Raw genomic sequence first — 72,089 nt, 5'->3', positions numbered from 1 at the left:
TCGCTATAAATAAAAAGTGAGCACCTTGCTATAGTGAGAGAGTGACCATCATTGATTCTGCATTGATCGTGTGGAAGACATTTGATGCATTACTAAAGAGAACAATGGTGGGCCCCTTGTCGCTATGTCATTGTTCGTAACCTTCGTGCAACTCACCATAGCGAGATAGTGACAGCTGGAGATTTGAGATCAATCTAATGATCAAAATCATTGACGTTCTATGCATGGGGGTGTAGGTCCAAGGCACTAATGACGCAAACAAATATGCACTGCTGGCAACAAACCAAAACCTTACTTTCATCCTAGTCACCTTTTGAGGTCCCACCATGTGTTTATTTCTCGGCTGGGTGCTATGTTGCTAATGGCGAGAAGAACAAGTTTCTCGATAGCGATATAGCAACCTCCAGTGCCATCACTTTTCTCGGTGTATATGTGTATCCCACTAGATGCCATCGTGTGCCAAAACTTTATAACTAATATCTGATGGAGCATTGTCTGGGACCCACTTTCTCTAAAATATTGCCGCAGTATTACTTTCCGTCAAGGCACTATGTCGCTAACGGTGAGAAACACAAATTTTTTGATAGCGACAAAGCGACTTCCAAGGACTTATCAAAATTCGGGGCCGGAAAGATAAAGGCAAGTGAAGTCATAACCACCCTCATTAATGCTTCTGACAAAACAATAAAACCACACATCCATTTGACGGAACCGCCTTTCAACTTAGCGAAAGTCGCTATGTCGCTAAGGGTAAAACACTTGCATCTTTTCATAGCGAGATAGCGACCGTCGTAGATCTTTCAAGGATCGGGTGGTGAGAAACAAAAAGGAAAAGGGGAGACTCAGGGTGTGGAAAGTTTGAAAAGGATGGAGAATATTCGCATATTTTTTAAAAGGTTTTTGTGCCATTAGTAGATCCAGTCTGATTTTTTACCCAGGCAAGGGAAAAATATCATGTGAAAAATCAGACCAACAAGGCTTATTATAGGAAGTCAAGGATGATTTTTTATTAAATAACATGTATAGTTGTCCCATGTAGTATTGATACTTTGATCAATGTCCACAAATTAATAGACTCATTATTGTTGGAAATATCAATGGGAAAAGTAAACTTTGAGAAAGGGGGGGAGGGGGTGGGGGAAGGGCGAGGTGAATCAGTACTTCAAAACTCTAACCATTAAAATATTCACCACACATCCATCTCACAATGTGCATGTAAACTGAAATAGCAAAACTAAACATATTCATCCATAGCATGAAAGAAAATAAACATATGACACAAGATATTTGGTTACCTAGGAACCCTCCAATGAGAAGGCAAAACTAGGATGGGGATGACACCCACAAATCTTCACTACTGTAATTGTAAAGTGTATCTAATGAAGGTTACAATTGTTTGATCATAAAATATGATCTACCTTGTGAAAGGTCTACCCTGTTAAAGGCTTAGAAAGACTGTTAGTTCTTACCCTATTAAAGGATTTTAACACCCTGTTAGAAGTGTGCTTGGTTAAAGGACTTCAACTTACAAAGAACTAAGCACCCTATTAAAAGATTTACAAAAGCCTACTGGGACTACTTGGTTAAGATATTTTCACTAATTCAACTGTTAGAATGTTTCAACCTTGATCCTTCGGTTAGCACCTCTCTGCTAGATATTAGATCACCTACTTAATCCTCTTTGATCATATGTATCACTTATGTCCTCTCTCTATTTTCCTCTATTCTCTCTAGTGGATTATGTAATTCAATCCTTTGTCACAACTCCTTAGTCACCATGAATGTTCTGTCTGTGCATGCATACTTCTCTCTTCGCTCATAAAATCTTTCAGGGTTTTCCTTCCTTAAGAAGATTTTAGTGACCTAAGGTTAGGTAGGAATCAACAATTATGACTCACCTATTTTTCCACTTAATTCATCCCTTTATTTGATTGGTTGCATGTACTACATAGGGATTCTCAATATAGATTCATTCTTATCATCTAGAATCACAAAACAATCCTTAAGTCGGCCCAAAAATGGTTTACATAAGAGTTTGTGCCATTATAAACAACTATGTCCAAAACTATTTACTTGGCACTTGAAGCCTTGGATGCTCGGTATCCACTATATCTTCAATGTTGTAACATGAACTCTGAATGACTCAACATCCACTATTCACTCGGCATCTAAATCACTCAACATGTATTAACTTGCTCGTCACTAGAGTGACTTAGCACTAACTGTCTGCTTGGCATGCATTATCTCACAACTAATGCTCAGCACACACTAGTTGCTCAACACACACTAAGTATTGTTAAGTAATGACTTTAAGTGTATTATCACTCATATGTTAAAACCAAAATGAGATCAACAATTATGTATCTTTGATCAACATCTATAGATGAATAGTTATGGTACCTTTGATCAACATCCTTAGACAACCAAGTATTGATTTACCTGTAATAAGTATCCTCAGATGAATAGATAGTCATAAAAATTCTTGTTAATGTGTTTTTCCCAATTTATTTGTTTAGTTTTCCCATAACCACAAGATATCATAGAAACTCCTTTGTAGCCCAACCCACTCTAGAGAGTACCTCCACTCCACTATCCAAGCAATAAAGAAAACAAGGACTCCAAGTCATGTAGCCAAAATGATATAAAGAAAACTCGATTGGCATTAACCAAGAGCATTGGTTCCTCAAGACATCGATAAGGCACACTCAATTGTTCTTATGATGTGGTATCAACACCAATCATCAATATATCAAGATGTTGTCTCAAATCAACTATCAAACAAGAACCAAAAGAGAAAAATGAAAAATTACTCATGCACAAAGCACACTCAATCAGTCTCGTTGCCATGAGAGAATGGATTCCAAAGCAGATATGATATCCAAACACATGAAATAAATAGTGAGCAAAAATATGGGACTAACTCACTATCACAAATTATAAGAAAATGCAAAATATGTACATTGATTAAATTGAGTCCCAAAAGTTGTCTCAATTGGTAGTCCTTAAAAATTAGCTAACTTTGAATTAGAAAAAAAAGAAGAAAAAAGCATGTTAGTTTACTAGAACCCAACAACACATTAATCCAATAGAATTCTTGTTCCAAGCCCACCTGGGAAAATAGGTAGCATAACACCATATAATACTCTAATTTTGAAAGCTTAAATGGGAATGGAAACAACCCATAAAATTGGGGGAAAGCATAGAATACATGTCATAGATCATTTGCATAAATTACATAAAAACTCAATTGAGAAATATATGAATTTTGAGGAAAAATAACCTCACACAATGGAGAAAATCAAAAAATGAGGAATACATTATGAATCTACAGAAACTTAAATGAGATTGTTGGCAAAGTGAAACAATGTTGGCAGAAACTCAACAATACAATGCCACAAAACTATGTTGAGAAGATCAAACCCAACAAGAAAAATATCAATTTCCTCCATAGAATTTGGATCCCTTTTGAATTTTCTCCTATGATTAAGTGTGGGGAAGAATTCCTTTTTTATAATAAAAGGTCATTTTTTTGACAAAAAGGCAAAAGAGCAAAAAAAAAAATTATCGATAAAAAGAACTGAAATTAAATCAATTAAATAAAAAACTATATACATCCCAAAAAAACTCACTTGATTACATAATCAATTCCAATTAAATTGGAATTCAACTATGATTGATTTTCTAATAAATAAAAAAATAGCCAACATAATATTAAAATTAACATTTAACAAATAACTTAGTTGTGTTTGTTGAAGTTGCTGAAAGCTCAACCCCACAGCTCCCAAGAATCGCCTGCATGCAAACACCTATCATAGAAAGAGAGAAACGAAAAGCTATGGAGGCTAAAATTGCTAGATCCATAGATGAGACATTCTTGATGAGAAAAAAGATAAATTTTTATTATCAACAATGAATTGTCTATAATTATAAAGAGAGATCATCCTTATAAAGGAGATTGAAACCTGAAAAACGTCCAATCTAGGTTGCATAATAATAATTAATAAAATAATTAATTATTAGATGCCTAATGTTTAGCTTAAGTAGACTAGAGTTAATTAGAAAATATATAATTACTTTAACATCCCTCCTTAAGATAAACTTAGGGAGTAGCTAAAAACCTAGAAACTACTACTAAAAGTAGAAATGGGTCCCAACAACAAGGCCTGATGAGGTACCCAAGCACAACCAAATCTCTAAAAATAGGAGTAATAGAGAAAACCACACGGGAAAAACCCTACTCCAAAAAGAGATGGAAAACATGTTGAAAAGAACTAGTGAAGGACTGAAGAAGCCTTCAAACTTAGGAATGCCCCAAAAGATAGGAACAAAAGAAGATCATGAAGAACACCATTGAAGCATGTAGAAGCTACAAAGCTCTATCAAAAGTAACTATTGATTTGAAGAACTTCCACTGAAATAGAACTTGACCAGGTAGAGAAGACTGTAATCTGCATTGAATCAGGAGGCACAAAAAGGCAAACAACTAAACTCAAAGATATAGATGGCATGAAACAGCAAAGCCTAAAGAACTAATCAATCAAACCAAGAAAGCATGAGAAATAATAGAAGAACCACCCTAATGCATACAAGGGTGAGGTGACAGGCAACTAGAAAAAAGGGCCAAAAGAACTGCATGTCAAGGAACCACGATCAAGATGGACAAAAGAGTACATATGTGTGTACTAAGGTGATCAATCTCAGACACGTCATGAGGCTAATGTCACGGAAGGGACACTCACTGGACTAAGGATGATGTGAAACAAAGGCAAACATCAACTGCCCATGGCACTTTAATCATGAGTAGTGCATGTACAATAAGGTACACGATATGGTGAATCCCAAGAATACAATAATCTGCACGTGTGTCCTTATATGACACTGCTTGAATCAGAAGGCAAAATAAGGCAAAACAACTAAAATGAAAATACATATGCAATACGACACTTTATCTTAGCGTGTTTGGAAAAATGCATACAAATGATGTCTAAATAGACCATAGGAGACATAAGACTAATACAATAGATATTACAAGTCATGACAAATCATCTAAAGCAATGAAATCAATCCTCGGACTTGAAACAACTAACTTATCCACCAAATACCAAAATGCAAAAGGATGAATAAAATGTGTCTAGATCATAATCTAGAAAAGCAACTAGCATCACTAGAAAGAGTTGGGAAGGACTTTTCCAACAATATAAAGAACTCCCAAATTGGAGATCAGATGCTCAAGATGTCTTCTGAAGTGAAAAACTGCATCTCTGACTTTGATAGTAGAAAAACCATAAAAAAACATCAAAATTTAAACTAACTATACCACTATGTTGGGCAGCTTTTTAGCGATATCTCATTTAGAAAAAATGAAATTCGTATGCACGAGATATGAGCAAAAGCATGAAGGTAGGTCCAAATAGAGCCTAAAGAGGTGACAGGAACATTGATGCAATGTTGATGTGGTGCTGATGTCAAAAAGTGATGAGCCTAAATTTGATAGTCAAATGGTTGTCGACATTAAAAAAAAGCCTGAAAATTTACCCCTATTGGAAAAATAGTGATCGCTGAAAACAAGATAGAAATGTGAAAAAACTATCACCGGTAAAAGAGTTGGTGTTGGAGTAAAATTCCAATGGCCAAAACAAAGTATATGCCACAAAAATATTTGTTTGGTGGAAAAAATCAACACTTCTCAACCTCATCATGTCTCCATACAATATGTAGTCTCCAATATTGGCACTTTAAATGAAGCGCTTATTGACTACAGTGTGCATGAAGTCCATAATGGATGCATGCGGGGCCTTAAATAAAAAATTCTACCTCCAAACTGTTGTGACTTGCTATGTAGGTATGAGCAGGAAGTACAAGGCCCAGAAAGAAAGCGAATTGCTTGATTATGCACCCAATCAAATACAAATCCACCAATAATGGCACATGCATCAAAAAAATCATGCCTAGCCATTGAAAAAGACCAAGGCAAAGAAAGAGCCCCAATTGATGTAGTGAAAGATAGGAGTATCCCCAAAGGAGATGTCCTAGCCCCCAGCTATATAACCATACAATGGAAACACAACAACAAGAAGCAACAATGCAAGATCTAATACCAAATTACAATGATTTGTTCATAAAATATAACTGATTACATGCAATGTGCCCAGCTATAAGGCCTTCTAAGTTAGGGCCAAATAAAAATAGCAATTAAAAAATCAGTTCTGCAAGATCCCTCAAGATCCAACCCAAACATTATCCTAGCTAGCCCAGATCTGTAACATAATAGCAATTTGGAAGAAACCACCAAGGAAATTTCAACTTGTGCTTGCAAGCCCACCAAGCAATCTCCTTGTTTTCCAGCCACAACCCTAGCTCTGCTCAAACTTATCCAAGATCCCAGTGTAAACTTCCTCACATTCGGTGCTCTATCCACAACTCGCACTTCATCACAATCTTGTTGTAAACTGCCTCACATTCGACGCTCTGTCCACAAACTCAAGAAAATTTTCCCTTTAGTTGCTCCCACATTCCCTCCTCCTCCTCTAAATGAATAAAATACTCCACAAGACCTCCTACTTATACCCAACTAAGCCACATGTCAACCTAGAACACAAATAAAATGTCCATACAGAAATTAAATGCCATAAGTCAGCCTCCAACAAAAATTAAATGCCCAAAATCAATATCTAAGTAAAATCATGATATCTCCTAGTTCTGATTGAATTAGAACTTGCACTTTAAAACCATAGGTATTACTTTAGGTCCTCTACAACCCCTTAAGTGCATAAAGGCTAATTCCCCAAGGAAAAGTGTGCATTAATCCTGAAAGTGACGCATAGAAACCTGTCGTGCAGTCTGTCAAAAATTGATACTTTGGGAGAATTTCCATATCTCCTAACATATAAGGAATTAGAATGTGTTCCTTGAACCCTATATATAACTCTAGGCCCTATTCAACCCTTGAAAAGTACAGCCTCTAACTCATTGTGGAAAATTAGTTACATGCCTTGTAACAGGCACCAAGAAACCAGAAAACATAGTTCCAACAGCAAGGTACAAATAACTCAAACTTCAACTCAATCCATCCAATCTCTATGAAATCATGAGGAAAGGTTCCCCAATGTGCCTCTAACACATCCCTAACCATGAAAATTATAACTCCACCAAAATCCAATCTTGATTCTCTTGAATCACCAATACATGTAGACGAAAGCCAACATGGAAGCACACATTTCAAGGTGGTGGAGACCAAAACAAAGACGCATGAAGCTGAGTGAAAACATAGATGTGCTTGGGAATCTAACCAAGTGCACAAAGGGTACTAACCTAGCCACCATGTGGGGGTTGAATAAAACACTCCACCAAAAAATGAATTTTCCTTCTCCAAATCTCTCAACTCCTAAGACTTGAGGCAATTCTAAGGTTCACTCATAGGAATTAAAGTGTGCTCAAACCAAGGAGTGTATTTCTCCACAGAAGGGCAGTCAAATCCTCCAATAAGCACACCATTGAACACACTACAATACCAGAAAAAAAAGGTTGACATACATGCCAAAAAAATGGCATTCACCAAAAAAGAACCTGTGAATCAAGGTGGGGGCATGAACTATTAATGCATGGGCAGTAGCCTGGATGTCCATTAAACCCTTTGGGTCCAATGATGACAGGTGCACATAAAATTAAGGATGCCCTCCAAACATATGTGATCATATGCTAAAACACATGAAGAGTGGTGGCCTAGGTTGTAAAGGTTATGTAACATCGATGCACAATGATAGTTTAGAGCTTTCTATTTGTTGAGGATGTCAAGAAGATATAAGTAGAGATCTTGAAGAACGCACGTGACAAAAAAGTTCCAAATTGATAGAGACATTAATTCACACTAGTGTGATCAAAACTAAATTAGGAGGTGTTTTTTCCAAGCCAAAGGAACAATAAAAATTGAGTGATTGCCATGAAAATAGAAGGTAGTGTTGCCTATTGGAATATCTTCATAACTCCTAACTCCTAACCTCTACAAGCAAGACTCTTTTCATAGTTTTAACCAAGAAAATTCTCATGCACAAGCATGTCCAGGGCATTATAACATAGTATGAATAACTCTAGAAAACATGCACCAAATCACATTAGCAAGGACAAATCAAAGGGTTGCTGGCATAGGAGTACGAAGGGAATGAAACGTATGCCCTAGGGAGACAGCAAGTGCGACCTCCAAAATTGAGAACATGGGTAGGGTACGAACCCATAGCAAGTATGTTAGACCAAAAAAAAATGTAGTCCTCTCACCCATAAAAAATTCATCCACCCCTTCACTTCAATAGAATTGCATTCCTTTTGATTTAAAAAATAAATAAAATCAATCCTCAAAAATGCCTTGGAAAAAGATTTTTCTATAATTTTTTTGGATATTGGTCCAATATAACTATGTAAATAGGTTTGGAATTATCCACAAGGTACCAAAACTATAGTTTATTAATAAGGGATATGTCATCCATATAGGGATGGTATTGACTAGATCAAGAGTGACCAATGAAACTATCTCTTGTGTCATTGTCAGGGATAAGATGGGCTCAAGCATGCATCTCAATTGGAGCCAATATATGCTACCTATTCATTACAACATGCGAACATGAAGTACAATTTCTCACAATATATAACTAAAGCATAAATATGAATAATCAAAGTACACCTTATGGAGGCTCTAGTGATGCAAACATTCATATGTATCAGAAACCCATGACATTAGACATTCCATATTTGATTCATAATGTGCAACATAATAAACATTTCATTTAAATTAAAACATTGAATAGATGTTTACGGCAATATGAGCATATAGAAGTGAAAATAAAAATGAACTAACCACTAGCATAAAAAGCACAATATAATAGGAAACTTGTAATAATCATCATGATAATCATAATCCAATGTTCTCAAATACAAAATACACCAAATATCAACATAAAAAATTATGCCACATCACAATAGAACGGCCATGCAGATATGATCAAAAGTGTAAAGTATAACCGAACATCTACATAAACAATCATACTAGTAAGACCAATACAATATTTTGTAATTAAATGCATCACATAGTGCAAATATTTGATCACATCATATGCATAGTCATAAGATAAGATTTTTTTTTACTCAAATCAAAATGGAACAAAGAAAAATGCAACTAAAAGAGGCACTACATTAGGAAATAATATGATGGATGCCATCATGAATGCATAGATAAGAAAAAAATTACTCATTTTTTCCATTGTCTTGGATACTCAATCTCTTACTCTTAAGTATGTTAGTAATTGAACTCTAAATTGCAATTGAAGGTAATTTTGAATTGAATTAATGGAATCCAAAATAATAGAGGAAAACTTTCTTTTATAGCTCTCCCAAGCATTTTGGGCTGTTAATTTCAAAGAAAGTCGACATGGGCTTGAATTTCTTACTTCTACAAGCTAACTATTGTGTGATTTGAATTTGGCCACTAATTATAGGGAGTGGGGCATGTGAGGACCTATGGAAACATACTTCCCCCATTGCATGTAAAAATTGGGACCTAGGATATATAATGTTGAGAAGAAACATATTTTTAAATGTAGAATAGAGTTGGATAAGGTATATTGGACATTGGAAGCAAGGAACACTAAAATAGGGCTTATGTGACTAAGAAATTGCATTTGTATACAATTTACAATGCTAGAAGAAAAAATTATGCCAAAATGTCCAAATGGAATTATCATTGGAAGATGCATAATTATCTATTGGAATAACCTTATAGTTAATGGAGTTTATTGTATTAGTACTAATTCATGTAAGGTGTGAGATTATCACCCCAAAAAATTAGATGGAAGAAGTCACAACATAAATCCAAATGGAATAATAATTATCATGTGAATATTTATCTATTGAACAAGATCCTTATATTATATAGTATTTCCTAATCACATTTATTTACATGAGGTGTGAGATAGCACCAAAAGAAGTAGGTGAAAGATGCCACATTCCAAAATAAAAATGAAAGTAATAATTTGAGACATGTGAATATTTATTTTCCAATTGAACAATATGTCTAAGAAGTTGAACTTTATTACACTTATTCATGTGAGATATGAATAGTTTATGGAGTTCACTTATGACACTTATTTATATAAGGTGTGATATTAGCACCCAAAACAATAGGTAGAAGAAGTCACATGTGAAGTGCAGAGAGAGATAATAGTTTGACACAAATGAATATTTATATATTAATTGAACAAATATCCTTACGATCTACAAAGTTTCCTCGTCACATTTATTTATGTGAGATCCTTATAGATTATGAAGTTTCTCCATCATTCTTGTTTGTGTGAGGTACATGTGATTACCATCCCAACAAAACTTGTTAGAAGACACCTCATTTCAAATTATACAAAAGCATAATAATTAAGACACTTTTATCAAACAAGATCCATATATTCTATGAAGTTTCTTTATCAACTTTTGTGAGGTGTGAGATTATCACCTAAAAAAAAGAGGTGGAAAAAATCACACCCTATAGTTTAGATGAAGATATTATTGACACATAATTTCTTTTGCCTATTTAATAATATCCTTATAGTACATGAAATGGATTTTTCTTATCATGCTTAGTTATGTGAGGTTTGAGATTGTCACTCGAAAAGAGTAGGTAGAAGAGTCAAACTCAAAAGTTCATATGAAACTATTATTGTCACATGAATATTTATTTTCCTATTGGATGATATTATTCTAGTAGAAGAAATAAATGTATAGATTATGACTCCAAAAAAATAGATAGAAAATATCGCACCCTAAAATTCAAACAAAGATAATATTTGAATCTAATAAAGCAGATAATACCCTTAATCTTCCAACACTTATGCAAACAACACAGACTTGAAATGGCTAGAATCATGACATATGAATCTGAGAAGCTAAGTGAGGGAAACTCTTTTCAGCTCCTAAACAAAAAGGGAAGAGGGTTTTGATTATAAATTGATTTCAACATAATCAAGACATAAACAATACAACACTTTGATCCTGTAGCTAATCAGTGCCTTATCTATTGAGAAATTCCACAAATAATTGACATACGCCCTTGAAAATCATTGAGACATTTCATGTATCGGGACTTCTTGATCTATCCATTCACCTTGTGAATTAGACATCTGCATCTTTCTGACTCTCATACTTGACTTATCCATTCATGAAATTTGCAACCCTGTGATGATAGACTAAGCATTTACATGACTCCTTGAATCATAAGAAAACAATATCAACAAATACAACCTAGAAAAGATTGCAATTGAGTTTTATGCTCTTTGTTCACAAAACACAAAAGATCACAAACAACATGAACAAGAGACAAAATTCAAATTGAAGAGAAAACTTGTTGTTGTACTTTATTCATTTACTTGAAACAAATACAATAAGATGCATAAAAATAACTTATGAAACTGCTGAATAAACTAGAACTGTCTGTATTATTACTACTTGTTGTTCATTACATGAGAGAAAATGCTGAAGAAATGGTGGAATCACAGCCATGACAGAAATTTCAACCTAACTGGAACCATCCTCGTGGTATCACAGTAGTGAAAAATGTCGAAGAACTAGAACTAACCCTAAAGAAAGAGAAGAGAAGAGAATATAAAGAAAGGAGAATCTCGGATCAGATCAGATGTTGTGACTTGTCCACTTGAAACTCCTCCATTTGTAGATGAAAAACCTCTCTGTAACTAAAAATAAAATCTTTTCTTTTCTACTGAAGAATTTTTTAAAAATATCTTCAGACTGATGGAACCTCTAACAAATTTTGATGCCAGATCTGATATCAAAGCTAGGGCAAAAATACCCACCAAATGACTTCTAGAGGAAAAAATAAATTCTCAAAAATATGTTCCTCTAAATTTGGAGTCAAAAAACTTCCATGCCTACTTTGTAACTGAATTTGATGCTTCATGATGAAATTTGCCCGTTTTGTTGAGAATGCCCTAAAAATCACAAAACTACTTATTTCCTTTATTGGTGAACACCTGTGCATTTTTTGATTGCATATTTGGAAAGCTCATCTTCTCCTAGTTTTGATGGTATGTTGCACTACATATTTTTGATAAAAATTTCCCCTCAAGCATTCATTTGAAAATTAGGTCCCTAGTTCATGTTCAGAACATTTAATTGAAAAAATTAAAATATCCTATAGTCTAAACTATAGAAAATTCTTTCAAATCTTTTAAATTTTCAAATTTGGGTTCATACTTCAAAATTTGGAGGAAAAATAATAAAATATTAGTTTTTTATTATTCCATATTTTGCCCACTTTATTGAATATAAGTCAACCCTCCTAGTTGATCGTCATGTGTCAACTCCTTATTGGTTGACTTCATCACCTCGTACTGCCCTATCAACACCCTTGCCACGTGTCACCTCAACATGCCTTCGCATCCTTAACCCTGGATTCCACCTTAACTCTAGCAACCATGTGAAACCAAGCTTATCACACCTTTAGAACCTTGAGCCCTTAACTACAGTTAACCCATGTAAAACTGTCACATTACTTTTTCCAACACTTAAAGTTGGCAAAGTTGCAAGGTGATTCAGGCTAACCTTTTTGTGCCATTGCATGGTTAACCTCCAATTGTGTGGTTAAGCCTACGAGAGCGTAATTTCATGCCAACATGCGCCCTCTTGCCCCTCATGCAAGGCTTGGCTTCTAAAAGCATTGTGTCTCGTAAGACACTTAACAAGTGTGTGTTGGGGCATATAAAGACTATGAAAAACCTACCCACAATGAATGTGGGATTAAGTGAATATGAGTTCCTTGCAACCAAAATCATCAGCGAGCAACTTCGAGCAACTTGTTTATGGCACATCTGCTTTGCCGCTTCCCTTGGTACTCTACTCCTTGTCACACGGGCTACTCCTTCATAGTTTCCCCTCCTTGTGTATTTGTGAGCAGAATGGAGACTTCCTCAATTTCAAAATGCTTTCTCCTAGAGCTGGATGCATTTGCCAGAGAGAAACAACAGATAGATTTAATAGAACAGGGGAAATGTCCCTCTTGACATTGCTCCCACCCCTCCACTCTTTCTTCAAAAACAATGAAGCTTTTGAGCCTTTCCAATGCATTTTGCAAACTATACTCTTCCTTCAGTTCCTTGGTAGTAGGTACAAAACATGTTTACATAATCATCAAAGGGATAGGGAACAATCTGGTCATCCATTTTCCTAACACACACCCCTCAGCATGTATTGTTTGCCTTGCCAACAACTGACTCCACCTTTCACATGGTTTTTTTTTTTTAAAGATTCACCTGAGCATAGACAACCCCATTCTCCCTGTCCATGCACACATAAGGCCCTTCAAATAGCAAGGGGGGAAATGGGAATGAAAGACTTGTCTATTCCACCCATATCTTACTCCCCTTCTCATTATCTGTAGATGTATACATACAGGAGGGTATATGTACATGAATAAGGAAGCACAAATCATATACTTGCACCAAATAGATACGTACATAGGTATGAACCGTCACTAGGACAATCGCTTGGTGGATAAAGATAGAACTGGTACATACTTGTGCATGGACAACTATAGATACCAACTACGACATAGATACAAGGGCCCCTTATTCTCCAAAGAAGGTATGAATTTCTCTTTAATGCAAAATGTTGAGAAGTTTGCTAAGTAGACCACACAAATTGCTAAGTAGGTCACCGTGGCTTAAGATGCATGTGAGGCCTGATTTCTACCAATGGCTATTCGATCATGATCATGGCTTGAATTGACGTGTTCTTATTCTCTTCACCAAAGTCAACATTTAATTCAACATCCTAATGCATGGCATAACTTGGTTTCATAATTAGTTAGAAAATATGGAACTTGGTAGAAGTTGCTTTCAACAAACATAATGACCTTTGTATCTATTGTTCCATTACTTTTAACATTTTCATTTTCTTGGTCCCACATAAAATTGTCTCATCTTCTCCATATACCAACATTTGTATGAATAAAAATCAAAATGTGTTCCATATTGTCCATTGTTTTACTAGATTCAAGCAACGTTTATTTTCCTGCTAATTGAGATATTATACCATGAGAACATTGATAAATGTGACATCTAGGATACTTCAATATGGCTTTCGTTCTTAAAATCCATAAACTTTTAATGTAGATACACTCTGATACCACTGACAAAGGGCCACACACCCTTACCAACTCATGACAAAGAATGCAACAAGATCTCTCAAGATCCAATCCAAACCCAAGCTAGCCCAGATCCACACTCTGGTAGAGACCTCTGAGATCTCAACTTGTGCTTGCAAGCCACCAAGCAACCTCCTTGTTTCTAAACTGCAGTCACTAGCTCTTCTCCAACCTTAATCCAAGATCCAAGTGTAAACTACCTCACATTCGGCACTCTGTCTACACACTCACAACTCCATCACAATCTTGCTGTAAACTGCCTCACATTCAGTGCTCTGTCCACAGACTCAGGAAAACTCACTCTTCACTTCCTCCTTTTCTTTCACACCTCGAAACTTTCCAAGCTTTCCAAGCTTCCACTACTCAACTTTCTCCTTCTCAAGCTTCTCCTTGAGCTTCCACTTCTCAAGCTACTCCTTGAGCTTCTCCTTGAGCTTCTCGAGCTTCTACTCCTCAAGCTTGATTAGAAATGCTCATATGCCTTGCTTAAATAGGCACTTACCACCCAATGCATGACTTATCCACAACCTTCTAGAATTCCTCCACAACTTTCTACAACTTCCAAAACCTTCTACAACTTCCACAACTTTCTAAAATATTCATAACTTTCTAGAATTCTTCCCACACACCTCGATAAATGGAATGACAACCATTTTTTTTTTCTATTATGCCACCTATGCACCTCAAAAATAGAAATCCTCTTTTTCTTTCTTTTCTCCTTTTTCCCCCTTTTTTATTATTTTATTATTTCTCCTCTAATTTTCGTCACTTTCTCTCTCCTCCACAATTTTTTTTTTCAATTTTTTTTTTTCCCATGCAAGATGCTCCTGCATCAGACTCCCCCAATAAATAGAAAAGTGTGTCCCACACTTTGACGCCAAAAAGAAAGATCTACCACCATCTTCATCTTCACCAAAGGTTTCCACCTCAACGGGGACAACAAAACCACCATGCAAATCTTCCATATTTGCATTACTCTATCAAACACCAGAATCTCAACCATCTAATCAACATGCTCATTCCCAAGAACAAACTCAACATAATGCTTCAACAGAAAACTCTCATCCACATCAGCAACTAGTGAATCCACACCCATAGCAACAAACCCCACATCAACAGCCACATGTAGATCTCCATCAACACATGCCAAAATCTCTACACCAACAACCTCATTGCTCACAACAAGATGCTCTGCAATACATATCTCACCTCCAATAACTGGATCATCCACAATCGAGTGCTCCACAATCTCCATGTTAGACTCAACCAATTGATCATGAAAACCAACCTCTGTCCCAACATCAAAAACATTAGGAATATCTTTAGTAGCAACCTATAGTTTCTCTGCAGGTTCTGCATCAGGCTCCACAAACTGATCAGCAAAACCATCCTCTTCCACCTTGACCTTCTTAGCTTGATTAGCCAATCTAGCATCCAACCGAGAAATCATCTTAGAAAAATTCCTCTCCACTATATCATGGATTTTCGCAATCATCTTGGAGCCATCTCCCAAGATCTTTGTAAACCCTCTGCAACAAATCCTTCCCACGCTCCTTGTGACAACCTTGAATTGTTTGCAAGTCAGATTGCAACCTGCCACCTCGCACGAACAATCAAGAACCACATCACAAGTCTAGGACAACGGATTTGCAATCCACCAGCTCTCCACAATCATGCCTCAACAAGTTCAGTCTTCCATCTCTGCATCCATCAATCAATCTGCATGTCCTCCCAAGGTCCTAGTGCAAACTGCCTCACACTTCGGCGATCTGCTTGTACACTTAGGATCTCCTGCTCTGATACCACTGACAAAGGGCCACTCCCTTACCAACTCATGGCAAAGAATGCAACAAGATCTCTCAAGATCAATCCAAACCCAAGCTAGCCTAGATCCACACTCTAGTAGAAACCTCTGAGATCTCAACTTGTGCTCGCAAGCCACCAAGCAACCTCCTTGTTTCTAAACCGCAGTCACTAGCTCTTCTCCAACCTTAATCCAAGATCCAAGTGTAAACTACCTCACATTCGGCGCTCTGTCTACACACTCACAACTCCATCACAATCCTGCTGTAAATTACCTCACATTTGGCGCTCTGTCCATAGACTTAGGAAAACTCACTCTTCACTTCCTCCTTTTCTTTCACACCTTGAAACTTTCCGAGCTTTCCAAGCTTCCACTACTCAACTTTCTCCTTCTCAAGCTTCTCCTTGAGCTTCCAATTCTCAAGCTACTCCTTGAGCTTCTCGAGCTTCTACTCCTCGAGCTTGAATAGAAATGTTCATATGCCTTGCTTAAATAGGCACTTACCACCCAATGCATGACTTATCCACAACCTTCTAGAATTCCTCCACAACCTTCTACAACTTCCAAAACCTTCTACAACTTCCACAACTTTCTACAATATTCATATCTTTCTAGAATTCTTCCCACACACCTTGATAAATGGAATGACAACCATTTATTTTTTATTTTTTTCTATTATGCCACCTATGCACCTTGAAAATAGAAATCCTCTTTTTCTTTGTTTTCTCCTTTTTCCCCCTTTTTTTATTTTTTTATTATTTCTCCTCTAATTTTCGTCACTTTCTCTCTCCTCCACAATTTTTTTTTTTTTTTTGCAATTTTTTTTTCCCATGCAAGATGCTCCTGCATCAACTTTGAAAGACACAACTTATATTCAACATCAAACAAGTAAATATTCCTATCAACTTAAATGCCCAATGGTGTTAGATGATACATCTTCATTAGGAAAATATGCACATTTATTAATCACCCATATACACTATCCTGCAAGATGTCATATAGCTTTGATAGATTTCATCGAGTCCCAAAGTGGGTTCAGCTACAAAAATTTAAACTAAAACACTTGACCCTTCAAAATGATCCAATGAACATCTGATACTGATTTGACTTTAGTTCAATCATTATTGCATCATTTGAAACCCATTTCACCTTGTTCTTGCAAACTATTAAATCATGCCAAGAGGTCCTCTCACTAGCCTTAAAAAATGACAAAAACAAATATATGGGCCCTGAAAATTGACATGTTGATTCTCTATTCCACATTCTCTTATCTTGTCAAATCTTGTGTCATGATGACTTTAGGGTCAAAAGATATTGACTGTCAAAGTTTCCTTCATGAAACTGCTTGCAAACAAACATGTTAGAAAACCATAAAATTCATTCTTTTTTGCTTCGAAAATGGGTCAAACAAACACTTAGAGGCACAAAAATTGGGGCATTAGTTCATTATTGTGAGGAGAGTATGAATTTGTGAATTGGGCTCATGATGAATGACTAGGTGCATTTGGCAAGCAAGCGAAGTGGGGTATTTGTATTTGTAGAACTAGGAACACCGACAAGATATCAATTGTTGCAAATGGAATGGACCTACAAAAGTGTGCAAATGGATTGTTCAAGACTTGCAAACTGGTACACTTAAAGAATTTTTAGAGTAGAACATAGTGGTACAATCCATTTGTTTTAGACAATCATGGATTGAGAGTTAGGACATCACGAATAGGGTTGCTAATCAATCTGCACTTTATAACACTATTAAAATTTCACAAGTTGCATTTGGAATCATGTTTGAAAACTGATCAAACGGATTTGTCATAAGCTCAAATCAGAAACATAATAAATCTCTAACCTCTAAAATGTAATGCAAAAAGAATTTTCTCATTTTGGTCAACTAGGTCGAAGTTACAACTAGTCAAATAGGGCCTCCTAGAATTCTAAACAATTCACATCAACATTGATAGGCCAACACTAGGGAAAATAATAATAAAGAATTAATGATTTATAATGAAGTTTGGCTGGTCCATACGTGTCAATCCAAGAGTGTAAGCTTGCGAAAGGCATCCGAGCAATATGATATAAAGGGATGTTAGCTACACGATGAGGGATTATGAATGCAACTATAGTACATGAATTGAATCTATGAAAAACTAAATGAATTCGAGTGAGAAGAACTGTCACTTCCTAGTGACAAGAACATCAAAAATAGAAATAAGCATTTAAGAAATAACAGTAATAACAAATGTGATAATTTAAAGATCCAATGAAAATTTATCTAGAAGAAATAATAGAATATTGTGCAAATCTGATGCAGCTTTAATAATCTATACAAGAAATAGTTTCTTACATGAATTCAATCAATGACAATGGATATGAAAACTCAGTAAATTGTTTCACTTAGCTTATAACGTTAATCAAACTACATAAGCATTTAGACAAATTAATTATGATTCTGAAATGAAAACTTAATAACACACCATGCTGCAAATACTGAAATACAAATTACACATGTTGTAATTACATTACAAAAATCACCAACATCCCAAGCAGTCGGCCCTTCCTCCTTAGTTTGATGAGTGATGGAATTAAAATGCTTCTCCCTTAAACATTTTCACTCATGCAACGTTTTTACTTTTATTGATCACGATTTTATTCCTTTCCTTTTTTTAATATTACATAACACATATTTATATGTGTTTAGTTTACAAATATAGGATAAAACAAAATGATTTCATTTTGCTAACAACTAGGGAATATGAGGGTACGTACAAACCCATTTTCTACCCACAAATCATAAACTAATTTGTTATAACAGTGGACAGAAATAGAAGCTATCTCGACTGCTCATATCTTCATAAATAGACATCATGTAATTTGAAGATAGCCTGTATTATCAATGCTAATACCCATGTACTCCTTGATGTGTTGATTGTAGAATATAAAAAACATCGTTATAACAACAAAGATGACAGTTTATATATTTCATATATTTGTTGCATAGCATTGAAGGTATCCACGAGAAGAGGAGAGGAAATGATGGTTTTATGTGGAGAGAATGAGAGAATGTTTCCCCATTATTATGCCATGCAAATGCAATAAGTAGTGTACTAATATGTTTTCATAATAAAAACTATGCAGCTGGAAAATGCATCCTCCACTAGTCTTCAATGTCCTCTCTATGTATTCATGTAGGGTGAATGATAAGTGTAGCAAATGCATCTTATGTCAAAGTTGATGGAGTTTTATATTGATGAAAGAGCTACAAGAAGTTGAACATACTATGATAATAAAGATTAGTATAAGCAATCACTAATGAATTCTTCAAAATTTAATCCCAAAATAATATTAAATATTGCTTATAAATATTAATCCATATGCAACGTAAAACAATAAAATGGGATGGAATATAATGGAAATGGAATAAGGAAGTGAATAGGTAAGTGCATAAAATGGATTAAGTTAGGGCATTAAATAGGTTATACTTGGCTCTCATCAAGCATGACAACAGTAAATAATAAAGTTTGAGGGATTCAAAACCTAGTCACAACACATCGAAACGATTTGAAAATAGAAACATAGGTTCTTTGATATGTGTACTAAACACTCCCAAAGAGGTGAATCATGAAACATTACTGGGTGCAAGATATTCAATTGCAAACTAGGCTTCCTGTCACTATTTAACACTAAAGCAAAAATACAGATTTGAACATTGCTCAAAATGAAACTTCATGGAATGACTCAGAATGAAAATTTACCATCAACGAATGCATGGGTATGATGAATGCAAGGTGTTAGAAACATAAAACACTTCTTAGGCCTCAAAAGGATAGCTGGGTACATATGCATTTAATGCGCTTATAGGAGCTCAAAATGACTCAAAAGCTTAGAATAGTACTCAAATCGGGAATGCAATTTTGAGTCCCAACAATAAGAACCATATATTCTATAAACAAGAACCATATATCCTATGAAATTTCTTTTATCACTTATATTTATGTGGGAGGCAAATTTATCACTCAAAAGAAAATACAGAGAAAAAGTCACTCTCCAAAATTTAGATGAAGACATGATTTTTTTTTTGGTCGGTAATAGGATTTATTTTATTAATAATATATAAAAGGATTACATCATAGCTACAAGGTTCTTTTTGCCATCTATTGGACAATCTTTACACAAAAGATTCTAAGACCTATACATTCTCACACAATATAGCCTCTTAATAGGCCAAATACATCCTTTACATAACTTCAAAAACAAAACATGACTTTCCATATTCTCATATCCTTGGTTATCCACCCATAGTCAAAAACCAGTCTGCTCCAATCAGATGATTTTTCCTTTATCTAGGCTCCACGAGCAAAAACTAAAACAAGACAAATTTGCTCCTCTGCATGGGCATCTTGCCTGACCTTCTTCTGTTCGAAAGCCTTCATAATTTCCTTCGACTGTGGCTTTTCCAGCATTAGACATTCCCAAAAAATATGACTTATGCTTCAACATTTCTCGTTAAAAATTTCAGCACTCAATCTCCATATCATGCTTTGCGTCTACTCCTTACTAAGCATTTGCCCTTTGGAAAATTTTGTGGAACCACCCTCCTCCTTTTCTCCTCATTTAATTCCAAAATTGCACATTTCAAAGCCTGCCAGGCATGTTAGCATTTGTTGGTGTAGATTTCATGGTCGACTTGTCATCTTGGTCAATTCACAAAGGGTAGAATCCCCTTTTTAGCACCCTCCTCTTCAGATTCATAACCTTCGCTAAAATCAAAGGCCCAACTTGGGTGAGCCCATTCTAGTAGGGCATCCATGTTTGGGATTAATTCTTCCTCAAACAGTTCTCTCATCACCCATTCTACCACTTGTTCATGCTCGCCAACAACCTATAGCCCCCAAGCCATTATCATGATGACAATGTCCACTTGCAACTTTCACCTGTGTTCAGCCTCTTGGAAGAACGGACCAAGTGTATCCTGCATAGCTTTGATTACCCCCACTGATGGGCACTTAACCATTTTCTTTAACCTATGATCTGCAACATGCCCAAACAGGGCCTTTTGTTGTTTGTCATTCTGAATGTAAATGTTGGCTCCATTGGCTCTACTTCTAACGCCTTGTTCTCACCAAATTATGATAAGCATTAGCACCTCTCCTTCTATTTTATAGAGCTTTCTCACTCTCCATCGGACATGAATCATTTAATGCACCCATATTACTTTCCCCAAATCTTAATGACTTGTCTTTTCTCACATGAGTCTGAGAATTCACACTCTTTTTTAGAGATTTTAATTTAATTCTTTTCCATTACTCCCTTGCTTACCTTCATGTCCTTTTACTGTATTTTTGTTAGTTAATAAATATACCTCATCCTCTAGACTTAAATTCAATTTTTTAAATTTATTTGAGTGCTGGATTCTAACCTTTTCATCATTCAGTGATAGTGCCCATTTGGATAACAAATCTACTTCTTCATTTCCTTCCCTTTTAATATGTGAAATTTTGAATTCTTCAAAATAACTCAATTCTACTATGATTTGATTAATAAAGACTTCTAGGTGCCATGCTATTGTTTGCATTTTGGTTATTGCTTGCATAACCATCGATGAATCCCCTTCCAAATGGAACTTTTTAATTCCTTCTCGCCTTGCTACCCTGACTGCTAGTAAAGTTGCATGACATTCAGCAATGTTATTGGTTCCCCACGGTAATTTTTTGGCACTCTTTAATAGGACATGACCTTTGTTATCTCTTAGGATAACTCCCACCCCTGATATTCCTGGATTTCCAATGCCTGCACCATCGAAGTTTTCCTTCAAACCAGCCTTCTTGTGGAGCTTTCCATTCAGCTTTCATCCTTTCCCTCTGTTTCTTTTTAATTGCTAAAGCTCCTGATGGAGAATTGAATTGAATTCCTGGCCAAGAAGCTTGCATTATTCTATCATAATTTGTGTAAGGGATATTCATAGCTTGTCTATTTGTTGTTGAGACACTGAATGTCTCTTCAATAGTATTAACTATTCTGTTTAAGCATCTTCTTAGAGTCTCTTTTTCACCTCTAAAAATTCTTCTATTATGCTCCTTCCAGATTTCTCATAATATAAGAGATGGGGTTACTTGCCATATACTTGAGAGTGTAGTTTTACTTTGCTCTCTTGGCCATCCGTCCATTACCCCTTTTACACAATGAGCTCTAGGGCCTTGCCATCCTAATTTGAGTTGCACTAAGTCCCAACATTTCTTTGCATAATGACATTGAACCAGGAGATGATCAATGGTCTCTTCACTCTTCTCACATAAAGGACATCTTGATGGACCATTGATGCCTATTCTCTTTAGTCTAGATGAAGACATGATTAACACATGCTTATTTATTATTTACGTGTTGAACAAGATCCTACTAATATTTTATTATTATTAGCCGATAGGCTATTATAGGTGAGCATTTGAGGAAAACCTGTCCGTTCAAACCAATACCATTGATTGTTTTAGTATAACCTGAAACTACTTAACAAACAATAAATAAAGATCCTTTTGCAATCTCATATAAAATCGACCACATTAAAGCTAAAGATCTCGACGAATCTATGGATTGCCTTTTAGAAAGATATTTCTAATAGATTAAATTTTTACCAACAACGTTAAATAGATTTTTGGCTGCAATAGATCTCGAAGGAATTTGCACTTTCACTTCCATTGCCCTGATTTTGATTATATGGAGTCGGTGCTTCCAATCTATCCAAATAGGGGTATTGAACTTACACAAACAGAGCTATAGTTGCAGAGTGCATATGGGATGGAGAAACCTGACTTTAGGATAAATGTTTGATGTCATTTAATTCAATGTGTTGTTGTGGGATCGATTTTAGTCGAAGCTTTAGGGCTAAAGCATTGCCTAAAGCAACAGAGGGAAGGCCATCTGCAACTGAGGAGGCTAGGAAGGACATAATTTTCTCACTGTTACCGTTTGCTATTACTATGTGTGTTTTGCATCACCATATTTATATCAGGACATTCTTCCATTTGAATCCTGTTAACATGCAAAATGACCATGGTGGATTGCTAGTCGACCTGCACTGAGGCCACGAAACTCCTTGGTATAAGCAACCAGTGTTTGTTGGTTGAATTCGCTTGATTTGTTTGCTTTCTTTGTTATCTGCAATTTGATCTTCAAAAATGATTAAATTATGCCTTTCGTATTTGCAAATAGTTTTAATTACTTTGGAATATTATTCGTTGTGGTTCGCTTCTATTTTCAAAATGTCTTTGTTGTAATTTGTTTTCAAAAGTATTCGTAGCTTTTTTCAAATGTCTCTGATGTAGTTCATTTCCACACTGAGCTGGCCAAGGAGATTTATTGTCAATTGAAAAACCTCAGAATTGTTAGCTGGGCTAAGTTCAAATCTCTGACGCATCTCTAATTTATTTTTCAAAGGGAAATTGTCTTAGTCCCTTCGCTTCCTTCGACGAGCAAAGGTTTGTGATGAGCAACATGTTTTTAGAATCTTCACAATACCTTATAATATTTTGTTGCTTTAGCATGTCATATTCAACAACATTTCATTACGTCTACTTTCTCTTCTTAGTCAAACTTTCTATCACCTCTAAATTCTAAGGTTGTGAATTCTAACGTGCAAAATTTTGAACATCATTTTATTTCAGCTTTAGCAATTCTCTGAGTCTTCTTTAATTTTTTGAGCCCATATAATCTCACCAACACTTTTCCCCCTAAGATCTTTATCTTCATCTCTTTTGATTTCCAACACATAACTACTTCTTGCTAAATGTAATAATTTCCTAAAGAAAGACATGTGATAACAAACATATTAAATAGTGACAGCTAACTTTGTATACCATTCTAGTTATAGTCTCTTATTTAAGCCTACCCATTAAACCAAATATCAGTTACAAAAAATAATTTCTAGTCAGAATAAAGAGGTCTATAGCAAGACTGCAGAAGCAATCACTAAATAAAAGTAAAGTAATTGCCCTAAATTTTGTAAGACTAAACTACCTTGAGTCCAATGTAACCAAATCTTACCTCAAATTTCTTTGATTCCAATGTAACGAAATCTTACCTCAAATTGTGAACACTGAAAATTAGAGATAAGATATTTGTAAAACATGGATTAAAAAAAGTATTATAGCAAATATACTATCATAGGTATTTGATTTGAAAAGACAAAGATAAGTATTGTAACATATAATATTAATAAGTATGATTGTAGGCATTCAACTTATTTTTTTAAAACTTAATCTTGAAGAATTCAGAGTACTATGTTTGTATGTAGGTTTTAATCAAATTTACTATAACAAGATCATTTGAACAATTAAATTTATTTGTGTTATATTTGAATGTACTAATAATATTGTATTTCTACCACAATCAATTGAAATCGTTACTGAATGAAATTAGATCAAATCAAATCTTCCCTGAATCAAATCAGATAAAATATAATCTTGGGCAAATTAAATATGATATCTTGCAATCAATTAATATTTTACCATCAAATTGGACAAAAATGATCAGATCGTGCATGGCAAAAGAAGTAGAGAGGAGTAGAGGGAGAATGTCTACAATCTACACAACTTGCCAAACCTGTAAGAGTAGGCTACAAACTCATTTTCTATTGCTCCGGTGTGAATATAAATCTACTTATTCTCACCTTTCTAAGAACCCCTTGTGCTATTACTAGAATATGTTCTCATATATAGTTGGTGGGAACATTGGTCTTTTTCCAAAAATAGGATTGACTAAAATCATTAATAGAAATAAAATCTTTTTATCTGAAAATTGAATATTTGCAAAATCAAATCTACCAACGATCTTTGCAAAATCAATCTTTGAGTGTTTTAGGCAAAAATGAAAAATTGATTTGTATACTAGTAAATCAAGAATTAGAAACATGTAATAAATAAAAAGGTTGATTTGTATATTAATTAATTAATCAATTTTTCTAATTGCTGAATATTTGCAATTAGATTAAGTATTGTTACACAATTCATTAAAAATGATACATTGTTGATATAAATATACTAATTATTTTAATTGCAAAATAGTTTTCTATTTTCTATTCTAATAGTGTTGTTAAATAAGACATTAATATAAAGTTTTCTAAAATTAGAACAAATAATATATTAGAAAGGAATGTACAATATTACACTTGTTATTATTATAAGTGGAGTGTTTTAAAAAAAATCATAAATACTAAATACTTTAGATTGTTTTTTTAAATCATAAATACTAAATATATGAAAGCCTCTTGATCAAATAGTTGATACATGATATGTAAAGACCATTTTTTGTTGTTGAATATTTCTTAGGCTCAAGAGGGTGGCCATTAAGATTTTTTAGGAATATTTAATGGTGAGTAGTTCCATGAAAATTTAATGGAAAGAAGAATCCTATGTTCCATTAGACCATACTAAAATGGTTATAACATTCTTGTTGTTCAACAAAAAATACAATATTCACAGTATATTATATAAAAAACTACCTCCTTGAAATTGAAATTGAAATCTAAATGACGAGTCATTTAAATGATGCTACCGTTGATTGAAAGAAAGTAGCATTGATTTGTAATTTTTCTTTTGTTGAAAAACTTTAAAAAGCCCATGATTGCAGTAAGTCATCAAACTTTGAGGAATGAGAAAAGCCATGTTCCAGTCATACTTTAAACAATTATCAGATTATCAAATATTTGGATTATAAAATTGTTGGTGAATATATTTGTGATATTTACAAGAGTATAAATTGCATCATACACATTATCTTTTGTTTTAAAGGATATAAAAATGAGTACATAATCTTTTTTATGGTAAAGTTCAAAAACAACACCACCCTCAGTTGCTATCCACTTAGGTGAAATAGAGATAAAATAAAATTAACATGGATTTTAAAAAATCAACCACATGTAATTATTTTTAAGGATATGTTGATGATCTATATTGAGGTTCAATTATCTAGCCACTAAAGACCTATATCATGCATATATCATTTCAGGGAAATGAAAAACACACTATGTGGATAATAATCATCCAAACCAACATTGAAAAAAATAACTCTAAAATTATTTGTAAATTTATGGATGCAATTTTATAAATAATTTATTTTATTCAACATAAACAGTCGTTGTCTTTGTTCTATTACCTTGGTTTACATCTTTATCAATATCTTTTAAATTTTACATCAAGTTTTACTTCTCATGCATCTTTAATAAATATAAATAACAAGTGGCACAACCTTATATGATGAGGAAGTAAATGTTCCTTAACTTTAACTATAGTGTAAGTTTTTACTATAAAAGAGTACTCGATATACCTAATCTTGTAAAATAATCAATTATAACATAAACTTTCACTTGCATGACACTATATGTCTCTCATAAAATAGACAAAAGATACAAAATTTAAGTCCTTTATTGAGTAACCTATAATATGATTCTTTCAGATGTTATCTTTTCTCCAAATTAGTTTGAAGACAAAGTATGAACCGAATATCTATTTAAAATGCAAATAGTACAACACATAATTGTAATTATCATTTGATTTCACTATAATTAGTGAAATTAATGTATGATTTTATTTAAAGATAAAGATTATGGTTACTAGATTATCCAATGGATACTACACAATTTTATCATGCAATGCTAGTTAATTACTTGTTTGTATAGTTCAATTGGTAGGGTATATCCTATAAAGAGGATGACTATAGAAATATTTTGCCAAAGTACCATGACAAGTAATTGTTATAATTTCTATTTCTATTTTATGAGTTATCCATGTCATGATAATTGGAACTATAAATGCTCATTAACAAGACTATATGTGCTTCATATAGCAAAAGATGTTTTAAATACTACCTTGTGTTAAAATGTTTATGCAATGGATTTATCTATGCATATTCTTGTAATTATGGTCAAGTGAATAGTTTGTGGGCAAATTAAGCTTAGCTTGAAATCTTTAAAGTTTTGATGAACTCAAGAATAATAAGTGATAATGAATAAATTTTAGTTTGAAATTTTATATTGACTTTTTTTGTAACTCGTCTTTGTTAAATCTTCCATGGAGATATTTTGTAACTAGTTTTTTATTTTTTTTCCTGAGTGTACAAGAAGTTAGTTGTAGAGACTTATGTGCTTGTAGCCTATGAGTATTAATGATGTGTAACAAAGATTTTTGGAAACCTAAACAAATTAGAGCACTTGTATGATGTGGGGACATCTTTTTTTAAGTCAGAAAGTTCTTTAAGGTCTCATTTTGGACAAGACACCATTCTAATGGTTCATAGGATTAGTGTCTTTTGGAGAAACAAGACCTAACTCTTTTGGACTTTCCTTCATTTGGTTTCATTTGATCATATTGATGTTTTATATTCTTATCATTTTTAAATTTCTTACTTATAGTCATTGCTTCTTTACATATTCCATATTCATGATAACTCTCAAATAATTCATGTGAGAACTTGCATTCATTTTGCTTGTTACAAGAGAAAGAATCTAGGGAAGTGGTTGATTTAGGAAGCATGTGATCTATTTTAATGAATTAAGTTATGGATTCTCCACACTAATTTATGGACAAAATTTATATCAAACCAAGAACTTTTTGTATAAGTGAGAGTCCTAGCACATGGTAATCGCAACACCTTGAAGAAAGATTTCTTAAGCTAAAATAAGATACAACAAACATTTCATGGTATATAAAAAGTCTATAATGTCCCCCTTTTTAAAATAGGATTTAATGATAAATAACAATAAAATTAAAATATTAAAAAAAAAATTATACAACTTAATTACAAGAAGAGAAGAGAAAAGGGGAGAAGACAATGCACAATGATAGAATAACATCAATGTGCAATGATCAAATGTAATAAATAACAACTTCACCATTGAGTGTCTATCCACGTAACTCTTGCATCTTCTTTGGATGTAAGTGCTAGTATTTATTTATATGAAATGTGAGAGTATCACACCCAGAGTGCACGTGAAAGAAAGCGCACTCAACATTAGGTGAAAATGCTCCTAATCAGATTTATTTATAAGGTATGAGATTACCAAGATGTAAAAGAGTGAAGGAAAAAAGCCAAACCCTAAAATCCCAAAAAAACAACAGTTATGAACACAGATACGAAATGCAAAGGATCAATACATCAATTCTATTAAATTATGGATACTGAAGTACCGAGGAATAGTCTCAATGACTTGACAGGGGAAAATCTTCATAGATAATAAACAAAGATTTCTGCAGCGGGAGAGACTAATAAGCACTATACTCTCACATCATGATTCACCCGCTCCTGCAGATAAACCATTTAGTACCTTTCCCACAGTAAAATCAATAATAATATACACCCCAATAATTCAACTCTCTGACAAAGAGCTCATGTCCCTTCTCCTTTGTCATTCACCTCCTTCCATTTTTAAACATAAACTTCCTTTTCAAATGTAAGATGGGTGTTCGAGAAAGTCTAGAAAATAAATTAAACAATTCCACCCATCTTTATCTCTGCTAAGAAGTGGTCTCTGTCTCTGTCTCTGTCTCTGTCAGATGTTTTTTTCACAGACTTCTCCGTCTCTGTCAGTTGAATGCTTCTCTGCTATGTTTGATCAGTGGTTGATGCACGAGATCACCTAATAATTGAACGTCTCAATCCTCGCTAATGTTGTTTTTAATAATCAAATTAGAACTGAATTTTAAATTTAAATTTAACTATAAATCACTTTTTTTTAAATGCCGGCATAGAGATCGCCTCAATCCTCACCTTTTATTTATTTACCCATGTTTTTATCCGAGTTTTCCAAGCCGGTTGTGTGGGGAAAAATTTGGTGAAGGAGAAAGAAGAAGTTTTGCTTTCATGGCGTCTCTTCAATCTAATGGAGTAGAAACAGGGACCTGGAAATTAGTGATGGAGAATGATCGGCCCATGAAATCTCCTGTTGCAGTGAAGCATACAAAGCTTTTCATCAATGGAGAGTTTGTCGATTCAGTTTCAGGTAATGAATGATTATGGTTCATTTGTTTTTGTTTCTTGCTTGCTGTTATTTCGAGTAGGCTCTCTTCCAAAATCAGAAAATATTGGGCATTTGATCCAATCTCTTCTTCTGTAGAGTGGGGTTTATACAAGTGGACTGGTTATTATCATTTGATTTCTGGTTTTAGATTTATCAAGAGACTTATAAGTTTTATTATCAGATGAAAACATTTAACAAGTTTTAGTTGTGTATATATTCTTTGTAAATCAGTGTGACAATTTATTGTAAATATTTAACAATATTTTGTATTTTGGTACAGTCATATAAAAGAGTAAGTACATATACTATTGATTTGTAATTCGAGTAAGTACATATACTATTGATTTGTAATTCATTTCTTAATGTGTAAAGTAATTTATTTTCATTCTTTTTAATTAGAATATCTTTTTTTCAGCTTCAACAAGAATTTTATTTATTTCACCAATAATCTTTTTATCATCATCCACTACTCTACTTTTGTGTAGGTTTTTCGACATTTGTCAAAAACCTCACACCATGTATACAGAGAGGAGGTTAAGCTTTTGGTCTATATCTAGAGTGCTCTTCTAGTTCTTTTTCCAAACAAGTCTTTAATTTTGTGTATGTTCTTTACTAATTATGAGATTTCACAACTCAACATATATCATCAATACCCATTTTTCAATTTTGACCAAAACATCATTTATTTACATATTAACCTTCTTATCATCACCCACCTTCATGTTTTATTTAGATCTTGATATATACTTTGACCCCCTCCTGTGTATGTAGAGGAGAGAGGGGTACCCCTACACATGTATATCTATGACCCATCCTATCTTAGAGATCAAGGAGAATGTCATTTCTATAGATAAGATGTTCTTTTAGACTAGTTCCAAACAAATCTTTAATTTTGAATATATTCTTTCTAAATGATTTTTTGATGAATAGTCCTTTTCAATTAATAAAATTTACTAAGATTACAATTCACAAAAAAGGGTCGGGGGATACAGGATCACTCCGCGAATGAGTTCAATTGGCTGAAGCCGGAGCAAACAACAAGGCCGCAGCCAGCAATTATAAACTATTCATTAAAAAAATAAAATTTTAAGAACAACCTCATGCTGCCAAGGCAGTACCAGCAGAGGGAGGAGGATCATCTTTATCAGGAAATCCCCACGCATCAGTGGGATTGTGAGGCGGACTAGGAACAGTCCAGCCGTCAGCAGCATCCGTAGGATCTGGGGTAGTTGCAGTCTCCGCATCTTTCTTGTCTGGCCACGGAGGAGAGATTGCCAAGGCCAGCCGGGGAAACTTGCCAGAGTGTGCCCGTCCAGGGGGAGGAGCCGGAGACCAGCCAGAAGCCCGCCCAGGGGGGGGAGCTGGGGACCAGCCAGAATCACCACGTGGTGGGGAAGCGGAGCGGCGCCTCCAACCGCCATGACCACCGCTGGGAGAGTGGTGGTGGGGACCTTGGGAGCGCGGCGTGTGCGAATGGCGGCCAGAGGACTAGCGTCTGGAACGGCGACCGCGAGATGAAGAAGCATCAGCCGATGCATCTGGAGGCACTCTGGCAATGATACAAGGAGCATTGCCCCAGTGGTTTAACAATTCTTGTAAGTGGGCAACCTCTAGGGCAACTTTATTAGCTTGCACCTGTATCTGCATAATGACATTGTTACAAATGCATGCCTTAGTGTACATTGCAATGTTAACATCCCAAAAACTGTGAGTGAATAAAACTGCATTCCTATCTTTCCATAGAGAAAAACAAAATTTCCATCCTGAAAGTATGCCAAATCTGGGAAAACTTTCGAGGAAATCTGGGAGAATCACCCAGCAGGATCATGTGCCATGAAAAAGGTTCGGGCCTGAAAGGCTTGAAAAAATCATGGATCCAGTGCCAATAATTCTGAGCACATTTGCCAAACAAAAAAATATGCAAAAAGGACTCAGGATGGCCACAGAAGGGGCATTTGGGATCAGGAACCCTAATGTGCTTGAGCCGAGGCCCCAGGGGAAGACCTTGGAAAGCAAGGCACCAAGCAAAGTGAGCAATCTTAAGTTCCGTAATGGCACTCCAAATGGTGTCGAACCGTTTTCTCCATTGAGAAAGCGAAGAATGCAAATGCCACCGTTGATTAAGCGTGTCCACCATCGGAAGGTGGGGCGAAAGCCATCTGTATCCCATATTGGGCTTATAATTGGTAAATGGAGTGGCAGGAAACCACTTCCAATCATACCACCAAGGTCGAACAGACTAAATCCCCACTTTATGAAGTAAGTGCACAGGGATGGAAGACAACAGAAGCTCATAAGTCTGGCGATCGACACGTACAAGGCGGTATTGAACTTGCATATCCTCCCAAGACCTGAAATTCATGGTGACTCTTGAAAAAATATCCTTAGTAGTGCGAATGCCACGTTTATAGAAACGCAGAGCACTGGCACCTTGAGTCTTGGCAAGAGGAATACCCTGGAAGGCAAACAGGGGAGACCACCAAATGTTCTGCTGATTTAAGGACAGCCCATTGCGGAACTCATTACCAGCCCAACGAAGCCAAGGTTTAACAGCTTCTTAGGCTTTCCAGATGCTCTTTATAACGAAAGAGCCCTGTATAACCACTGGTTCTCACATAGTGAGAAGGGTCTGAAAACCAATTCCCTTCCACGCCGGTTTGTTAGCAGGGAAGCCTGAAGAGATGCAATGTCTGACAAGAATTTTTCAGGCTTCATCTCCAGAAATAGCTCCGATAATCCATTTAGCACAGAGGGCAAGGCCCTGCTTCCGAGTGGAAAGCAAGCTGAGACCCCCAGATTCCCTCGGGAGACAACAGAAATTCCAAGCAACTCTGTGAAAACCATGATGGTCAGAACCAAAGGCCCAAAGAAAATCTCTGAGCAAACGTTCTAATTTGAGGTATGAAGCTTTGGAGGGAGCCCAACAAGAAGAATAAAACACATGGGTGGCAGCCAAAATCTTAGAACAAATCTGGAATTTACCAGCAAGAGAAAGTGGCTTAGTGATCCAATAATCAAGCTTTTTGGTAATCTTTGTAAGCACAGCATTCCAAAGTTCCACAGGGGAAGCCTGGAAAGCAAAGGGAATGCCAAGAAAGCGGAAAATTTCTCCATGAGTAACCCATTTCCATTGGAATTGGTTGAGCCAAGGTGGAGGTGGCAAAAAAGACTGTCGGTAACAGAGCGTTTTATGCCATTGAATGGCAGAGCCAGAGGCTTGACAAAAAGTGTCAAGACAATCTAACGCATTTTTGATGTTTTCTTCATCTTCAAGAAGAGTGAGAAAAGAATCATCAGCAAAATGACCATTGACTAACTGGGAGGAAGAATCAGGCAAGGAAATGCCACGGACCAGCCCAGAAGACATAGAGTGAGCAAGTAAATAACCAAAACCTTCGGCAGCAAGGACATAAAGCGCAGGAGCTAACGGACAACCTTGTCTGATGGAACGAAAAAGTCCAAAAGCTTTAGATTGCGAATTATTGATGGTGATGCAAGCATTAGCGTCACCAAAGAGCATCTCCATGGTCTAAAGGAAATTGGGACCAAAACCCAGAGCCTGAAGCATAGCCAAAATGAAAGGCCATTCAATGCGATTATAGGCTTTAGCAAAATCTATCTTTAAAAAGATAGCCTGCTGCTTGGACTTACGGGCCCATTCCATACCTTCCCAGACAGCAATGATGTTGTCAACAATATACCTGGATTTGATGAAGCTAGTTTGTTCAGGCCGCACAATTAGAGGAAGCATATGGCGGATTTTGAGAGAGAGCGCCTTAGCAATGATCTTATAAGACACATTCAGGAGGGTGATGGGCCTCCAGTTGCAGATGTCCTCAGGATCACCAGCTTTAGGTATGAATTTAATATTGCCTTTATTTATGATCACTCCTAAGCTTTTAGAATGGTATGCTTCAAGATAGACTTTGTGCAGATCAGGACCAATTTGCTCCCAAAGATGTTTGTAAAATTCACAAGGAAATCCATCACACCCAGGGCATTTGTCATCCGCCATGGAGTAAGCTGCCTTTTTAAGGTCTCGGAGGGAAAGAAGTTGCTCACAGAAAGCGCATTGCTTAATCGCGAGGCGGTTTGGAGTAACAGTAATACACTTTCTGAGAGCCTCCTCCTGAGCAACCGAATGGCCCTGCGAAGCAAAAACGTTCTCATAGTGAAGAACAAAAGCTTGCAGGATGTCTGGCAGACTGGAAAGAACATCAGTTCCCTGTTTTATCTTTTTAATCCCAATATTGGTATAACGGGCTCGGAGAGCCTGAAAGAACTCCTTCGAGGCTTTTTCGCCAACCTCCAACCAGTGGAGACGGGCTTTGATTTGAGCTCCTCGGGCAGCATAGTTATCAGCAATTTGCTTTTCATGGCGAAGCTTGGCAAGCTGAAGTTGCAGATCCACATCAAAGGGGTTGAAGGTGAGTGCTTCAGAGGCTTTTTTGAGGGCAAGGGTGTTGGCTTCATAAGATCGTTTTCTGAAAATTGCCAGCTGACGCCCGTAGATGCGCAAAAAATGAGCCGTTCTGGTAATGACATCATTCCACCATTGAATCCAACCTCGATGGGAATGTGGACGTGGTTCCAAATTCCAGACACGTATGTGGGAGATAGTGGAGGCATACAATAACACAGACGTGTTGAGGAAGAATTGAGACTTAACCACTTTGGGGACAGCTGTTTGCCAAGAAATGCCAAAGTAAATGGGATAGTGGTCTGACAACGTCACATCTGTCAGGGGAATGACAGGTAGATCACGATCTTTAGAAAAATAAAAAAAAGATTGCGCCGAGATCATAGCACGATCAAGACGTTTCAATATGCGGTCAAGACCGGCTCAAAAATTGGACCAAGTGTGCCAAGCCCCATTATCATGACGGCGGCTAGTATTGGGATCAAAGAGGCCCAATTTATGACGCATGTGAAACCAGGCTTCTCTTTCCCCAGTTGTCCAACGGAAAGGCAGAATGCCATCTTTGTCAGAGGCCACTTCAACCATATTGAAGTCCCCACACAGGACCCAAGTAGCTGGCGGCAGGTTGTCAGCAATCCAAACCCACATTTGCGCCCTTTCCACAGCATCATTGGAGGCATAAACATTAATGACTCCAAAAGAATGATTGTTGATGGAAAGCAAAAGCCAAATAATATGGTGCGTGGGGTCAGAACCGTGCGAAATAATAGTAGAATGAAGGCGAGGTGACAGGAGAGTAACTACACCACCTCGGTCAGCTTCATGCTGAGAAGAAAACATGACGCTATCCTGTCAAATGACGCGGCATGCAGCAGAAAGCATGAAACTAGAAATCTTAACTACTTGCAGGCAAAGAAAATCTAAATTCCCAAGTCTATGATGGGTATCCCGGACATAGAATTTTCTGGGGAGGTCTGTAAGACCTCGAACATTCCAAGAGAGGAAGTTCATGAAAACTCTTCCATATCATCCTCGTCCTCGAGAGAGGAGTAACTATTCTGCGAAAAGGTAGAAACCGGGTGAAAGTCAGACGAAAAATCCTCTGGACTTACAGCCTGCCGTTTGACCCCTGATATCTTCGCACGTCCAGGAGGACTGCGAGAACGCCTTGTTGCTGGTGGTACTATGGAAGAGACTGCAAGAGGAGAACGAGCCCTAGCCAAGGACGAGGTCCTGGCGGTTGCCTTAATCCCCTGCGAGCCAGTAGGGTTTGAAACTTGCGGAAATGAAACTGGTGCAACAGAAGCCGCTGGTGTCTCCACGCTAGCAGGCGTTGACACTGTGATGGAAGCAGGAGGAATCGCGGTTACGGCCGCATAGGATGGCTTGGGGGCCAAAGGATTCAAGGCAGGCTTGCCTTTGCGCCCAGCAATAACCCATTCTTTTTTTTTCCTTCGACCTGTTTGACAGGCGTCGCTTTAGGCTGGGGTTTGACCCTAGGCGTGGCCAAAGGGCAGTCCCTGATCTTGTGTTCCGCAGACTGGCACCTATAGCAGGTGTTAGGTAGGTTCAAGTAAAGCACCTTCTATGCGAAGGTTTGAGCGCCAATCTGGATTTCCACCGAATCCATGAGATCTTTAGAAAGATCAACTTCAATGCAAACACGCCACTCTGGGCGAGCATTAAAATTTTTTTCTGGCTCCTTGGTAACAACTTTGCCAAGGGCTTGGGCAATAGACTCAATAAAAGGCCAGCAGGGAATTCAACCCAAACAGGAACCCTAAGCTTTTTATCGTCCGAGACAGAGAAGTCTCGGGACCATTTCTGAAAAACAAGCAGAGAGGAACGCATAGACCAAGGGCCGTTGGTAAAAACCGCGTCAGCTTGCGACGGATTAGCGAAGCGAAATAAAAAAAAAAACCTTTGGTAAGGTTTTGCACAGTGTCAAGGCGGACGCCATGAGGGGTCCAACTTTTGTTAACCCATTCTCTGAGCATAGTTTCAGGGGGGGTCCTACCAACAAAATACCCTATCAAGGTATGTTGTTCTAACCAGTCACATGCAGCATCAAATTTTTGCAAAGGAAGGATAATATCAGGATTACCTCGTGAAACACCTTCGGGACAAACTTGTGCGGGCGTTTGTTCGATGGCGGCGCCATGGTAGTCCGAAGCAGCAGCGTGAACACCAGAAACAACTGGTTCACCGCTGGCCGGAGCCATTATATCCTAACCTAAAGCTCCCGCAATAAATGCGGTATGACAAGTGCCGACAGAAGGGGAGTGCAAGCGAAAGGCTGTACACAAAAAAAACTGCAAGTTCGCATAAGTAAGAAAACCCTAGCAGAGCGAAAAAACCCTCAAAGAAAAATCGACTCTAAATATTAGATCTCTAAATGATTTTGACTTAACCAATCAACCATAAATCATTTAGCAATATAGTTTTTGTTGTAGGTCACTCTTATTTTAAAAAAATAAGTATATATAGAATTTGCAATCAACACCTTACCTGATATTTTTTGTGTTTGAACAAATATAAAATTTATTTCTATTGCAACCTTCTTATCATTCTGCCATATAGATACAGTCTACCCTATCTATATAGATTAGGCTGGAACCACATTCATGTGGGGAGTGGGGTGAATGTTCTTTTTGTTCAATCAAAATACATATATTACAACTAATTATCAAAGTGAGTCTGTTGGTCTTTAAAAGACTATTGACATGTCAATTCTGAAAATCAGGGAGATAGACAATTAGTACAAAAATTACAACCCTCTGAACCCCTTTAAAGAATATATGAATCCTTATTATTCCAAGGATTATTATTATTATATTAATTTTCAGAGATATTAGATTTTGGCAGTCCATAATGACAAATGCATTATGCTTTTGGATTGAACTACATAGTATTTATGTGCATTAATTTTTTAGATCACTTTTTAAAACACAACATTGATCAGAATGTGATTGGCAACATTTATGCAAGAATTAATGCTGCAGAGGTTCAATCTATAAATAAAACACATTAATTTATTAATATATTTTCATGACTATGGTAGAAGTTCTAGTAGCTGCCCAGGCTAACTTCGCACACTTAGATCTCTTAAACCGTAAGTCGAATTATACCAATTTTTTGATGTGCCTCCGTAGCTGACTCAAGAACTTAAAGCTAAGGTTTTGGCATTTGGTCATTTGCAGATCTCTCTCAGAGGCTGAGGCTGTGGAGTGCGAAGTGGTGAAAAGTGTCATTATAAAACATTCGTCCGATATCCTTTATGTTCAATCATCAATGGTCGCTCAGTGAAAACCCCAACCAAAAAAGCTAAAAAATGATCTACGATTACTACGTGTAATCGACTATTAGAAGTATCTATGACAAAACTCTACCAGAGATGTTGGACCCCTATCAGTTACTGAAAATTTCAGACTTTAATTGATAAAAAAAAAAAATTCTATTACAGTCCTCATCAGCAAAAAGTCATAATTTCAGTTGTATAAGATATAGGCATAAATGCCATATGAATTTTGTAGTCAACTGTCTTGCTGCACATGGCAATCTTTTAACTGTAGTTTTTCACTCCTTCCATTTGCATCAGTTTTGACCATCGAAAGCACATAAACATATAAGTGAAACTGAATCAACTGACACATAAGTCAAACTGAATCAACTGTGTGTGCAGGGAAAACATTTGAGACATTTGATCCAAGAACAGAGGAAGTCATAACGAGCGTATCAGAAGGCACAAAAGAAGATGTTGATTTGGCTGTGAAAGCAGCGAGGGATGCCTTCGACCATGGCCCATGGCCTCGCATGTCTGGTCAAGTCAGTTCTTTAACTCTCCATCAGGAAAAACTACTCACTTTCTTTTCCTTTTTTAATGAAGAATGATATAAACCCTAAATATAAATCTTGTTGCAGGAGAGAGCACGCATACTTAACAAGTATGCAGATCTGCTTCAACAACATTTCACTGAGCTTGCAACATTGGAAACATGGGATGTGGGAAAACCTTTGGATCTGGTCAATATGATGGATGTGCCAGAGGCTATTGGCATTCTAAGATATTATGCAGGTATGTACTGTAACTTTTTTAAATAATTGAATGTAATCTGAAATATTGATCAAATCAGAGATTATTATACGAAGCATATTATGAAAACCATTATGGGGTCTTTGAAGAAATCAGACTTATTAGTCTTTTTTTTCGGAATTTAATGTTTCATCATTTAGAGAGTTAGAGAAGAAATCAAACAAGATTGTAGATGTGTTTGACTTAGCTGTCAATAGATTCTAGTTCATTGTTAGTTACATCTAGTTTGTTGTCCGTTGTATTAGCATAATTATAGATTCTTATGAATACATATGACTATATATTTGTAATTAGTATTACCAATGATGAATAAGAAGCTGCAAGTTTAACTTCTCTATTTTTTGAATATGTTGTTCTATTTTTCTAATATCTTTACCAATTCAAAAATAGAGAGTATGATTTTTTTTGAATTGGGTATCCAATGTAAGAAATTAGGTGTAGGATCTAATTTAGCCCCTTCATCAATCTGGAAAAAGTGTATGAATTGTTTGAACTGAGTATGTAATATAAGAAATTAGATCTATGATCTTATTCTTTCCCTTCATTAATCAGGGAAAGAAGGGTATGAATTCTTGTAGGTATTCAACATAGGAAATCAGATGTAAGATCTGATTTAGCTCTTCATTAATCACAAAGAAAGAATTTGAGTTTTTTAAATTGGATATCAAATGTAGAAATTCAGGTCTGGAATATGATTTAACCCTTTCATTAGGGTCCGTTTGGTTGCTGGAATACAACCGGAATAGGAATAGGAAATTAGAATATGATTTGTATTCTTTGTTTGGTGCGTGGAATAGGAATAGGGAATAGGAATACGTATTCTCATTTTAGCCCCAAAATGAGCTTTTGTCCATTCCAAAAAATACTTGTAATTGGAATTGCTATTCTTGCATTCATTTTAACTTTCTCAAATTTGATTAAATTTTCAAATCCGCTTTGACCTGGGGTGAGCGCTGGAACTTTGTTTTCAATATTTTCAAATATTTAAGTGATTTTCCAATGGCGCCGATTGCAAGTTAACCCTATTCCAATTTAAGCTTGCATAACCAAACAAGGGATAAACAAGATTGGATTACATTTTTCCATTCCTATTCTTCATTCTCCATTTTCATTCAAATTTTCTATTCTAATTTTCAATTCCTACGCTTGCAACCAAACAGGCCCTAGGGTATGGATTCTTTGAATTGGGTATCCAATATAGGAAATTAGGTCTAGAATCTGATATAGTCCCTTTATTAATTTGGAAAAAAATAGGTATGGATTTGGCTTAGCCTTTCATTAATCAGGAAAAGAAGGGTATGAATTTTTTTTTGAGTTGGGTATATGAAATATCAGATTGTTGATATGAATAAGTCTGATTTTTGCAGGTTATGCTGATAAAATTCATGGACTAACATTAAAGATGAATGGGCCATACCAAGGATACACATTGCACGAACCCATTGGAGTATGTGGTCAGATTATACCCTGGAATTTCCCCCTCCTAATGTTTTGCCTTAAGATTGTTCCTGCCTTGGCCTCTGGATGTACAGTAGTTGTCAAACCTGCAGAACACACTCCCTTAACTGCACTTTACGCCGCTTCTTTATCCATAGAGGTATATCATATACTACTTTTATAAATTGCAGTTGGCTTCTATTCATTTTCAATTTAATCAACAAAGAAAGAAAATGTACAATCATTTTGATTTTGGATAGACAATGGTCAATTCAACTGAGAGTCGTTAATTTATCTCTAAAAATTCTGACAAGTACATGATGTTGAAAAATAATTATCTTTTTACTAAATTTTTATGATAAATACAGGCCGGAATTCCCCCTGGTGTCCTTAATGTTCTCCCTGGTTTTGGAGAAACTGTTGGTGCCGCCATAAGCAGTCATATGGATATCGACAAGGTACATGTTTAGATATGCTAAGAAATATATATATATAATTAAAACTCATTTAGTGATTTGAGTGTGGTTTGTTCTTCTATTAAGAGTTCTTTTGGTAAATTATTTTTGCAATTGAAGAATTTGATTATTTCTAAAGTATATTATATTTTAGATGGTAGTTTAAATACTATGTTATTTTTCTTATATTAAATATAGGTAATCTTATAAGGCTTTGTTGGCTAATAATATGTTATAGTTTTTAAAAGTTAAGTTGCGAGATTGCTAATAATAATAATATCTTATTTTTCTACTCATATTATTATAATAATTATTTAATTATAATAATAATAATTTAATTATAAAGGACTAATATAACTTATTTTTATAAAATTGTGTTACCATCAATTTGTTGTTTCCATTTTACTAACTGATTTTACCTCAAAGATCTCTACATCTTTTATCACATAGATAAGAATTACAAATATCATATGTCAAACTAAATGGTCAAAGTATTGATTACTTGTAATTTATTATTGAACAAAATAATTATACATTCTTCTCAATTATTCATATATGTAAAGCTGAAAACTTGTAATATTATTTATTTAAAGTTTGTAATTATAAAAATAATAAAATATTTGTTGTTTAGATTGCATTTACAGGATCAACTCAAGTCGGAAGATTGGTTATGGAGGCTGCAGCAAAAAGTAATTTAAAAGATGTAACACTAGAGCTAGGAGGAAAATCACCTTTGATTATCATGGATGATTTTAATGTAGATGAAGCTGTGGAAATTGCTAGCATTGCTACATTTATAAGCATGGTTCGTGATTTTTATTTATTTTTAAATAGTCATTGCATTATTGTTGGTATCTTATAGTGTTTATCCATCAAAACTACACAAAATAAAATTAAAATTTATTTGGTCAATTTTGTAGGGACAAGTATGCATATCAGGTTCAAGGGTGTATGTCCAAGAAGGTGTGTACGACGACTTTGTCAAGAAAATTGTAGAAAGAGCAAAGAAGAAAGTGCTAGGTGACCCATTTAAAAGAGGAGTTGATCACGGTCCTCAGGTATTCCACCTTTTTACTTATATCTACTCGTCCATGATTATAGTAAAGATGCTTATTCTACCATTAAATTTGTATGTATTTGCTTATTCAAAAAATGAAGAAAGTACTCATCAGTGTAGAGAATATAATTTAAAGGACAAGATTTATAAGAATGTTGGACACAAAATGCAAACTATAACATATTTTATTGTCCACCACATGTCAACTCTTTATGTTTGGGTCAATTTATTTATTAGCATGCTCCTCTTCTAATAAAATATTTAATACTAATAAATGATAATAAATTTTCCTTTATTAAAATTAGGTGTACTAAATATAACAAGCTTAATTATAAATCGTGATTTTATCATATGAAATAAAGTTGCAAACATTATAGTGATACCAATTTTTAGATTTGTACACATACTAAAATAACAATGTGCAGCTTAAATATTAATGTTGTTGGAGGCCTTATGTATCATGTTATGTCATTCATGTATTCTCACTTGCTATAGAGTTGAACAATAACATTTTATCATATGCGCTTCGAATTAGCCATCACAACCTCTTTACCTCCACGTAACCTTGTCTTGAATGAACAATACCATACCTCTACCTTGTCAACATAATAAGGGGCATCATACTTGTTATGAAAATGCTCCTTTGGTTTCATTTTAGACCATGAGTTATGTATCTATCTTTATTCCTATATTTTGTATAGATGCACTGAATGGCTGCCCATGCATTTTACTGAGGTAAACTACACACTACTTCTAGAGAAATATATACCTATTTATAGTGACCACTTTCTACCTTTTCAATTTATTAGAGTTATTGAGACTATTTAGATTTGTATAGTACTACTTGTGGCATTGTTTCCATATGTGCATTACTAAAGTAGTATCATTAAAGTCACTCATGTAGAGTTGCATGCCATTTATATGTTTTATTGTTAGATTATTTTCATGTAACCATTTGAGCATCATTCAACTTGTGTTGTTAGAATCACTTGTATACATTTGTACTTCTTTGATCTATATCATTGTCATAATTTGGAGGTTCTTAAATATAGAAACTATTCTTTTTAGTTATTTGAAACTTATCTTGCTTCATGGACTTCTTCATGTTCAAATCTTCTTACTCATTTTTTGTGCGCACATGTTTACAAGAGGCTTCTTAAGTCTTTCCCATCTTCTCTTTTGGGGGGATTTTTTCCAATGTGTTTTCATAGTGTTTGAGAGTTAGTTCATAAGATGACCTCATTAGGCCTAGTTGCCAGGATCCATTTATTTATTTCTCAAGAAATACTTGGTGGGTGTTAGCGTGGATGGGATTATTATCTAACCATTTACCTTCTTGGATTTTAAAATTAATCTAATTAGTTAAGTTCGGTTGGGGAACCTACTCTTTGTGTCAATTTATAGACTTACAACATTTATTACCATACTAATATGTTGTCTTATATTTCATGCATGTTATTTGCATTTAGCAATATATTTTTATTTGAAATATACATATTTAAATAGTTAGCTAATATTAAGGAGTTGAGTTCAACTAGTTAACTAAAACTTAAAAAGGTCAATTATTGTAGATAACAAAAAGCTCCAAATATTATCTCTGACCTTTGTCTTATCTATATAGATCATAGACAACTTGTAGTTTAGTATTCTCATAGAAGATAGTTGATATATTGTTACTGGTCGTTTTTTTTTTTTTGGAAAAACTCCTTGTAGAAGGTTTTCGTGATTTTATAAGGTCTTTGGATCTTATGAGCTCTTTCATTGACTTTTGATTTTAGATTGTAATAAATAAAATAGTGATATAAAATAAGCACAATTAATAGCTACATGACAATGTTAACAAATATAAAACAAAAGTGAAAAGGGAGATGGTGGTTATAAAGGAGGTTACAAAAAGAAACTAATATCCATTAAGGGAAATGGAGCATCATATAAAAAACATGATTCTATTGTGCATGGTGGTATCTAGTTAAAAATTTGATAGTTTTTAGGCTTACAAAACCCTATAAAAAGAAATAGATATTCATTACCTATATCATGGGAACCATTGCAATTCATCGCATGATTATTGTAATCATGGTTGTCAAAAAATTATTAGTAACTTATATGCTTATGATTTGTTTCTTACAATGAATGTGTGGAACTAAAGAAGAGAAGAAAAATATACCCAACCTTGTAAAATGAATAAACATGTCATTTAGGTTTCGTGAATATAACATTATTTGATGAAAAATGATAAATTAATGTGATTGATAATTAATGTGAAAAGGAGAAAATAGGATGCCTCAGAATATTGATCTTAATGAGTGTTATGCATCATTTATAATAGCCATAATTTATAGACAAGATCATGTGAAAATAATTAAACATAAGATTTAACCATATGATAAGCATATGTAATGTGATTATTGGCAATACCACAAGAAATTACCTAGCACAGACACAAGATCATAAGACCTAAGAATAATCTATCATAGGTGAATATATGAACATCACATGTTGGGAGTTACTCATACCTGAAAATATAGAATATAAAATAGATACATAATCTACAATTATAACAACATGTGCATATAGAATAAGAATAAGATCATCAAAGTAGGACAAAATGAAATCTTAAAAAGGATGACTTGGAGTTGGGAAATATGATCCACCATGTAAACTTGTGTTTTACAAGATATAAGAAATAGTTTGACAACTTATCATTGGGAAAATACATTAAGCATATAGTTTGAAAGGATATTACATAAAATATAAATAGTCTCCATCAAAAAATATTATAATTAGGAAAGTGACATTAATGTCTTAAGTGAAGAATGAATCTATGTATCATATGCTAGAAGACTATGAAATATCTCAATAATCTAATATTCATGTAAACTTTTTCTCAAAATCATTTTTTCAACTTTCTAGATGGTCTAATATGCCCATGAAATTGAAATAATGTAAAAAAATCATACTAATTTCTAATAGTTTGATGCTAAGGAAAATCGTGTGTGAAAACAAGCTCTTATAAAAGATAAGGCCAAAAATGTAAATAATTACACATTGTCATCCCTACATAAGTCAAGTAAAAATGATATAAGATTGTGAATATTTGTTTTCATACTTGACTAGACATGTGGGTATTCAATATGAGATAATGAGAAGGTGCTTCACAAATCCTCAATAATGTACCATATCATATTTAATTGTTTTATAAAGGTTTTATGTTATTATGATAGTGTTTAACAATAAAATTAAGTTATTTCTGTAGATAATTCATTTGTATTCCAACATAATTGGTAATAAGAAATATATTTATTAAACTATTTTATAAGTTCATAGTAAGTATTTTTTAAATATAATTTATATTTTTCTTATCTATGTATGATAATAAATTATTTTTTATTTGATTGTAGAATAATAAGTTTCAATTTGATAAAATTTTGGAATACATTCAATATGGCAAAATGGATGGGGCAAAATTATTACTTGGTGGTCATTCCCTTGGTGGAAAGGGCTATTATATTGAACCTACAATATTCATTGATGTTGAGGTAATTTCTTTCTAACAATTATGTTTTTGAAGTTGTTTAAGTATTCTAGTTTATCGATGACTAATTAACATGGATTGAGTTAGAGCATTATTCTATTCTAATCAAATACAATGCAGGACAATATGAGGATTGCCAAGGAAGAAATATTTGGTCCAGTCATGTCTATCTTAAAGTTCAAGTAAGAAATTTAATAAATAGATTAATATGATATTTTTAAATAACGTGGAGCATTATTATCTCATGAAAATTTATATATTTCACTTTAAAATGTTGATGCATCACCTAACTTACCCTTTACAATGTGGTTTATGTAGATCTGTAGAAGAGGTTATTGAGAGAGGAAACAAAACAATATATGGTCTTGCAGCTGGGGTTTTGACTAAAAACATATATGTAGCTAATAGAGTTGCAAGATCTCTTCGTGCAGGAACTGTTTGGATCAATTGTTATCTCACAGGGGGAGGTGATTGGTCACTTGGAGGGTATAAGATGAGTGGAATTGGTAGAGAGTTCGGGCCATATGGACTTCAAAATTATTTACAAGTAAAGAGTGTTATCACTCCTCTCCAAGATTCCCCATGGTTATAAGAACAACATTACAACTATTTTCTTATGTTTCAATTGATGAATTAGATAATATTTATGTATCTTGAACAACCAACTATAATGTATGCTTGCCATGACTGTGATATGACACTAGTTTGTATTGTTATTATGAGTGGTCAAAATATTAGGGAGGAGGTTTTGGTTACAGCTGCAACTTGAATACATGAGTTATAATTTAGTTGCAATGGTTTGTTCTCAATGGAATATACATTAGAAGATTAGTTTTGCAGTTAATCAATGGAAGTTTGGGTCATAAAATTTTGTGGATTTGTAGATTTTGAGGTTTGATTGTTGGTTTTCTTGTCTAGTAAAATTGTTATCTCCATGGTCCCAAATTTGTGGGTCTTTTTGTATTTGTAACCTATGTTGTATCAAGGGATTACATGTGCCCTTTGAATTATGTAACTTCTCTAGGGTTTTAGTTGTAGTTTCTAGGTAGTTTGGTTGCACTCTAGGAAGTTGTTATATTTAGTAGTTTAGCTTGGTCAGTGACCTTTCTGAATATTTTTGTTAAAAAAAATTGTATGGCTCTTTTATTGACATATTATATAGGATTTTTCTTTTGTTTTATAAAAACTATAATATAATAGAAATGAATAGTTTTGATGTATATTATTTTTTAATGTTTAATGTATGTTATATTCTTTTCTATTATATTATAGTTATTTTTGAATATATATATATATATATATATATATATATATATATATTTTTTATATATATAATATTTTTTTATCTTATGTTTTAATGTTATCTTTATATTATAAAATATACTATATTCATCCTAGTTTGATATATGTTATGACCTATTAGCTTTGTAAATTTCTAATAAATGAATATTGATACTCTCGTGTTCAAAATTTGCAATGCTCCACCAAGAGGCCTAAGCAAATACTTGAGCTAAACATACGTAACAATACATAGAACAATTTTTTTTTTGAAACATTTATATTAAACATATACAACATATGAAGATCTTGAGTGCATACCTAAAGATATTATCAAATGTTCATGGTGCAGGAGCACCTACTTGGATCATAGTGAAAGGTCCTAGAAGTTTTGGCTTGTAGGTGGTTTTAGCCAACCACTAGGGAATAAGGGCTAAGTACGAAGCCCCAAGGGTGTGATTAGAGTTATGTAAATAGGTAGGTGAGTGTGAGAAGGTTGGGAGTCAAGAAGTATCCTTAGAATGCCTAAGTTGCTCGTGATTGCTTGAATCGGTCAAGGGTTGACCGAACTTTGACCAAAAACTCAAGAGTTGGGAAGTAGTGTAAGAAGTTGGTTTTGGATCTTACTAGACTCATGTGAGATGTCTTGAACTGTACACATGGTCAAAGTGAAAAGTTGTGAAAAGTTGCTCAAGCAACTTTGCATTTTGCAAAGTTGCACTTGACAACATTGACAACAAATTGTTGAAACTAAGAAATTTGCAAGATTTTAGTTATGGGTTCATACAAGAGGTTGCCACATGTGCAAAAGGAGTATAAAACACCATTACACACCCAAGGGAAGGGTTGGTGCTCATTTTGTATGGATTCAACTTTGAAGTAATAGCAGACATTAAGCATTTTTTCTATTATAGTCATCTTGCACACCCAACATAAAAATGTTAATGGATTGATTGGGCTTACCCTTTTACATTGCTAGTTAGTGGATTGAATGTAGCTTTTTGTGTATTGTTTTTGTTTCTTGATGTTCCATTTAGGCTTTTGTGCATTTAGGAGTTTGTTTGTTACTTTTAAAGCAAAGCCCTAAGCAAGTAGAAGGTTACTTGGCTAGGTGAAGATAAGAAAAATAGAGGTCAAAGAGCATAGTAGATGGACTGATATGGACAATCCAATTGTTTGGTTGAAAGGAGTAACCCATGGAAGCACACCAAGCCAAGGGACAAGCCTTGAGTTTAACATCTTGAAGGGGTTTTGGTTGACCCACTCTATCTCTAGTTTACTTAAGCTAAACTTTAGGCATATAATAATTAAATCTTTAATTGATTATTATCATGTAAACTAGGTTAGATTCATGTTAGGGTTCTAATCTCCTTTTATAAGGATTGATCTCTTTGTAATTAATTCACTTTTGATTAATAGCAATCTCCTTTTTGCTCATCAAGAGTGTCTCATCTATGGATTTGAGATTTCCATCCTCCATAGTTTTTGTTTCTCTCTTCCTGTGATAGGTGTTTGCATGCAAGTGATTCTTGGGAGCTGTGTGGTCGATCTTTCATCAACTTCAACATGGTATCAAAGCTCTAGATCTTCATGCCCATGTTCTGTTTATGAAAAGTTTGGCTTGGCTTTCATATCTGTATTTTTTCTTTCAAAGGGTTTCATTTTTCAGAGATTTTTTGTATTAAATCTAGGAGGCCACCAATTTTTTTGTGCACTCTGAGCCCAAACGAACATCATCATTGAGCTTAGAGTGTCCAAAAACCCCTATTTTCATGTAAAATTTATCCAATTTTGACATAGTTGAAATCTTAGGCAAAATAATATTGCTACCATATGGGCACGTTTCTTGAGGCAGTGATTTTCTATTTTTTTGCACATTTTTCAAAGGTGGTGATTTCTAGATTTTTGACACACAAATCAAGATGTTTTGACACATTTTCTGATGTGGTGATTTTATGTATTCTAGCATGCAAATCAAGATTTTTTTCCTAAAAATTGTGGTTTTTTCCTGTTTCCCGAGTCGATGATTTTGTGATTTTGGCACTCAAATCAAGATTTTTGTTATGCAAATTGAGATTTTTGGGTGCGCAAATGAAAATAAATCAATATTTTTTGGCATGCAAATCAAGATTTTTGGGTGCTCAAATTGAAACAGTTTTGGTACAAAATTGACGTGCTTCCCAAGTCAATTTTGGTACTAGTGGACATGCTTTTTGAGACAATCTAGCATGGATCCCAAGGTGATAAAAACATATTTTTCCCTTCTAGTGCTTTTTTTAACTTACATGTGGTTTTTCGGCCATAACTTGCTCATCGAAACTTTGTTTTTTGCAAACGAGATATCACCGAAAAGTTGATTATGATCCCGTCGTGATGATGTAGTTTATTTGGACTTTTGATGTTGTTCAATTTTCATTTTATGCATTCAAAGTTAGAGGTTATATTTTGCACTTTAGGAGACATATCTTGAGACATTTTATTTTCCAAATTCTACTCTAGGCACATCACATTCAATTTTTTGCTTTTCTACATTCTAATGGACGTCTTGGTTGTTTCAAGTCTAGGGATCGATTTTATTATTTTAGATAATTTCGAATGGGTTATACTATCTATTGTATCAACGTTATGTCTCTTTTGATCTTTGTTGACATCCTTTTGTAGTATTTTTGCAAACACACTGAGATAAAGTGTCACTCTAATGCATTTCGGGATCTTGCACATCTTTGTGTTTTGCTGTACTCACACTACATTATAAAATACCTTAGGGGGTTCTATGTTAGCCATATTCACCATCTTCCTTTGTCAAGTGAGTGTTCCTTCCAAGACATTAGCCTCATGATGTGTCGATGACACGTGCCAATATAGGTGTTTGTACTTCTTTTGCACTGTCAATGTTCCTAGTTCTTCTTTCTATAGGAGATATTGCATTTAGTTTCAATGTTCATGTCTTACCTCTCAAAATTATAGTGGGGTTATGTTGGTTCTATTGCTTTCTTGGTTCATTGGAGTGAGTTATGTATTCAGTATTTGATCCTATGTACTATGTGATTGCAATGGCTAGATACCTATGCATTTCGGTGAGATGGATCATTTACAATATAGAAATCCTTTCATTCCTATTTTTGGAGGCCATGAAGATATCTTTCATCTTTGATTGATCAGCTCTTTAGACTTAGTCTTCTCTACCTAGTCATGTTCTATACAGTAAAGGTTCTTCAAATCAGCAGTTTGGCAGTGTTTGCAGCTTCATGCTTCAGTGGTGTTCTTCATGATCATATTTTGTTCCTATCTTCAGGGACATTCCCTAGTTTGGAGGTTTCTTCAATCCTTCACTAGTTATTGTCAGCTTATTTCAATCTCTTTTTGGAGTAGGGTTTTTCCCATGTGGTTTTTTCTATTTCTTCTTTTTTTCAGAGATTTGGTTGTGCTTGGATACCTCACCAAGCCTTGCTATCAGGACCCAAATTTACTTTTAGTAGCATTTTCTATGTTTTTAGCTACTCCTTAAGTTTATCTTAAGGGGGTTGTTAGAGTAATAAAATATTTTCTTATTAATTAAATCATTTTGATTTAATTATCAAGTAACTGATTATCTCTAGTTTACTTAAGCTAAACTTTAGGCATATAATAATTAATTCTTTTATTAATTATTATCATGCAACCTACGTTAGATTCCTATTAGGGTTTTGATCTTCTTTTATAAGTATTGATCTCTTTGTAATTAATTCACTTTTGATTAATAGAAATCTCATTTTTGCTTGTCAAGAATGTCTCATCTATGGATCTGAGATTTCCATCCTCCATAGCTTTTTCTTGTTTCTTTATGTGATAGGAGTTTGCATGCAAGTGATTCTTGGGAGATGTGGGGTTGATCTTTCATCAACTTCAATAGTTAGTTGTTGCGACAAGCTCTTAAAACCCTTAAAAATAGGTGATTTTTTTGTGTGGCATTGTATGTATACCTTGGTGACCCAAAACTAAGTGAATCTTGAAGTACTCTAAAAATGGTATTAGAATCTAACATTAGTTTGGAAACTCTTTTGGAAGTTTGTGAATTTAATGACCAAAAATGCAGTTAGGAGGCCTAATTGTTGCTAGCCCTAGTAGCCCTCCTAAACAAGGAATTGTTGAGATCATCTACAAATTGATGACTCAAACCTCATGAAGCACCTTAAAAATTGTTGAATGCATAAGAATGGAATCCCTACATTACATGGAGGCCTAGTGAATGTCTTGGTTCATCCTATGGTAGGATTCAAGATAGGGGATGAAGCTTAACCTTGGAGTTTTTTGGGAGGTACAAATTGGTGGGAGTAGGAGAAGTATTCCCTTAGTGGTACGTTGAAAATAAGACCCTATGAAGGCTATGGAAGAGTCTTAAGTGCCTTGGTGTGTTGGCTAAGGGAAATTAGGAATCTCTCCTCATCAAATTGGTATAAATAATTAGGAAAAGTGTATGTCTAACTTGAAGGAAAGTTAATAGGTGAGAGAACCATGGTGACAAATGCAGAGCTAGAAAGGGATTTGATAGAACAAAGGGAAAGAAATAGTCATCTAGAAGAGTCCTTAGAGGCCATTAAAGAAAAAGTTGTAGAGACAACAAATCAAGTTAACGAGAAGCTAGAGGAGAATGAAGATAAGGTAAAAGCCATAGATGAAGAAGATATAAAAGCTTAACCGGATCCTCCAATGCAAGAAGAACCCTTCCTCAAATCCCTTAAGGCAGTTAGTGGAAATTCACTTGAAGGTATACCCTTGTTCATAGGCAAGATGGATTCAAAGTTGGCAATGGAATGGATAGAGGGCATGGTGAATCATTTTTAATGTGAAGGAGTCGCAAAGGCTCAAAAGGTGAAAGTTACAAACGGAAAGATTGAGGGGATCATCCCTAACTTGGTGGAAGTTTCTCCAAGGCAAGAGGGAGAAGGAAAAAAAAGAAACCAATAACTAATTGGAAGGCTATGGTAACCAAAATTAGAGAAAATTATTTTCCTGAAGACTATGAAATGCAACTCCACAAGGAGAGACAAAGCCTAAACTAGAAGGACATGGATGTTGCCTCTTATACAGAGGAATTTCAAGAATTATGTTTAAGATCTAAGATTCAAGAAGAAGAAAGTGTGAAGGTTGCTAGATACTTAGGAGGCTTGAGGTGGGAACTTCAAGAAGAAATCATTCTATGGACCCCCACCACAATTCACAAGTGTTTCCAGTTATCCCTTAAGGTGGAAGAAAAGAACAAGAAGATGTGAGAATCTAATTAAAGGGGCAGAGGAAAAGGTAGTGGTGCCAGAGGTATCCATAGAGGTGGATATGGAGGAAGTGTTAATGACTCCAAGAACCAAGGAGGAAGATGAAGATTTGGTAGTTTTGGGAGGAGTTCACATATTTCTACCATGAAGTGTTATAACTGTGGTAATTAGGCCACCTAGTTTACATATGTCTTGAAAAAGCATCCTAATCATCCCATGGGGAGAAAAATATCACTTATGCACAAGGAGAGGGAGATGACATGATTCATTCATAGGTAAGTTTTACTTCACAGAAAGGAGAAAATCTTATGTTCAAGAGAGTTTTCATCAGAGAACCAAATGAGAGGAACCTAAGAAAAGAAGGTCATTATTTAGGATCAAATTAAAGATCCTTGGCAAGGTTTGCAAAGTGATAATAGAATCAGGGTCTATTAATAGCATCATCTCAAAGGAAGCAGTGGAGAAGCTAAAACTTGTTAAGAAACCTCATAGTCATCCTTATAGAGTGACCTAGTTGAATACGGGACAAAATGTGTTGGTGAATGAACAAGCTTGGGTTGAGTTTTCTATTGGGGAGTATAGTGAAAAAATACTTTGTGGTGTGTTTCCCATGGATGCTTGTCATCATTTGTTGGGAAGACCATGGCAATTTGATAGGGATGATGTACACCAAGGGAGGAAGAATGCCTATACTTTCAAGAAGAGTGGAGTGACTTACAAAATACAATCCTTAGTGGAAGAGGAATCTGGTGAAGCAGCAATAGTACACAAATTTTTGATGAGTGGAAAGGAGTTCTTGAATGACATCAAGCATGATGAAGGGGTAGGGTTTGTCATTGTATTAAAACCCAAGGAAGAGTAAATCACCAAATAGTCTACCAGTCCTAGTGAAGTAAGGCATTTACTTTAGGTTTCAAGACATCATCTGTGAAGGGACACCTGCTACCTTACCTCCTCAAAGAAAAGTAAGCCACCAAATTGACTTTTTTCCAGGGGCATCCTTTCCCAATAAATTTTTTTACAAGATGACTCTTGATTAGCATAAGGAGATAGCAAGACAAGTACAAGAATTGATGGATCAAGGCCCCATTAGGAAGAGGATCAGTCCATGTGCAATCCCAGTGGTTTTAGCACCCAAGAAAGGAGTTAAGTGGAGAATGTGTACTGATTGTAGGGCCATAAATAGGATCAGTATTAGATATAGATTTCCTATATAGACCTTAAAAGTGGTTATCACCAAATTAGGATGAAGGAAGGGGATGAATGGAAAACTACATCTAAAACCACAAAGGGTCTTTTATGACTTGCATGTTATGCCTTTTAGTCTTGTAAATGCACCAAGTACATTTATGAGATTGATGAATGAAGTCTTGAAGAACTATATAGGTGAGTTTTTAGTAGTTCACCTAGATGACATCCTCATCTTCAACAAGAAAAAAGAGGATCACATGAAGTATCTTGAGAAAGTGTCAAGAAGGTTGCAAGAAGAGAAACTTACCATTAACCTTGAGACCAGTGAGTTCATGAAACAAGAATTGGTATACCTAGGTTTTGTAGTCTCCCAAGGTGATTTTAAAATGGATCCAAGTAAAGTAGAAGTCATCTGAAACTAACCTACTCCTAAGATAGGGACAAAAATCAAAAGTTTCCATGAATTGACCTAGTTCTATAGGAAATTTGTAAGAAGATTTAGTGAAATATGTGCACCCCTACTAGATACTATCAAAGGAGGACTCAAGACCAAGTTTCTATGGACTAAGGCAGCAGATGAAGGATTTTAAAAGTTGAAGGAGGTTACTACACAAGCCATCCTAGTTTTTCCAAGTTTTGACTAGTTGTTCATTGTGGAGTGTGATGCAAGTCAAATTGTTGTGGGAGTAGTCACAAGTCAAGAGGGAAGACTTGTGGCATTTCTTAGTGAAAGTTTAAATAAGCCTAAGTTAAGGTATTTCTCTTATGACTTAGAGTTGTATGCACTAGTCTAGGCCCTTAGAAAGTGGAAGCATTACCTTTTTCCTAAGGATTTTGTGGTCTACATTGATGATCAAGCCTTAAGCTTCATTAATACACAAGAGAAGTTAAGTTTGAGACATATTAAGTGGTTAGAGTTCTTACAAGCATATACTTTCACCATCAAGGACAAAAAGGGGCAAGCTAACAAAGTAGTAGATGAATTGAGAAGGAGGCTCTTAATAGTTCAATAGATTCAGTTAAAGAGCATTGGAATAGAGGTATTCAAAGACCTCTATGAAGAAGATGAGTATTTTTTAGAAGCTTACAAGTTATGCTCATCATTTAACAATCATTTTCATAGTGAGTTTGCTAACTAGACCTTGAAAAATGATTTTTTATATAGAGATAATCAATTATGTGTTCCAAGGGGTTCTATGAGAGAAAATCTCATCCAAGAAAAGCACAATGGAAGTTTGAGTGAGCATTTTGGTTTGAATAAAACCTTAGAGCTTGTGACTAGGTACTAATACTGGCCAAGAATGCAAAGGGATATTAGAATATATGTTGAGAAATGTATCATTTGTCAAAAGTCTAAAGGAACCTCTTCAAATTTTGGCTTATATCAGCCCTTACCAACACCTAACATACCTTGGGAATGCATAAGCATGGATTTCATAGTTGGTTTACCAAGGACAAGAACTATTTTTGATAGTGTGTTTGCAATAGTGGATAGATTTAGTAAGATGAGTCACTTCATACCATGCAAGACAACTCATGATGCCAGTTACATAGTACACATTTTCTTCAAGAAATTTGTTAGAATTCATGGTCTACCTGTCAACTAAGTATCAAATAGAGATGTCAAGTTTATAGCATGTTTTTGGAAGACATTGTGGACAAGATTATGCACTAATTTGGCTCATAGTTCAGCATACCATCCCCAAACTGATGTTCAAACAAATGTCATTAATAGAGTGCTTGGGAACATTCTTAGATTCTTAACCAAAGAATATGGATGGTCATGGGATCAGATCATACCACAGGTTGAGTTTTCTTACAATGATAGTACCAACAGAGTCACTCATGGCAAGATCCCACTAGTGCATTTGGGCTCATTTTTTGACCTTTATTGGTCAAAATTTTGACCCATTTTTGGACCAATCTTCAACCAAATTCGACCAACAAATTGGTCGATAATTTTTCGGTAAAAAATTCGACGAACCTACTAGATGGTCAAAATTTTGACCAATACATTGGTCAAAAAATGTTCAGGTTGTTGAGCCATTTTCTGCCATTCATTGGTCGAACTTTCGACCAATGCTTGGTAGAAATCTGCAGGACATTGGTTGAAATTTCGACCAATGCATGGTAGAAAACTAGATGGCATTGGTTGAAAACTTTTTGGTTGAAAATTTGACCATCCATTAGGTTGGTCGAAACTTCGACCAATACGGTGGTCAAAAAATGTTGGCATTGTCAGCACATTTTTTGCCATTCATTGGTTGAACTTTCGACCAATGCTTGGTAGAAATCTGCAGGGCCCATATCATCGATAGCGATATTATGGACCCACTTCCTGTGTACTAGGTATGAAGATTTCTGATTGTGAGATCGAGCCGGGATCAAAGGGTGGCATTGACTCGCTATGAAGAAGTGCTTGGAAGTTAAGTATAGCGAGTTAGCGAGTGTGGCCCACCACTATTGAAGTAAAATTGCTGTCCACAAGATCAAGTCTGGATTGACGACGCTCGTTGACTCGCTATAAAGAGATGTGCGAAAATTAGTTATAGCAAGTTAACGAGCAATGGACCCACCATCGTGTTCTTAAAGGTTGTTTCAATTGTCTACCACACGATTAAAGTAAGATCAGTGATCATCGCTAGCTCACTGTGGAAAGGTGCTCGAGAATTATGTATAACGAGTTAGCGAGTTGATGACACATGTCTGTAGTCATCCATGGGCCCGATTTGAAGCGCCAGCCTTGAAGGAAAGGTAGAGGTGGAGGCGTTTTATTGGCTTGACTGCCAATGTGTTAAGAAGAAAGTTGAGTCAGCTTAGTTGTCATTCCAAAATCGTAGGATTTTCCAAGAATCAATGACACAAGTTTAAAAAAGAAAGTGCGACGCCACTCTATTTTTCTGTTCAGCACATTTATGATAAGTGAAAGCTTCGCGTGTGGGAGAAACAGAGTATAACATAGAGATTTTCATTAATTCCACTCCCATGCGAACAGAGATTACAAATTTTTTGAGCACAAGAGCCTAATTGATTGTGTCATGTTAAGCCTGGTAAAGACGTGAAACTATTCTTTTGTCATTCGAGAGAAATTTTAGAAGTTCAGAGAAGAACAAGTTCATCAAGTCAAGTAAGTACTCATATTATAACCTCTGTGGCATTCCAATTCTCTCAATACTGTCAAAATGCCTCCTAAGAAACCATTCTCTGGGCAAATTAATTATATTGATAGGAATGTCCACAATGATTTATTAGAATTACTCCCAGAATCTACTGTACAACCTGCACAAGTTAAAAAGTTAATTTCCTTAAACCCTAGGCTTAAAATTGGTGATGGCCTATATGACAAGGGGAACTGGGTTAGGGATGCAAGAACTACTCAAACTGGCTTTATCTTGTTTAAAAAGTGGTTTTCGGAAAGAAAGTTGTTTGCCTCGCATGCTAATGTCTGGAATTTTGATTTGGGAAAGTTAGTAGTCCCAAGTATTTTCATGGATTATGATTTGCTTAAAGCCATTGCTAAGAATTATGACCAAGCCATTAGGGTTGTAAGAAGAAAGGATGGTGTGCCTCTGGTCTCGATTACTCCTGAAGAAATTAGAGAGCTTTTTCACTTGGAACCATTATCAGACCACCATGTGCAAATCAATATGCTAGAATTAGATAATGAATATAAAGCAAAGAAGGATGTAATTAGGGGAGGTGCACTAAGGGCACATATTGGTAGAACTTTGCCAGTAATTACTGCAGCCTCTAGAGAGCCTTTTAAGAAGAGTCTTTTCACTTCCCGGGCTGTAGAGATATACAGGACCTTATGCCAAGTTTTTGGTGAAGATGAGCAAGAATTTATGCCCATTGGTTTCATGTACATGATGGTTCAGATTGCTTCCTTCGATGTAGATGTTATTTTTGATTTTGCTTCCTTTTTGGCTAAAGAAATTCACATTGGTTTAGTTGGGATTGCGAAGGGCAAGGTGGAAAAAACTTTTGGTCACTACTCTCTATTAATGCATATGTTTTTGTTCAAAGGAGTGACATATTTTGGTAATGAGATGGAACTAAACAGAGAGGAGAATGGGGAAATATTGCCAGTCTAGTTGTGGAGTGCAGATATGACCTGGGATGTAAGTAATGCTAGTTTTGTCAGATTTGATAGATATTTTGCTGCTAAATTGAGATGCCTCATATTGAGTGACAATCCCAGAATCCCTAGGGTACTAATGAGTCTCATCAGGCCTATGGATAACCCCCATGACTTGAAAGTTTCACATAATTGGGGAGATATCATCCCCTACCCTGTTTCTACTGTTTTTAGAATCTATGGTTTCAAGGGGAACCCTCATGTTTTGCCTTACCAAGTTCCTTTGAAGGTGGGAATGGCTAAAGTTTTATGGCAGTTAGGGGAGTGGAAGAAATGTTTTTGTTGAAAAGGAAATTAGGGTCAATTTTCCCTACCTGCACAGTGGCCCATCAGTTTGTGATTACAAAAGGGGGATGGATCTTTTTGCATAAAATTTTGGAGCAGTATATGATGGCTATCTCTCATCCCCGTTTTTGTGATTCTGAGGGATTTTTCAATCAGATGTTGAGGCATAGAATCAAGTTGGGACCGGTCAAGCACGATTCTTATTATCCAGAGGATATTATAAGGAATGAATTCTCATTGCAGGAGCAGGAAACTAAAAAGGAAAAAAGGAGAGTTTATTCCCGGGTCTTAGAATTCATTCATTGTTTTGATAATAAATATGATCCTTTGGATAATGCTATTACAAAGGCTGACAAAATAAGTAAGCTCATGAATATCTTCCTTGAAATAATGGAGGTCATGAATGAAAAGAAATAATTTTTTATTGATTCATATCCTGATAAGGCCAGAGAGGTCATGAGGAGGTTGGCTTTCACTCCAAATGTGAGAACTGATAAAATAATTGTACAAAAGAGGCTTGGATATACTATAATTCAGAATAAAAGGGTTCCTATAGACAAGGGCAAACAAATAATAGGATCTACCAGTATAGCCCAAGAGGAGAGACCTGAAGAGCCTAGTCCTAAGAGGCAAAAGGTAATGACAGAAGAAAGGCCTCAAGATGAGGAATATTCACCCACCCAGTCCCCTTTGAGGATTGGAGAAGAGAGCTCACTGGTGAATAGGTTGAACAAATGGGATCACAATGAGATATTTTTATTACTCAAGCAGAATTAGATGAGGGTAACCCTCCAGAACTTCCTCTCCCAAGTTTGGATCTAACAATAGCTGATTATGGAGGTAGGGAGTTGGACCCTGTATTAGAGCAGGCAAGTCATCAATTTTTGACTGATGACAGTTTTGTGAAATCAAGGGCTTTTCAACAGTTTGCATGGAGGACAAACATGAACATTTTCGAGGAGAAATGTAAAAAGATGAAATTAGAGCATCCAAAAATGGATGAAACTTCCATGCAAAACCAAATTAAAGAAGAAATGATGAAGGAATTGTAGAATATAAGCCTTGAGGAGGGGAGGAAAATGATAAAGGCATCTAACATTTTATTATTGCCCAATTGGGATATTGCAGATGCATTAATTTTCAATTTTGTTTCAAGTAGATTGGAGTTGCAAGACCCAAATAGAAGAGACTTCCAAGGCACTTCATTCATTGAAGATCAAGCTGCATTGGTCAGTTGGTCATTGAGAAAGGGATCTAGAGCCACACCATCACAATCAGATGAGTCTGGGTTGATGGGAAATATACTTGTAAGAAGGGTTGCTGACACTTCACATGTACAGGTAGCATATTGGAATGTGGATTCTTCTAAGTTTGTGTTGGCCACTGCTAAGAAGGAGGAACAAGTTATGTCTAAGTTACGAAATAAATATGAAACACTTCTTGAGGCCTATAATAGGGAGGTAAAAAGGAGAATTGAACTTGAAAACAAGGCAATGGGGAAATCCACAAGGCCAAGAATAACATACCCCCGTCCTCCAGTGGAACCTTTTAAATCCACCTCCCTTGTAGAGATGCCAGACACACCTCAAAGGCCTGAATATTATACAGTTGAGGAATTTGAAGAAGAGAAGAGCAAACTATGGGCCTTACATGTAGAGTTAAATACCCAGTACGAGGATAAGCTTAGAAAGGCTCTAATGTATTTAGTGGACAAAATTGAGTGGCCCTTATTCTTTGATTAGTTGGTAAAAGTAATAGATATATGGGAGGAATTGAAAACTCATGATGATACCCTGAAGCCTATTGTTAATAAATAGGGAAGAAGGGAAAAGGAAATCACCCTTCTATGTTATTCAGTTATAAAGTCTTCCAATGACCATGTTGAAAAATTGTTTGATATTGCTAATGACTTGTCAGATTTTGATAACAGGAGAGTTGCTCTGCAACTGGAAATTGTTTCTTATTTGAATAAGTACAAAAATAAAAAAATTTGATCTATTTCCTTGTGCCTTGGATAGAAAGAAGAAATTGAAAAACAAGGAAGAGTGGAGTAAAGAATTGGATGACCTTTTTTGCAAAAGGATAAATAAAGTTATTAATGAAAAGGGGTATGCCTGGTGGGCCACCATGACAGAGGAACTGGTTAAAGTCCAATTGTTTTTTGATTCTTTGAAGCAAGAATTTGTTGGTTTTGAAAAGGAGGCTGGTTAAATTTTAAAAAAGAAAAATGATATCCTATAGTTTAGCTAGCCAGATGATATACAATTTGACACTTGGATGGCAGATCTTCTATTGGACAAGCAGTCAGAGGAGGATAATTCAAATGATGATGAGAAACAAGGAGGTGAGTTGTAGGTTATTGACACCTCTACACCAAAACTGAAAAAAGAAGGGGAAAAGGTAATAATGCCTGCTCAAGGTGAAAGCAGTGAGAACTCACAAGAGAAAACCGATTTGGAGGTATCACAAGATCATCCTTCTTTGGCCAGCTTGGTAGCCACGTATTCTGAGGAGCCAGAATAATGAGAGACAAATCAGAAGTTGATGATTCACAATAGAAACTGGAACAGGCCTACCTAAAGGAATATTTGATACACCTGGCATTCTGTTGTGATTGTTTTTGTCTTTTGTATGATGCTTTGTTCCTTGGACACTTGTCAAATCACAATTGCCCTTTTCTTGTTGCAACTCATGCTATATAAATGAGTTTTCAAGGCATTGTGATGGTCCGAGACTTGTGCAATTTTTTGTTTCTTTCAAGAAGAGTACATATTCAGTCGGTCCAATAGTATGCAGAGATTTTGAGTTTGCCTCCATTGTACTTTCTGATAAGCAAATTGAAATGACAGAAATGGCAATCTATTATGGGCATTCAATTGGTTTTCTATTGGTTATTGTATTAGTCATATGAAAAGGATAATACAAAGGGGTATTTACACTATATATGTGGATCATCAATTTCTATCTCCAGTTTATGGGTTTGTTTACTTTGAAGTCATTTAAATAAGGTTTATTTGGCTGAATGCAGTCTGGATGGGTTGTATGCTGGTTTTATTGTTGCTTTTAACTCAAGCAATTATATAAATGCTTCAGTAAATCAGTAGGGTTTATGAGTTCATAAAACGGATATTGCACAAGAATGGAGATGGGTGATTGTAGTTGATTAATTCTTATAAAAGTTATTTGAATTAGATCTCCCGCCAATAGTCAATTTCTTGCCCAATGGATAAGGCACTGGTCCTATAAATCAGAAGTAAACAAGGATGAATTCTGCTGCTGCATATCAAATCATCTTACAAAATCAAAATTATTTTCAATCCTATTCAAGAATTATAAATGCTGGTCTCAACTCATTTATATCTAATTCCTGAGTCTTAGGTAGCTGCTATTTCCAAGAATATTTGTAAATTTTAGGAGAATTATGACCAAATCTATTGATAAGGGATGTGTATAAGTTTGAGAGCATTGAAGAATTGAAGTGAGCTATGTATGTATGTGAGGGTAACAGAGGAGAATCAGAATGAAACTAAGATAATTTCATTTTTGAATTCTACTGCACCGTGCACTTGTACAGATCCTTTCTTGTTCCTCTTTATGCCCACCACTTAGCCCACATTATTGAGTGTCCTATACAAGAAAGTCTTATAGCAAGCAATTTACCCAAGATTCTTGGAGTTGTTCCACTATAAGATATGATGAAATCATGAACTAATTGCCTATTATTTAAGAAAATGAGAAACACTATAAGACACTTTGTAGTGATGCAATAATAGCCAAATCACCAAAGTAGGCATGCTTTTTGGATCATATTCTCTCTCAGACACAGATGTAACATGCATTTTGGTTGTAGGTGATTTCTAGGAGCTTGGGGTTCACTATCAATTCCAACACCTTCGACTAAAATTTTTGAACAAGTCAAAAGTTGTTCCACTATAATGATTACTAATAAACTTTATCATTGTTCAATTCAAAAGTTTATCATTAGCAAAAATGGTAGATAATTTTGTTCATGGTCTCAAGGAAATGAAAGACTTCTTAACAATAGCAAGAAACAACATAGATGACTTAGAAACAGTTTATCACAATGAAAGACATATTTTTCCCATCATAACACTAGCAGTGCTCTACTGTCTCGTTTTTGGTAACAGAGACACCCCCCAAACATCTTCAAACATGAAATGATCCACTGTCTATTAGACTGGTGTCTAATCCAGGCTAAACCTCCATTAGCAATTACCATCCAACACTGCACTTGCACCAAGTTTTCCCACTCTCCTGCATTTGGTTAATATAGTACAAATAAATTATCACAACCTCATTGTCTCCCACCAATAACAGTGACTACAGGTGGTAGGAGAGAATCTACATTGGAAACTTCAGTATAAGTACAGTTGACTATACCTAACCAGTCACTGGTTTGAATGCACTAGTCTATTATTCCTTACTCAACCTGCAATGAAAATTAAAAGAATGCGTGGACAAGATAAAAAATAATAATAAAATGTTCTCACATTAAATATTAGTCAAAATGCATTTGATACATCATAGGACTTACTGTTCCATGGGACAAAGACTGAATTGCAGAGAACAGGATTATTTTATTGATTATAATTTTTTCACAATGCCTTGTCTCACCACCCCAACTCTACTTCTCCCCCAAACACTCAACAAATCTCTTCTAAATAACCAAACAATAGTAAACAACCACTGCTGTCTAACTATCTTTCTGCTACCAGTTAGTTATAAACTGAAATTTGTTGTCTAAGTTGACACAAAGTGTCAACTTCGACAACTTACAATCATATATGCCTTTAATATATTTCACTAACCTTTTCAAAAGTTTTATAACTTCACTAACCCTTCCAAAGACACCTAAAACCCTTACGAGTTGTACGAGGCCTAAAGACACCTAAAACTCTTACAAGCTTTTTTTTGCATTTTTTTCTACATTTGATACTTTTCTTATAGGTGGACATGTCTATCACAAACATCCAACATGTCTGTCCTTAGACTTCATGGAAAAAACCCTACAAACAACACACAAAAAATAAGGACATGAACCATCCAAACATCTCTAATAGCTTGTGGATATCCCAAAGATGCATAAGTGCATGACTTGTGAAAACCAAAAAGATAAGACTAACTTGTATAACAAGCGAATAACCAAAATGATTTTATGTCTGTGTTATGTTTGACAATGACAATGATATTTGGATTCAAGTATGAGGAAATTTGTATAAATCAATTCATTAAATATCAGTTGAATACAAAGAAGATTTTAAGAGATTCAAGAGCATAATTATAAGCCAAATTTGTGGAAGACCTAAATCAGACCTAAGTGAACAGACATGTGAAGGCTTATTTTGAATATGATGAGTAGATCTAAGGTAGAATTTTTATGAAGGTATACTCCAAGTTTAGAGCATTTATTGAAAAACACTATTTCAAATCTTGGTGGATTATTCATAAGTACAAGGTAGATTTGTTGAAGACCTCGAAGGAGATCTAAGGCAAATCTACTTACATTATAAACACTTTACATTTCAAAGGTCAATTCCTTCTGCATTGCAGGATTTGAGGTTGGTGTCTCTTGCTAATTGAGTCTACACCTTTGTTTGAAGTTATATACATACATACATATGTGTGTGTGTGTGTACATACACACACAATTCACCTACAAGGATTTTCATCCTAAATACTATATGCATCTTGTCTTCTTTTGTTAGACATCAACTATGTGAATGCTTTCTACATTGCTTTCAGTTGACTGAATATATATAATAAAATATGCAGGTTTCTATGCCAAACTAACTCCAATGTGGACAAATATCTAATAATTGGGATTTAAACTAAGCAAGAACTATATGTTCAAGGAACCAAAATATGACTGCAATGAGACTATTACAAGCAAAAAAACTTCAGTCTCGTTAAAGAGAATTGGGATGTGTGTTTGAAGACTTAATAAATTTGAGCTTCACTTGGTTTCAAGAATACTATAATATTCTCTACTTAACAAGGCCAACCATGTGAAGGTGGAAGCTCATCTAGCCTCAACCCCCTCCCCCTAACATCAATCTAAAGTACCCATTATCATCTAATTACATACTTCATTCATTCATTCATCCATTTATGAACTATAACATTCAATCAGTACAATCACATAACATTCATTAATATGATATAAAAATCAGTAATACACAATACTAATCAAAACTTCATTAACACATAACAATATTCATTAACATAAAATAAAAATTTGTATTAATATGCATCATTCATACATAATTGTACTTAAAACAAAGTTCTTTCATTATCCAACAAGGTTTGTCAAAGAAGATTTTTAAAACATCATTTCTTTTTTTTGTTTTTCTGAGCTCTCTTAAGAAAAGCACTCATAGGGACATCCATATCTGCTTTGTTCTCCTCCTCTTTTGGCACGTGTAATGTCAAATTACAATGGCTCCTTCTCTTTGGAGGAGCAGGAGGTTGGTGCACTAAAGGGGGCTCTGTTGCAAGAACAAGTGAATGTGATAAATTGGCATACTCTTTTTCTTTTTCGAATGTTACAAGTTTGTAATTAAGTACAAGTACAACATAAAATGCGTTTTTCTTACCTGACAATGCCACATCATGTACATTAACATTTTGATCTGCCACCGCATCAACATGTTGAACACTTGGAACATGGTCTAGTCCTTCAGCATGATGTTCAATATGCTCTGAAATATTCAAAAAAAGGATACACGTCAAATTCCAATTGAAGATGTTAAATTGTATTCATAATTGCATAATTAATTTCCAATAGCAAATTAATACCTCCACCACTATAATGCACATCATGGCCTTCATTAGGAGTAGGTTCTATGGTAGGATATGAAGGTTGCAGTAAAATGTTATGCACATTGTTATGTAGTCAATTTACGTTTAAAATGAATATCAAAAAAGAATCTTCTCAACTATTTAATTTCATTTACTTTTCATCTAACCAATTTACCTGTGAGATATCATTTGGTGCACTGGATTCTTGGGCAAGGCTTACAGATTCTTCACGTAGGCGTGCAACCACAACTTTATAGCCTTCCTTCAAGGCAATTTTTCTATCTTCATCTGTGACCTCCACATTGAAATCTGTGCCTTGTGGTTTTTGCTTGATAACGTCAGTTTTTCATGTATGGTTTCATTAAACAAAACTGTTTGCAACATTATATTTAAAAAAAAAACCAAAATTCATTGCTCTACTTACAAGTCAAGACTGCAGATTCATATAGCCACCAGAGCCAAGTTTGTGTTGGCCAACCTTTTCTATTCTCGCTTTTGTAGCCACGGATATGTCCTGCAATCTATGAACAATTTCAAACATCTTAGATTATATATTTACAAATATCAATAATTAGTGCATGATTACAATGTACTTAATACTATAATGACATACCTCTTTTTGCCCTATGCTGCTTCATTATCTCTATCTTCACATAGCCTTTTCTCCTTTGCATCTTCTATTATTTCATTCCACTCCATTGGTGGAATCATAGGAGGACGGTCATACTTTGGGTTATCCTTAAGACCCCTTCTATATTGATCCCTCACAGTCTTTATATGCTTTGCTGCTCTTTTCAGAAGTAGGCCAGTGTCAAAAATGTTTTTCCCAAATTTCTCCTCAATGGATGCAATCAGCTGATTTTTTAATTCCCCAGCTTGTAAATTCCACTTTTTTTAAAAACAAATAGATTGTTAGATCAATAACTTTAATATATTACAATAAATAGAAGAAAATAAAAATTATGTAGAATGATATGAAACTACGTACCTTTTACATATCGTGGGTCCAAACAGTCTCAATGTCATATGAAAAAGATGTTCAAAGAAAGCATTATTACCTACAAAAACATAAAGGATTTATCAGTCCAAAATGAGTAATGTAAAAGTAAACTAAATTTACACTTTAAAAAATATCAATTTTAAAGCACCTGGAAGCTTTCGTTCTCTTAATGGAAACATAGTTTTCTTATTCAACAACAATGTCCCTTCATACGAACCAGTACTAATCACACAAACTGCTCTAAGAAATGGATCAGTTTAGTAGTATTGCTCTCTGTTGCTCTATCAACTGAAACATCATAACAATTAAATGACAATTTTAGTACTGCTCTCTGTTGGTCTACCTCCCTGCCTATGTCCATGTCTCTCTATGTGTGGCAATATATATATATGTATGTATGTATGTATGTATCCTTGGTGTGTGTATGCATGTGTTTATGTGTACGCAAGCTTCTGTAGATATCATTTAAGCACTAATGCACTACTTCATTGTTCATCAACTTGTAGAAAGACATTACAAAATATAGCAAAATAAGGTTTTACCAGTTCTACTAGGCATAGACGATGATGTTTGCATGGTCCTTATTACCGACAATGCAGTAGACAATAGTGGACTGCCAACCGAAGGAGGAGTTCACACTTCATCATGAGCTGAAGAATAGAATATTGTTAGCAAAGATATTTGCAATGGATAAAGATCAAATGGGATACTAGCGAGAAACGTTGACAAAAAAAAAGGTAAGTGTTATAATGTTGATCAAAACAAACAAAGTGTTACTTACACGAAGGTACTATGAAACAACCCTGACCATGTTCAGCATGTGATGTCGCAACTAGCACATATGTCTATACAAAAACACATAAAATCAGAGATCATGATCCATAAGATACTATAAAATATTAATATCTATTGAACTTCTATTACTGCTTTAGTTGAATTACTACTTACTTTCAAAGATTGGATTCTACGGTCCAATTCTATTCTTAGTGCCTCTTTCTCCTCACTTCTATCACCCTTGATGATAATTTGAACAAGCTCATCAGTGTATCTTTGTGTAATTTGTTGGGTGATGAATACAAGGTCAGTACTAAGGCTAATGTCATGTAGATATGATGCCCGTATTTCAGATTGCATTTGATCAGCGATCATTGTAGCTTTTTCCTATCATTTGTGACATCAAATATTCGTATACTTTCATCAAAATAAATCCAAACCAATAAAGAAAAGAACATAAAAATAGGACATTTGTTTCTATATTAACATTAAAATTTACAATAATTAATGTTTACCTCTACTGAAGGTGTCTGACATGGTGCATCCATATCGCCCTGTGAAAAAAATTAGTAAGTCTTAGAAATCAGTAGCGAAATTAAAGTAATAGACTTACCAAAAAAATATTAATAATAAAGTAGATAATATATGTAAATCATTTGCCTTAAGTTAAAAATTTAGCGTAACTAATGTTTATATCTTAAAAAATATTTGGCATGTTCTACTTAATGTTTATATGTGCACATATGGTTTGGAAAGAAATATTTGGTCATACAAGACCCCATCATAGTTGACATTGATCATACCTGAAGATTTCATTGATCATCATGATCGTCATCCATGTTGTCATCATCATCATCACCATCACCATCATCGTACTCGTCACTTTGATCGTCGTCGTCACCACCACCATCTTCATCACCATCATCATCCTCTTGATCACTATCATCATCATGACCATCATCACCATGATCATCACCATCTTCGTCACCATGATCATGATCGTCATCAGCATCATCATCATCATTATCACCATTATCATTAGCATGACCAAAATCTTCACCATCTTCTTCTTCATCACTGGATAACTGTCGTTCTTGATAATCATTTACTTCCTCTTGTGCTTCTTCAATATCTTCTTCTTCGATCACATTATATTTTACCGGCCTTCCTCTTGGGTCATGTCTAACAACAAATGACCAACCTAGTTTGTCTAGAACACCAAAGTAAAACACTTGCTCGCATTGACTTGGAAGAACATAGGGCTCATCTTCGACTAGCTCAAATGACCTTGTATTAATCATAGTAAATCCACTGTCGTGTTCAATAACAGTCCTATCGGGATCATTTCGATTCATTTGTAACCTAAACCATTTGACAAAAAATAGAACTATTTTGAATGAATTAAAGTCGCACTCAAGTATATCATCCAAAATGTCATAGTATCAATTTTCAGATTGTTGAGGATGTATGTCAGTTCTAGATGAAATATTGGTGACCGCGAAGACAACACTTATCTTGGAATCACATGTTTTCTTCATTTCATCTAACTTTTTTGTGCAAAATTTATAGCCATTGTAGTACATAGCTTTGTGCTGTTTGACCTACAATTATTCAAACATGTCAAGAATCTTCTCATTGATCTGTGAGTTGATATTAAACTTATGTCTCATGATTAGTAATCTTATGCATACCTTTGTATCTCTTAAGCCATATATTAGATCAAGTACCATTAGCGTAACATTGGAATCTCCATTACGATGAGCTTCTTTAACCAACGATGCAACACCATCCCATGTTAATGAGCAACCATTTTCTTGACACTGTTCAATCCACACTGTCATCCAATCAAGATTGTTTGCAATATACAAGTGTAGTGCATCCCACTCACGACCAACTATAAAGAAGACAATTACACTAGTTAGAAACAACTTATATATATTGATGATGGATAAAAATTGTTAAATTACAAAAAAAAACTTATAATTACCTCTCACCCTCCTCAATCTACCTTTCCCCATCAGGTACTCCCCTTTGAATTTGTCATTACAGTTGGGATCCCAAATGCAATCTAGATGGATACCTGCTGCAAACTTTGGAAGATATTCATTGATATACACCATGGTTTGGTATATCATATATCCCTCTACAATAGAACCCTCTAGATGTGCTCTTTTTCGAACCAAGCCCTTCATAAATTTCAAATGCCTCTCAACCATCCACATTGATCTAGCTTGTACAGGTCAACACAATTCAATCTCCTCAACTTGATGTATGAGGTAGTGTTATTGAGCATTGAAAAATGTTAGAGGTAAACACTTTTGCATTTCACACATAAGCTGTGGAATTTTTCTCTTCCAATATTTTATATCTTTTTTATCAATTTCTTTAGATGATAACCACCTAAATGAGATTCAACACACAAAAACACATAGAGGAGATTTCAAATAAAATTATACAATAGATTTAAGATAAAAAGCTACAAATCTAAGAAAAAACACTCTTCTAACCTCATGTATTTTCCAAGATCATATATAACTTGTTTAATACTGTTGTCAAACTGTTGTGGAAGTGATAGAGGTAGGACGAACTGCAATCATTAAAAAATGATCATTTCAATATATTATTAAATAATGCAGCTGGTACTACATTCAATCTTACAAATATACTGTAAATAGAAAACATGACTTACCTTGAGGAAGGTATGCCAATCACGTGTCTTCAACCCTGGCTCAAAATCACCTTTCTTTGATAGAAGAGTGCTTATATTTGCAACAAATACTGTTGGAATTTTTTTTTTTTTTATGACTTCTTTTAATGCATCACTTTGTTGCTCCATTAATAACCAAGGAAGGGCACTTGTATTTATGCGATCTCCATTCCTATTTGATTCAATGAAAACTTTTAGTGCATGATTAGATTCATGAATGTCAGTACAAATTTTAGCAATTTGTTCTCTATCACGCCTTCCATCCAACATTTTCCATAGTGTCTCTGTTACATTCTTTCCAATATACATAGCATCAAACAAATGTGCGATTGGGAGATCCTTGCACTATGGTAACCTACTAAATTGAGTAGGATAACTTTTAATTCCTCTAGAAAGTTGGTCATTGATGCCTTGATGACCTTCACGAGCATCAGTTACAGCATTAGTAAATATAAGACAATATTGAAATACAAATTATAAACTTCAGATGACAAATTGGACATTATCTCGACGATTTAGTCGATTGTATTCCAACTTTCATAAATGAGGTGTCATTCTTCGTAGCCTTGATGATGTCTCTTCTTTCCCATTGAAAATATTTTTTTCAGCAATTCAACACCAATGATTATTGTGGAAAAAGTGTCTAAACTCATCAAACACTTGCTTTCTTAAACCTCTCGAATGATGACATTTCATCTTCGGACCACAAACTGGACATGCAAATTTTTCCTTTGTCTTAAGACCTAAAAGATCATGTATAATTAGATCGTGTACAATTATCATGCGCAACTTAAGCATTTGATAGTAATGTGTAAGCACTATAACAAACTAAAAATATGTGATCTTAACAATATAACATACCGCAAAAATGAGTTAGCCCAGGGGCATCATGTATTGTCCATACAAGCATTGCATGGAATTGAAATTGTCGATGTTCTATCGGTCTAGAGATGTCATACATAGTGATGCCATTCCATAACTTCAACAACTTGTCAATTAGGGGCTCAATATACATGTTCATATCTTTAACTTGGTATTTACCTAGCAATTGAATGAACATAAACATTACATAATTATTATAACCATTTTCATGCACTATTTATAAATTAATTTAGATAACTATAAAAAAAAATACCTAGCACAATCATTGACAACATTATGTGCTCCCTCTTTATGGACATCCAAGGAGGAATGTTATTGTTAATAACAAAAATAGGCCATACTGAGTAAACAAATCTCATATCTCCATATGGATTGACACCATCCGCTGCCAATGAAAGTTTCAAATTACGAGGTTCTTCTTTAAAGTGTGACCATGTTTCTTCTATCTCTTTAAATGTAGAACCATCGGTAGGCATTCACATAATGTCATCCCGACTTCTATTGCGTGCATGGTAATCCATAAATTGTGCCAAGCTAGCGCACCTGAATAACCGTTCCAAACGTGGAATAATGGGAATGTACTGAAGAACCTTGTGAGACACTTTTTTTGTTATTTGATCTGACCGATGTCTACTAACATGACAATCAGGACATTCTGTTGCAAATTCATGTTGTTTATGATATAGAATATGATCATTGGGACATGCATGTATTGTCTGATACTTCATTCCAATCTGATCTATAATGTTAGATAATTCTCGGTACGAACGAGGCAAAATGTTTGATGGTGATAACAAAAACTCACTAATCAGCTTACAACAACAAATATGCATTGTTAATATAATGAATAGTAATTGTATGCTAACATTGAAGATGACAAAAATGACATACCTTAGCATACGTGACATTGCTACATTGGATATGCTATTCATAACCTTTAAGTTCACCAACAACACTATAGCCGACGGTAGAGTTGTTTGGGAGCCAGGATATAAGGGCTCATGTGCCTTCTCAAGTAAAGGTATATCAAGACCATCTTCATCATTATTATCAGATTCGCTAGTACCATTATTGTGAGCCTCTTCATCACTTGCCCCAATACCATCTTCTTCAATCATGTCCTCTGGCACATTATCATCCTCTTCCATGGGAATGTTATCCTCAGCTTGGATATTCACACCTCCATGTTCCTCAGTAGGAAATCCACATTCAGCAATGGACGAAAATCGTGGCCCCCTTCAACATGACCATATTGCCCACAATGACTCTGGGATGTTGTGATTAGAATTCTTCGATTCTTTAAACCCTTACACTTTTTGCAAGGACAATAACATTTATCAAGTTTTCTTCAGAATTGAGCCCACAATGCAGCCATTATCTCATTATTTTCTTCTAGATTCATATTGTCAGGCGTGGTCTTTCTTCATAGGAAAATATACCTACAAATAAATTGGACATGTTGTGATTAATGTTTATATCTGCACATATGGTTTTTGTTAATTAATGTTTTCAAATGTAACTAAAATGATTACAAACATATCAAAAAGGACCTTCACAGGGTCTTATTACATCAATTGTTCTAACATGGTCATGTTGGTTATCTTGAGACCTTAATGTCTTCTCATGCCTTCAACCTTGACCTTGATGCTCCTGCATCATTCTCCCAAGGATCAAGGAAAGTTGGATCATCATGGAATTGAGTAGGCGGACCTTCTAGGAAGTTGCAATACTTCAACCTTGTAAGTGTCATGTCAATGCAATGGGTAGTAAACAAACAATTTAAGTTGATGAGAAATGGTTTTTATGAATTCAAATTGTAAGCACCTCTAATTTTCAAATGGCGATCAACCAAAACTAGCTGACAATCTAACCTAAAAAATACATTTTATGCCAAATTCCAATCACAGTTAAAGACATTTAGCTATTGGAAATGGCAAGATTATGTCTTATTTTAGATATGCAATAAAATGGGCAAGAAATGTGGAAGAACGTTAAGTTTTTATCCACCAAAACATGAGTAAAATTGTATAAACTAAATGTATTTTTAAAAATAATGTCAATTCCCTTCAAAAGAAATATTTTGTATGCAACTTACTTGCTGAATATATTTCAAGTTCAACAACTCTTTAATCACAGGATCCACAATAGTTGGAAGCTTTGACCTGTTTGTCAGTTGTGGCTTGGCCTGCAACAACAAAAAATTCTTAGTATATGCATCTCAACATTTAAAAAATACATCAAGCAATTCAGGTCAATTACAGTCTATAAATTAACTGGCATTTTTTTCTTCTTTAACATATTCGACAATCAAGTACAATTAATAGGAATACAAGAGCAAAACTTGGAATTCTACTAATGTCATCAATGTTAATCTTGGGTACTAGTACAAAGCTAGTAAGAAATCTGCAGTTGTACCAACCAATATATTTACAAGCCTTGATCACAAAAGGTTCATTTACACTAATACATTTGGCATCGATTTGCGACGGCCAAGTGTCAGAATTGCGACGCAAATGTGTCACCACTGCGACGACAGTAGACGTCGTTGTTTTTTAGTCGCAAATTATGACGTCTATTCTTGGACGTCACAATTTCGACGCCTATCCGTCGCAAGCTCAACATTCTATCCCATCATTGCTCCTGTTGCAATGGATGTGGTTCCCATCGCAATTTCGACATCTTCACCACGCATTGCGATGGGGTGGCATCGGCATCTGCCCACGAGTTCGCCGAGGTGGGAGCCTTTACAGTTCATCCGTGGGCGTCGCAATTGCGATGTCCATGGAAACTTGCGACAGTGCTATCGACGCCGCTGGCCGTCGCAATGTTTGTGAATGTGTTGCAATTGCGACGCAAAATCATCAATTGCGACGGCGTCGCTATGCACGCGATGCTTATTTTGTCGCAATGTGCGTGCGTACGTCGTAATTGCGACGTCCATGGTTAGCAATTTGGCGGGGCCGCTGTGGCGACGACGCCAACTGTCGTCGCCGCCACAGCGAGCCCGCTACAAGCTCCCTAATTCCAATTGTATGGTGATCGGATGCTGTGAAATAAATTTAGATGTGGCATATTAGGCTTCACAAGTTTTGTTTACCATCTTTTACAATTCAGAAGAACCAATGTTGTGCAATTTGAAAGCTAAATTCATAATAAAGTGCTCTCGATTGATCCATTTCTACTCAGCTTATATAGGCAATGGTGATGTAATAGCAATCACAAACAGTGACATGGAAAGGAGAAATGTTGTGCTTATTGTGACGGGCCAAACAAAATGAATTGCTAGTGATGTATTTGCGTTTGAAAAGAATCATTGTGTTTTTAGATGAAGAGCTTGTGGAGTTCTTGTTAGATTTGGAGGCAAGAAGTCAACAAGTTTGATTTTCCTCCTTACTAGCTAATGCTAAGGGGAAAAAAATTATTAACAAAATGTGGGCCAAAATTATGGAAAAATTTGGGAAAATCCTGATCAACCTTTTTTTGGGAAAATATCTTGATCAAGACAGCAAATCAGAAATCTAGTATCACAACAGATCATTTCTCAGGAATAATAGAATCACATGCCTGAAATAATGATGGAGAACTTCTAAACCACTAGAATAACTATATCTCTGACTCACCTTGTGTGGCATCAACTTTGTAATAGGAACCAACGATGGAAGATTACTGGGTTAGAACTTGATATGTATCAATAGAAAGGAATGAAGAACATTGTGTACGTAGTGAATCATGATATACATAACGTGTTATACAACTATGAGGATGAAG

General features: G+C 35.1%; 1 protein-coding gene across 3 annotated transcripts; it reads left to right on the top strand.

Annotated features, from left to right (window-relative positions):
• The first annotated feature begins 28,786 nt into the window (after positions 1 to 28,786).
• On the top strand, positions 28,787 to 44,790 carry LOC149533458 (aldehyde dehydrogenase 1-like). Of its 3 annotated transcripts, none has more exons than XM_089807055.1 (10): positions 28,787 to 28,980; positions 37,101 to 37,243; positions 37,340 to 37,493; positions 38,879 to 39,108; positions 39,317 to 39,406; positions 40,035 to 40,208; positions 40,324 to 40,461; positions 43,862 to 43,999; positions 44,116 to 44,177; positions 44,314 to 44,790. In XM_089807055.1, the coding sequence occupies exons 1-10, from the start codon at positions 28,842 to 28,844 to the stop codon at positions 44,585 to 44,587; spliced, it is 1,542 nt and encodes a 513-aa protein (XP_089663181.1). In that variant the 5' UTR covers positions 28,787 to 28,841; the 3' UTR covers positions 44,588 to 44,790. The 3 variants fall into 3 exon arrangements, with proteins under 3 accessions (XP_089663181.1, XP_089663183.1, XP_089663182.1); XM_089807057.1 differs by having other exon boundaries at positions 36,619 to 37,243; XM_089807056.1 differs by lacking the exon at positions 39,317 to 39,406.
• The last annotated feature ends 27,299 nt before the right edge of the window (positions 44,791 to 72,089 follow it).

This window comes from Cupressus sempervirens, chromosome 10 (genome assembly GCF_028749045.1).
Source record: "Cupressus sempervirens isolate cs-2001-9-10 chromosome 10, ASM2874904v1, whole genome shotgun sequence".
NCBI classification, from domain to species: Eukaryota; Viridiplantae; Streptophyta; class Pinopsida; order Cupressales; family Cupressaceae; genus Cupressus; species Cupressus sempervirens.
This window is presented reverse-complemented; position numbering and strand designations above follow the sequence as displayed.

What these genes read in the sequence shown, in the direction of transcription:
- LOC149533458 (XM_089807055.1), top strand. Translation starts at nt 28,842, where the DNA reads ATGGCGTCTCTTCAATCTAATGGAGTAGAAACAGGGACCTGGAAATTA. An exon ending in CCGCTTCTTTATCCATAGAG is followed by an intron (nt 39,109 to 39,316) that starts GTATATCATATA and finishes TGATAAATACAG; the next exon opens with GCCGGAATTCCCCCTGGTGT. An exon ending in GAGTTGATCACGGTCCTCAG is followed by an intron (nt 40,462 to 43,861) that starts GTATTCCACCTT and finishes ATTTGATTGTAG; the next exon opens with AATAATAAGTTTCAATTTGA.